General features: G+C 40.8%; 1 protein-coding gene across 1 annotated transcript; it reads left to right on the top strand.

Annotated features, from left to right (window-relative positions):
* Positions 1–4,301: 4,301 nt before the first annotated feature.
* On the top strand, positions 4,302–20,943 carry C2H1orf158 (chromosome 2 C1orf158 homolog). The gene is made up of 4 exons (XM_036742957.1): positions 4,302–4,647; positions 6,427–6,540; positions 19,342–19,519; positions 20,476–20,943. Exons 1-4 carry the CDS (start codon positions 4,543–4,545, stop codon positions 20,643–20,645), a joined length of 567 nt encoding a protein of 188 aa, XP_036598852.1. The 5' UTR covers positions 4,302–4,542; the 3' UTR covers positions 20,646–20,943.
* Positions 20,944–72,089: the final 51,146 nt, after the last annotated feature.

Genomic DNA, 72,089 nt, shown 5'->3' on the forward strand with positions numbered 1-72,089 from the left:
AACCTACCCCTGCTCTCAATAGAGCAGTGAACATTTCTTTTCTTGTCACTCCATTTTGGCGCCAAGTTTGCTGGCTATTCACCCTTCTCTCTCGAGATCTATCCATTCCCCAGTCTCCTAAGTCATGTACCTGTAAAATCTTATTTATCACCTCTGTAAGATGGCTCCCTACTTCCCCAAGTAACAGATTCAAAATTAGTTGTTTATAAGCAGGGGGAGCTGTCCTAATTATTAAATTCCTATGAGGGATTCCTATGGGATCATTGTAATATTTGTCTGCAGTTCCTGTCATAATAGCAGTCTTCATTACCTCCTCCTTTAGTCTCATGATACAATCTTTAAGTGAATACCAGGGTCTGTGCTCAGTGGGCCACATAGAATCATTAGTATATCTCTTATTGCATCCCGCAGCAGCTAATGCCAACAGAGTAGTCCTGCTAGCATCATCTCCTTGCTGATGATGTTCCCTAAAAGCTTGCTGAACTAGAGGATCGTGGCTGATACCTATGAATCTCATACAGTCCCTCTTATCTACTAATATTCCACCGGCCCCTGGATCACTGAGCCTTACTATCCAAGATATTAATGGTTCTCCTACTCTTTGGCTGAATCTACTCAAAATATCTGTGACTTCTTGTGGTGAGAAATCTTCCTGAAATTCCCTCGTAACTAAATTGCCACCTCTGGTTTCTGTCCTCCTCCTCTCTACGGGACGAACGCTTGTCTGAGTATTTAACCATCTCCCATTCTCTGTGCGAGGGATGTCCTGAACCCTAGTAGCATTTTCTCTCTCAGCCCCTAACATTGTCTCATTTTCCCCCCACTCGCTTCCCCTGCCACCATGGCAAGGACAAAGCAGGCAGTCAGGCTTGGTCTGGGCTGAGTTGGGATGCACTCTTGGCTTATTTGGCCTCCTGTTGCTCCTAGCCACATTAATAGAAAAGTTCTCATCTGAGTCAGTGGGTTCTTGAGCAGCAATTTGTTCTCCTGCTATCTGAGATTCCCCTTCTTGCTGTGGGGTAGGAGTGCCCCCATCTCTTTCACTTAATCTCAATCTTTCATATACTAGCCGGTAGGCTGATAATACTATCCAGCTTTGCCTAGATAGTGATGCCCCTGACTGAATCCCAACCTCTTGTAAACACCTTTCCAAATCCTTAGGATCTCCTCTCTGTAGCCTTGGTTGCCAGTTTTCACAGGGTCCGGGTTTTTTAGCCAATTCCTTTGCTAAGGAGGAATAAAATGGATCCTCCCACCCTGGGATATTCATCTCTTCCTCTGAAGTTCTTCTGCTTCTGAATAGAGATCTTATATCTAGCGATCCCATCCACCTCGTCGCCAAATATATTAGGAAGGCAGAATTTATGATTTCAAAGAGAATCTCATATGTGCCTAAAAGGTCCGGAACCACAGGATATAAGGAATTCTCTAGGCAGAAGGCAGGAGAACTAAAGCATGTATTTACACTCCATAATAACAAGCCCACAAACCAGCGTCCCCATTTTGATATTTTCATCAAAAGCTTCCAGGCCCAATAAGTCCGCCTTATAAGAGTAACCAGGAGGCCACAGAGAAGCGAGATGGTATAAGGCAAAATCGTATACATGCTTCCCCTCTACGGTAAGAAAGATTACCCACTAGCCTCTAGTCAGCTCTGCTACCGGCAGCTCAGCTTCGGCTGTAGGTGTCTCTGGCTCCAACCGGAAAAGGAAAGGAGGATCATCAAGCTGTCCTCTCCCCTCTTATAGAGTTTTTGACATCATCAAGCGCCGCCTGAACGACCAGGGCCGATTGATTCTTGACTTGGCCCCTCCCCCAGCGTAGACCACGTTAACACACCTCCCCTCAGCCAGCACCATGACTCATCACACAGGAAGCTCTGGTTCTGCCCCGGAAGAGCAAGCCCCAGTGTCCAGGGAAGCTCAACGAGGCAAGCTGAGTCATTCAAAGAAAACAAAGTCCATTCTGGCTACAAGTTCCCAGGTCAAGGAGAAAATATTGCAAGAAGCCAGAAAGAAACTATTTGAGTACTGTGGAAACACAATCAGGATAACACAAGATCTGGCAGCTTCTACATTAAGGGATCGAAGGGCTTTGAATATGATATTCTGGAGGTCAAATGAGCTAGGATTAAAACCAAGAATCAACTACCCAGCAAAACTGAGTATCATGCTCTAAGGCAAAATATGGATTTTCAATAAAATGGAGGACTTTCAAGTTTTCTCAATGAAAAGACCAGAGCTGAATAGAAAATATGAGTTTCAAACACAAGAATCAAGAGAAGCATGAAAAGGTAAACAAGAAAGAGAAATCATAAGGGACTTACTAAAGTTGAACTGTTTTGTTTACATTCCTACGTGGAAAGATGGTGTGTATAATTCATGAGACCTCAGTATTAGGGTAGCTAAAGGGAATATACATATATATGTATATATACATATATTATATATATAGACAGAGGGCACAGGGTAAGTTGAATATGAAGGGATGATATCTAAAAAAATTAAATCAAATTAAGGGATGAGAGAGGAATATATTGAGAAAGGCAGAAAGGGAGAGATAGAATGGGGTAAATTATCTCACATAAAAGTGGCAAGAAATAGCAGTTCTGTAGGAAGGGAAGAGGGGGCAGGTGAGGGAGAATGAGTGAATCTTGCTCTCATTGGATTTGGCCTGAGGAGGGAATAACATACACACTCAATTGGGTATCTTACCCCACAGGAAAGAAGGAGGAAGGAGATAAAAAAGGAGGAATGATAGAAGGGAGGGCAGATGGGGGTGGAGGTAATCAAAAGCTAACACTTTTGAAAAGGGACAGGGTCAAGGGAGAAAATTGAATAAAGTATAGGATAGGAAGGAGCAAAATATAGTTAGTCTTTCACAACATGAATATTGTGGAAGGGTTTTGCATAATGATACACATGACGCCTAGGTTGAATTGCTTGCCTTCTTAGGGAGGGTGGGTGGGGAGGGAAGAGGGAAGAGAATTTGGAACTCAAAGTTTTAAAAGCCGATGTTCAACAGAGAAGAAAAGAGAAGGTTTAAGAGAGAATGGTAGTGTAGGGGATAGAACAGTCACAACCAAAACAAACTTCAACTTTGAAGGATGGATCAAAAATAGAGTATTAAAAGGAGAAGAAGAAAGTGTAAGAACTAGTTACTGGTATATGAGCCAAAGGAATAGAGAATGGAAAGAGGAATAGGATCACACCACTTAATTATAGATTACTAGTACTGGTCATACTAATGTTGTCTCCCCACCTTATTCTTTTTTGAAAAGGGTTAAATGGAGGCAAAGAGAGTAAAAAAGTATAAGAGGATATGATAGAGGGAAATACATAATTAACAATTATAACTAAGAATGTGAATGGTATGAACACACCCATAAAACAGAATGTAACAACAGCCTAGAAAGCAGAGCCTAGCAATATAATGCACACTTGAAACATAATACTTGTACTGTAATCTGCTATTGCCACTGGGGATGGCAAATTCATTTTTCCCCTTTACTGGAAGTGTAAGGGAAAGAAGAACAATGTGCTAAGGGAGAATGGCCCAAAAGAGAAGGGCAGAATCATTTCCTCAACTCTTCTCTTGACTTCCTAAAAAGAGTCTACCCCTCTGATACTCAGTCACCAATCACCTTTAAGATATCCCTCAATCACCAAGACCTAAGCAGAAGTTGCTGTGTCAACCCACCAAGGGGCAGGTCCCTCAAGAAAGAGCCAGAGAGTTAAAGTCAGATCTATAGATGTGCTGGTCCTGCAAATAGAGAGTTCCCCTGATAAACCCTATTAAGATTCACATGTCCTTGAAAGATCTTTCCATACATCATATAACATACAACAATCCTGTAAGGTTGATGCTACTGATATTATTGCCTCCATTTTTCAGAGGAGGAAACTGAGACCCAGAAAAGCAATGATTTACTCATGGCCACGACACTATTAACGTTGGAGTTGGACTTTGAACTCAGGTCCCTCTGACTCCAACCCCAGCACTTTATCCACTCAACCACATGGTAGGACTTTTATTTGCATACCTTTAGGGCAAGAGCAGAACCTAGGATTTCAGAACTAAGACAAACTGGCAAAGAACAGTTTTAATACAACCCATTATAATAACCTCAGATCTTCACTAGCTATACATTTCAACAAGGAACATTTTACTGTTATGAGCATTATAATAGAGAAATTAGGCCTCTTGTATTCTGGAGGAAGATTGAAACAAGCTTCTCTTTTGCTCCAGTGGAATCAGCAGTTCTCTTGTTAAACTTAGGTATATTCAGAGTCTGTCACCACGGAGTCAGTAAACAAAGGAACATTCAACACCACTTTTGATTCTCCCAGTAAAGGGGGAAGTGGTATCACAGGGAATTTTTAATCCATGGTCCCTTCTTAGGAAAAAAAGTAGAAAAAAATGAAACCATAGTAAACCCCTTAGGTACCATCACGGACACTAAAAGAAAGTGGTACAGTTTAATGCTGTTGCTAACTTTGTCCCAGGTCTCAGGGTCTGGGAAACTTGGTGCAAATCGTTACTATGCTTCCAGTGTCCCCACAGTCATGGTCTACTCCCAGTTGGCGAATTGAGCCAAAGTTTTCAACTAGAGTGCTCGTTGGAAACTGGGGAGAAGAGAGAAGAAAGGTAAGGAGCTAAGTGAAGGTGGAGACAAAGATAGGCAGGGTGGGCTTAAGGCGGGGAGAAAAGGAGTGAAAGGTAGAAAGGGCACTATATGTAGTCTGTAAAAGGTATATATTCATGTGTGTGTGTGTATTTTAAACCTTTCACAGACCAAGAGATTCAGGGCATGATGTCTGCCCCTAAAGATAAAAATATGAAATTACAGACCATATGCTACTCTTGAGGTCGAGCTGTAATTGGGAGCACTGGCACCCGGAGTAGTTTCCACTGAACTGAGTGGAAATCCTAAGGGCAAGAGGATCTAAGGTAGGCTAAAGACAAAGTTAATGAAGTTGAGAAGACTGAGGAAGTTGGTGCTCAGGGACAGTGACAGGAGTGGGGAGAAGGCTGAAACAGGTACTGAACTTGTAAGTGCGTGCTGTGTGTTAGTCAGTGAGAGGCAGCATGGCATAGAGGATGGAGAGTTAGCCTCAAAACCAGGAAGACTTGGCCTCAAGTCCTTCTTCTGATTTATACTAACTATGTGATCTTACACAGGTCAGCCTCAGGGCTAAAACCAGTGAAATCACAGATCCAGTACCTATCCTTATGTGTAGGGCACTTAACTGCCAGGAACAAGAGTTTTCAATTTCACTTGATAGAGAATGGAGAGCCCCAAAAAGTTCTGGAGTAGAGGAATAACATGCTCATAGGATCAGAACTCTAGATGTGCAAAAGATCTCAGACACCACCTGGTTCAACCATTTTACAGATGAGGAAACTGAGGCCAGAGAGGTAAATGGATTTGCCCAAGGCCACAAAAGTAAAAAGCACCAGAGTTCATGTATTCTGGCTCTAAAGCCAGTGTGCTTTCTACTGTACTGCTCACTGTGGTGAGTAAGAAATACTACACAAATAGTGGTGAGAAGGATATATGAGAGAAGAGATAGACTGGACCAAGGAAGACTGATTAGAAAATTATTACAATAGTTTGATAAGTAGAAAAAAAGAACTAAACAAGAATAACTGTGACGGAGATTAAAAGGAGAGGACAAATGTGAGGCATATAGAGGGCAAAATGACAAGACTTAACTGATGAGTGAAGTGAGGGAAGGGAAGGGAGTCAAAAATGACTTCAATGTCATGCAGATAACCCCTGGATGACTCAGAAGAAGGTGGTGTTGCTTTCAACAGATATAGATACGTTATGGGGAGGCAAATGTTCTATGAAAAAAGGATGAGAAATAAAAGTACAAAAGGTGAAAGATGTGGTCTGAAGTGATGCCAAGGTCCTGGTAACCTAGATTACCTTTTGCTACAGAAGCATCTGCAGATTACTTAGAGGAGCTGAGTGTGCATGGATTTATAAGAACCAGGAATAAAGTGAAACATTTAACTGGAAAATGAATACGAACCTTCAAGAGGAACCCACGAATGACCAGCAACCCTAAACAATGATCAAGAATGCCCCTACGAGGCCTAAGGTCTGTGCAGGAGAGGAGTAAACAGGGTAAAAAGAAAAGAAGTTTTTGCTTTTTTTTTTAAGGAAAAGGAGAGAGGAGAAGAAAGAGAAAAAAACCAAATGGCAAACCCTGGTCAAATGATACCAACATCTGTTTTGTATTATGTGTCCTTAGACCTCCTGATTTACACCAATTTATAACACTAATAGAGAAGCAGGATAAAACCTGGATTCTGGACATGCCAAAAAATACCTCGTGTCATGGCCGCTTTTCGTGTTTGTTAGAAGGAAGTGTCAGAAGGAGATCACAGATTCATAACAAATATTCTGTTCTCTTTCAGTTCATCAAAACTTCAAAACCACATTTCCAGAGCACCTTCCAAAAGGATTTTGTCCGGTTCCCAGATCACAAACCAGATCATATAACAAACTGGTATTATATGAGAAGAAGTGAGGTAAGAATAGCAACTTAACCATTTCCCAGGCAGTCAAGGGACATAAGATACAGGAATAGATCCCTTATATAGACCAGCAAAACATGTCTATTTCTTCTTCCACACATAACTTTATAAATATCTGAATACAAGTTATCCTGATCCCCTACATCTAGTTTTCTCTGGTCTAAATATTATCCATTTCCCTCAAGCAAAACTCATACAGCATGAACTAAAGGCCATCTTGGCTACCCTCCTCTGGATGCTCTCCAGCTTATTCAGGTCTCTCCTTTTAGGTATATTTCATGCAAAGAAGTAAAATGTAAATTATACATACAATAAGCTCTTTATAAACCTTCAAGGACTATATAAGTTTGTTTTTGTTGTTGTTCAGTCATGTCTGACCCTCTGTGACCCCACTTGGGATTATTTTGGCAGAGATATTAAAGTGGTTTGCCATTTCCCTCTCTTGCTCATTTTACAGATGAGGAAAATGAGGCAAACAGGGTTAAGTGACTTGCCCAGGGTAACAAAACTAGTAAGTGGCTGAGGCTAGATTTGAACTCAGGAAGGTGAGTCCTCCTGACTTCAGGCCCAGTGCTCTATCCACTGTGCCACTTTGCTGCCCCAGTATCATTTCAAAAAGGATATTGATAAGCTAATATCCTATAAGATTTCATACTTGACATATCATTGGAAAAAGACTAAAATGTTAACACTATAGTTGGATAGGTGGTAGGAGCTTTTTATTAGAATCAAATAATTTCAGAACGATAAGGGATCTAAAATATAATTAGTCATAAAATAATTTAGAGTTGGATGGAATTCAAATGTTCATCTACTCTAATTCCCTACTGCACAGAAGGTCCCTTCTACTTTTATGTGACAGGTGATATCATAAAAAGAACACTGCATTTTAAGTCAGAAATCTTGATTTTGAATCCTGGCTCTGCCACTTACTAACTTATAAGTGACCTTGGTCAAGTCACCTAAGACTCTGTTTCCTGGAGTGTAAAATGGGGAATGGATGGATCCAATTCAACATCTGTTGGGCACCAAGGATGTTCAAGGCTCTCTCCAAGAAGCAGGAGATAAAAGATAAAATAGGTGTTTATAATCAATCAGAGGAGATATGACATACATACAGATAACTATAATACAAATAAGAATGAGTGATGAGAAGATGAATATATGAAGTGCTATGAAAAACTTATGAGTGGGAGACTGTTTCCAAAACCTTAGGATCTCGGACATAGACAGGTTCTTAAAAGAAAAGATGTATTTAGATGTTGAAAGGGCTCTTATGGAGAAGAGGGATTAGATTATTCACGTAGTGCCAGCAATAGATGGGTAAAATCCCAAAACACAGATGTTGGCTTAACATAAGAGAGAACTTTCTCAGAATTAAAGTTGTTTAAGAATGGAAAGGAGTCTTTGGGGAGATAATGAGTTCCCTAATGTTTCACTGTTAGAGTACGGGCCTACTCTACAAGAAGCTTCCTTGACAAATGTTGTTTTGCAATAATATCACTAATATGTTGTAGTAATTCACAATTTTACAGCACTTCAAGGATTATAAAACACTGGCCACCACCCCACCTCCCTAAACCCTAGGGAATATGAGGTGATAATTCACCATTTTATAAATGAGGAAGCTGAAACACAGGAAGTGAAGAGACTGGCTCACAGTCACACTGCTCTTAAGTAGTGGACTCGGGGCTGAAACACACACCTGCTCAGTCCAAGTACTTCCCCTTTCAATAAAGTGCACATTAACAGGAGGAAACTGCTCTGACGTCACTCAGCCTGACAAAGGATTCAGATGGCTGGTCAATGATTATAGAAACTCATGGTTGTAAACAAGTGGCAATAATAACCCCTCAGGGGTTATTGCTAAGACTTCAAAGTTTGCCTACTATCAAAACACCATTTACTGCAGACATAAACATCATTACTAGCTTAGGTAAGATTCCTGATCTCTCAATTTCAATTTCTTCTTCTGGGAAATGGGTTTAATAGTGTTACGTACTTCACAGGGTTTTGAGAAAGTGCTCTGTAAGATTTAAAGTGGATAAACCCAAGTTCTTCAATGTGGTGTAGTGAAAAGGGCATTGGATTTGGAATGTCAGGACCTAGGATTGCCCAGCTCTGCTGCTCCAATCACAGGATCACAGCTGGAAGGCACTTCAGGAGGCATTTAGTCCAACACCCTCACTGAGGCCCAGGGAGGTTGTGTTTTAGCCCAGTGTCACACAGACAGTAAACACTATAAGCAGGCTTTGAACCTGGGGCCTCTGACTTCAGAGCCGGTGCTCTTTCTTCTCTATCACATGTCTAGGACCTTGGTAAAAGAGGGTTCCTTGAAGCCTTGAGGCCACATGTGGCCCTCTAGGTCCTCAAGTGGGCCCTGTGATTGACTCCAAACCTCACAGAACAAATCCCCTTAATAAAAGGATTGGTTCTGTGAAATTTGGATTCAGTCAAAGGGCTGCACTTGAGGACCTAGAGGGCCACATGTGGCCTGAGTCTGCAGGTTCTCCACCCCAGCTTATACCTGCACAGAGTCCTCACCAGAAAAAAATTTCAGAAAACTAAAAATTATCATTTAAGCATACAATGAGAATGTTATGTGAAAGCAACTTATCAATTATGTCAAGTGCTATAAAAATACAATTCATTATTGTAAAAGTAGAAGTTAGCATTTAAGTTCATGAGATTGTGTGCTTCCTGAAAGCACAGCCTGGCTGTGTCCTATCTAACTGTATTTCATCCAGGGTCCAGTTCACTGTTCAGCATCCAATAAGTGTTTGTTCTTAAAGGAGCCGTTTTCTATGAGTCACTAACTAGCAATAAGCATTTATTAAGCACCTCTCTGGGTAGGTCCTCTGCTAGGTATTGAGGATACAAATAGAAAAATGAAACCATCTCTGCCCTATTCTACAGCTGTAAGAAGTTCACATTCTAGAGGGAAAACATGTGCATGTATGAGTAAGCAGAAAACAGATCAAAGTAATGGAGAAGAGAGAGACTAGCATCTAGGGGCAAATGAGAGGCCCCATGTAAAAGATGTTGCTGGAGCTGAGCTCTGCAGGAGATGAAGAATTCCCAAGGCACAGGGGTGAGGAGAGAGGGAGTGCCTTTCATTCTTGGGGTAAATTCCACACCGGTGCAAAAGCAAAGTTCAGAGATGAGGTGATGGACATAAGGAACTCTGCCCAGCAAAAAGAAAAGGGAGACTGAGAAGGCTGGTGGGTCAGACCAACAACACTTTATGACCATAAGTCACAAGCAAGAGCTCTGATTTTCTCATTTTATGTAGGCCAGAGCTCAGGGAAGGTTAGTGATTTCCCCCAAGGTCACATCGAGGTTCAGTGGCAGCACAGGGCTCACATCTGTTGACTCTTCCTTCAGTACTCCAATACATTTCTCCTCTTTTCTAAAAACCCAATTGGGTTAGGACAAAGGGATGTCTGCCTCAGTGCCTCTTACCAAAACTAAATTCTCACCCATGTGCTGGGTGACTTCAAAATTAATTTGCCTAAAAATACAGAGACAGATGAGGTAAGCTCTCCAGAATTTTCCTTGCCCTAGACTCTTACAAAGACATAATCTCACAGTTTTGGTGGGTAGGTCAAAGAAGAGGAAGTAACTGTCAAAGAAAAACAAACTTCAAGAAGATGACAGAGAAATAGGGATAGGAAGAAGAAATAGATGATGCCTTTGATATTATAAAAGTAGTCCCAAATCATATTATTTAGAGCCAACAGGGACCACAGAGGGGATTGTGTCCAACTCCCTCAGTTTAGAGATGAGAGTAAGACAAGTGAAGTGACTTACTCATGGTCATACCAGTGGTCATACCCATGTGCTGGGTGACTTCAAAATTAACTTGCCTAAAAATACAGAGACAGATGAGGTAAACCCTCCAGAATTTTCCTTGCCCTAGGATCTTATGAAGACATAATCTCACAGTTTTGGTGGGTAAATCAATGAAGAGGAAGTAACTGCCAAAGAAAAACAAACTTCAAGAGGATGACAGAGAAATAGGGATAGGAAGAAGAAATAGATGATGCTTTTGATATTATAAAAGTAGTCTCAAATCATATTATTTAGAGCCAACAGGGACCATAGAGGGGATTGTGTCCAACTCCCTCAGTTTAGAGATGAGGAAACCAAGACCCTAAGGCAAGTGAAGTGACTTACTCATGGTCATACCAGTGGTAAAAGGCAGCATAGGATTTAAAGGTGGGTCCTGACTCCCAAACCAGAATTTCACTCCACATTGGCTGAACTGTCATCAGAAATAGTACCTCCTATCTGACCATGGGACCATGGACATTCCATCCCCTCCACCACTTGTCTCCAACCCAATATCCAGGCTCCTCTGACAAAAGCAGTGGCACTTTCCACTCTGTGATGAGCATTCTCACACCTGCTCATCTGCTGGGCAGGTTCAAGTTCCATCTCCTGCCTAATGTCCAAGCTCCAAAAGGAAGAGAAGTGAAACAGGGCTTCCCACCTGGCCATATGCCTTCCATCTCTTCCATGCTATGCTTGTCTCCTGATCTAATGCCTCTGGGAAGGGGAGAGATACCTTCTACTCAGTGATGAGCATACTCACACCTGATTATACCTTTTCTTCTTTTAGCAATTGCTGAAACTTGCCCCCACCCCTGATGACACACTCTCTGGCTACTCTTTCCACTGAACAATGGCAGAAGGGGGTCATCTGGCATCATCATCATCATCTATAGCTAGCATTTATATGGTACCTACTATGTGTCAGGCACTGGGCTAAGAATGTTTGATAAATATCTCATTTGATCCTTACAACAACTCTGGGAGGTAGGTGCTGTTGTTATCCTCATTTTATAGTTGAGGAAACTGAGGCAGACAGAAGTGAAGTGACTTGCTCAAAGTCACATAGCTAGTATCAGAGGCTGGATTTGAACTCAGGTCTTCCTGAGTCCTAGTAATGGTGTACAGAAAGTATTAGGCACTTCCCTTACATCTCATGCTTTTCACATTTCACTCCTTGCATCCTCTCCCAACTTGACTCTACCTTAAAAAGCCTACACACGCCTTCATACATTTCACTCTATGTCTGGATAACCCATGTCCAAACAACACTGCAAAGGGCACACTTCCCTATTCCTTTTCAAATGTGTCTTCTTTCCTCCTTTTAATCTGTCAAAACAACCCACAGGGTCCCCCATATGAATGAATCACAAACCCAAGTCACCATTTTTTTAATTTACTTTACTCCTTTGTAAACATACATCATTTCATACTTGATATTTTAGAGTGAAAATATTTCTGAAATTGAAGAGCTCTCAAAGAGAGAGCTATTAACACAACACAGATCATCAGAGCCAGTGAACCACAGTTTGAGAAACACTGCAACACACAGTTCAAAACTAATTGACTAACTGTGGTTCCAATTACATATTCAAAACATGTGGAAGGAAAGAAAATCTTATCAATTAAAAGCAGCAAAGCACCTATTCTCTTGAAATCCACTTGAATGCAATTAAAATATATTTAAATATTCTCTTGTAATTAATTCATATAAGCCTTCTTTTTTAAGTGTCTCCTGTGTGCAAATACAGCATGCTAAGAGAGATCTAAAACTTGAGATAAGCCATTGTCCTTGACATCATGGAGTTACTTCGGATTTTTTTCTGTATAAATCTGTTTGTGTTTTCTTCCAGTCTCTCTCACCCCCACTTAATCTTAGTGCCTTCTCTTTGTTACTCATTCTCTACTCATCCCTTATATGGCTTGTTTGTACCTATTTGTTTCTTGTTGTCTCCCTAGTTAGATTGTGAGCTCCTTGAGGCCAGGGGCTGTCTTTTGCCTCTTTTTTGTATCCCCAGTTCTTAGCACAGTGCCTGGCTTTTAGTAACCATTTAATAAATGCTTATTGATTCAGTCACTCTGTGCTGAGCACTGGCTTAAAATAAGAGAGAGGACTGCTATAAGACATGAATGGGGGGGGGCGGTGGAGACGAGATGACAGCTTGAAAACAGGGACTCACTTAAGCTCTCCCACAAATACCTCCAAACACTTGTGGAAAATGGCTCTGAACAAATTCTAGAGCTACAGAACCCACGAAATAGCTGAGGAAAACAAGTCTCCAGCCCAATATGGCCTGGATGGTTGCTGGGAAGGGTTTATCGCACTGTGCTGGGAGCAGAGCACAGCCCAACGTGTGCCAGGACAGACCAGGCATAGAGTGGGCCGGGCAGAGCAGGCCTCAGGGCCCTGAATCATTGAGCTGTGACAGTTACCAGACTTCTCAACCCACAAACACCAAAGACAACTGAGCAGGTCAGTAGGAAAACTGCTGGATCTGAGTGAGAGAAGTATATTGTCTGGTCCCAGCCCTGGGGTAGCAGGTGGCAGCAGCAGGAAGCTCGAGCAGCTGCTTCCAGAACTCCAGTGGCAGCTACTTCTGGAGCCCCTGGCCCACAGGGTGGGAGGAATAAAGTGGCTGATTAGAGTGGGAGTGCAGGAATCACTTTGCTGGCACAGAGGCAGGGTTCTCTTGCTTTGTCCCACTTGGATCTGGGTCCTGGTCCTGGTTGGTGGTTCTTGGGGGAGGAGGAGCGCTGGTGTGGCAGAGCTTGTGGTGACTGTAGAGTGGGAGTGCCCTGGTAGTTATATGGCAGAAAGGAGTGCTTGCACTCACAAACCAGGTCACAGGCCAGGAGAGGAGCATCACACCACCTCAGAATAGAAGTAGCTCTAAAAACAGCAGCATAAAGCCCCTGAAGATTGGGCACTTCACACTCTGAAAGCAGTCACACCCTGACAAAAAACTCAAAAGTCAAGTAATTGGCTGGGAAAATGAGCAACCAGCATAAAAGGACTCAGACTATAGAATTTTTGGAGGGTGACAAAGAGGAACAAAACATACAGCCAGAAGAAGTCAACAAAGTCAAAGAGCCTACATCAAAAGCCTCCAAGAAAAATATGAATTGATCTCGGGCCATGGAAGAGCTCAAAAAGGATTTGGAAAAGCAAGTTAGAGAAGTAGAGGAAAAATTGGGAAGATAATTATGAGTGATGCAAGAAAATCATGAAAAACAAGTCAATGACTTGCTAAAGGAGACCCAAAAAATACCGAAGAAAATAAAACCTTAAAAATAGACTGACCCAAAAGAGCTCCAAAAAACCAATGAGGAGAAGAATGCCTTGAAAGGCAGAATTAGCCAAATGGAAAAGGAGGTCCAAAAGACCACTGAAGAAAATACTACCTTAAAAATTAGATTGGAGCAAGTGGAAGCTAATAATTTATGAAAAATCAAGAAATTATAAAACAGAACCAAAAGAGTTAAAAAATGGAAGACAGTGTGAAATATCTCATTGGAAAAACAACTGACCTGGAAAATAGATCCAGGAGAGATCATTTAAAAATGACTGGACTATCTGAAAGCAATGATCAAAAAAAGAACCTAGACATCATCTTTCAAGAAATTATCAAGGAAAACTGCCTTGATATTCTAGAACCAGAGGGTAAAATAGAAATTGAAAGAATCCACTGATCACCTCTTGAAAAAGATGCCAAAAAGAAAACTCCTAGGAATATTGTCACCAAATTCCCGAGTTCCCAGGTCAAGGAGAAAATACTGCAAGCAGCTAGAAAGAAACAATTTGAGTGTTATGGAAACACAATTAAGATAACACAAGATCTAGCAGCTTCTACATTAAGGGATCGAAGGGCTTGGAATATGATATTCTGGAGGTCAAAGAAGCTAAGATTAAAACCAAGAATCACCTAGCCAGCAAAACTGAGTATAATACTCCCGGGCAAAATATAAACTTTCAATAAAATAGAAAACTTTCAATTACTCTTGATGAAAAGACCAGAGCTGAATAGAAAAAAATTTGACTTTTAAATACAAGAATCAAGAGAAGTATGAAAAGATAAACAGGAAAGAGAAATCATAAGGGACATATTAAATTTGAACCATTTTGCTTACATTTGTACATGGAAAGATATATTTATAACTCATGAGACATTTTTCTTTATATGTAGACAGAGGGCACAGGGTGAGTTGAATATGAAAGGATGATATCTAAAAAAATAAAATAAAATTAAGGCGTGAAATAGGAATATATTGGGAGAAGGAGAAAGGGGGAGATAGAATGGGATAAATTATCTCACATGAAAGTGGCAAGAAAAAGCAGTTCTGTTGGAAGAGAAAAGGGGGCAAGTGAAAGGGAATGAGTGAATTTTGCTCTCATCAGATTTGACTTAAGGAAGGAATAACATACACACTAAATTGGTTATCTTACCCTACAGGAAAGGAGGGGGAAAGGGGATAAGGGGGGAGATGATAGAAGGGAGGGCAGATGGGGGAGGGGGTACTCAAAAGCAAACACTTTTGAAAAGGGACAGGATCAAGGGAGAAAATTGAATAAAGGAGGATAGGATAGGATGGAGGGAAATATGGTTAGTCTTTCACAACATGATAGTTATGTAAGTGTTTTACATAATGATACATGTGGCCTATATTGAATTGCTTGCTTTCTCAAGGAGGGTGAGCGGGGAGGGAAAAGGGGAGAGAATCTGGATCTCAAAGTCTAAAAACAAATGTTCAAAAAAAGTTGTTTTTACATGCAACTGGGAAATAAGATATACAGGCAATGGGGTAGAGAAATCTATCTTGCCCTACAAGAAAGTAAGGGGAGAGGGGATAAGGGGGTGGTAGTGGGGTGACAGAAGGTAGGGCAGACTGGGGAAAGGGGCAATCATAATATATGCCATCTTGTGGTGGGGGAGGTTAGAAATGGGGAGAAAATTTGTAACTCAAAATCTTGTGGAAATCAATGTTGAAAACTAAAAATATTAAATAATAAAAAAGAAATTCTAAAAAAGAAATGAATGAGATAAGGATAATCAATATCTTAAGGAAACCTAATATTCATTTTGCTTCTATTATCATCCAAGAAGGATGACTTTTGAATCAGATAGAACAAAAAGTTGATACTTAATCTAGGTAAGGTACTAGCAGAGAACACTGAAGTGCCCTAGATGAATTCAACTCATGTGGCCCAGATAATTCCTGATCAGGTACTGAACACAGTATTATATGTGCCTGCTGGGTCACTAAAAGTCATGGAGGAAAGAAAGATTGTGGAGAACAAATGAAAGAGGTAAGATTAGAGAAAGGCAAATGTTCTGATCTTCAAAAAAAGAGTAAGAGGAGGTCTTGGGCTTGGAGACCCAGGAGCATGAATGTGACTCCTGAAAAATTCCAGACTGTATTAATAAAGAGATGCTTAGTTAACATTTAGGAAAAGAAGCAGCGATGACAAAGAGTCAATCTGGTTCTAGCAAGAACACTCATGCTAGTCTAACTGGAAGAGCAAAGGGCCTCACTTTGCTCCCACATAAAGATTAGTAGAGGGAAATGTTGGAGAAGAAAAAACTCAGAGAAGACTTTTGAGTTGTCTTCAATTATCCAATGGGTTTTCATACAGAAAAGACTTTAAGCTTGTTCTGTTTGGCCCCAGAGGGCAGTTGGTTGGTTGGTTGGTCATTGTCCTTCTGCAGAGGACCAAAATGTCATCACTATGCTAAAGTCAAGTTTCAATGTGTATGACTGCGGCTGATCAGACCAATATGAGTTTGGAATGCTCTACCACAGATTGGGCACAAATAGTCTGTGTGAACGTTTGGGGTGGATATTCTAAATTAGCACATCCTGCATTTTCTTTGAACTGTTCCAATTTGCTTTGCTCATAGAGCACCGTACAAAGATCTGATGTGGGCACGCCATGCTGAATGGTCTTGTGCCAGTGTCTCCCATGTCACGCAATCGATTCCAAAGTTCTTCAAAGAGACCTTGAGAGTGTCCTTGTATCACTTCTTCTGACCACCATGTGAACACTTTCCCTGTGTGAGTTCTCCACAAGATAGTCTTTTTGGCAAGTGGATGTTTTGCATCGGAACAACATGGAACAAAAGAGTTGCTCCCTCTCAAGCAGAGTTTGAATGCTTGGCAGTTTAGTTTGAGTAAGGACCTCAGTGTCTAGTACCTCATCCTGCCAGGTGATCTTCAGAATCCTCTTAAGACAATTCAAATGGAACCAATTCAGTTTCCTGGCATGGTGTTGGTAGACTGTCCAGGTAAGAGGAAAGACAGGAAGTTGCAAGGAGGTGAATCTAGGCTAGACTTCAAAAAAATGTGCAATTACAGCCATCCAAAAGTGGAAGGGGCTGCCTTAGGAGGTGGTAGGCTGCTCCTTGCTACAGGCCTTTAGGAGACAGGATGAGCATTTGCCATCAATGTGTTGTAGTCAGGATAATTTGTCAGGCTGTTGGTCATATCTGTTAAGGTCTGAATTAACATGATTCTGTGATTCTTGTCTGAACACCGGCACCAGCTCCCTAATTAGCTCTTCTTGCTTCTGTCTTTCTTCTCTCTCCAATCCTTCCTCCATAAGATTGCCAAACTGATATGCCTAAGGCACACTTTTCCCAGTATTTTTTTACATTGATCCCTTTCATAAAAAGCCTATAAGCTTTCACGTACACGACATTCCAGTCTCCAGCTTCAATGTCTTTGTTCCAATGGTCACTCCTTTCTACAATATACTCCCTCTTTGCCTCTACCTCATAAAATCCTTATTTTCCTTCCAAGCAGAGGTCAGGTGTTTACATGAGATTTTTCCTGATCTCTCTAATTATTAGGACTTTCTCCCTCCTGAAATTTTTTTTTGTATATAATTTGTACATTTGGTATATTTCTTCTTTCACCCACTCCTTCTAGCAGTTGAGCTTCTGGAAGGCAAGGATTATTTTGTTTTTATCTTTGTATCTCTAGCACCCAGTTGAGTGTCTAACACGTAGTAGGAACTTAATATATGTTTGTTTGATTGAAGGGAACCACGCTGAATCTGTGTGTCTCTCTGACCTTAGTCATAACCTAAATCTACCTAAACCTAAATCTGTCATTCTTATGAATCTCTGCTTTTCCTCAGAGAGCCTCCAAGGTCTCTACCTTGCTTATTTATCCCAAATATTGCCCTGAGCACTACCTTAAACACTACTGATGGAAAAGAACACAAAATTATTATACAGGAATGATTCTTCCCTTTTTCTTGGCAGAACACCAGCAGCATCACCTGCACCATCCTACTCTACCCCAGACCAAGGGGATGGTGAGAATCTTTTTTGGACTTACCATTGAGGAAATCTTTTGCTGTCCATATTTCCTTCCTTTCCCACGGGCCTTTCTCAGCCTGCTCCTGCAAGGTACCATTGTGCCTAATCAGCATTTGTCCTTTAATTGATGGGAAATCCAACAACTCATTTTTCCTGGCCTTAAAAATGAAGTCAGATAGCACCCAGGGAGGTAGACCTTGGAAACCCCTGGCTAACTGTTCATCCCCATCACCATCCTCTCTCTTTAGCATTGTAGTGTGACTTATTTATGGAATCACTGTTTGAAATATTGGGCTTAGCTGGCATGTCCAGACCATAGCAAACACAAACCTTACTGTCTTAGCCAGACATCAGGGTGGGCATGAAAATCAAGATTATCCTCCTGATAAATCAGTCCATTTTCTGGATAAGAAGGATTTCTTAGGAAACTCACTCATTTAAGAAAATCTTCCTCTCCAGGGAAGGAGGAAAATATGGCTTTATTTTCCCAGTAAATAATTGCTACCAAAGAAAACATTTTCCCAGGTTCCAGCTGGGAAAGCCTGTAAAACCTTTGTGGCAGAAGACAATTTACGGAGATTTCTCTGCCTCCTCCCATAGTAACAAGTTGAAAAACATGGTATAAACATCAGACTTGGTATTCACTTTTTCACTCTTCTGGAGGAAGTATGAGTTTGTGATGTACTTGTATAAATCAGAATATAGCAAAAAAGATGCAATTTCAGCTTACAAAGACATGAATTAAGTTAAACCTCTGTCCATCTAACCTAGCTGTCCTGATTGTTATTATAATCATGAATAAATTAAATCTAAACTGAGAATTAAATTGGCATTCATTAGATGAGAGTCCATTCACATGAAAAACAAATTCTGGAGAGTCATTTGCAACCATATATTTGAAGATGAGTCCAGAGAAGAGACATATCTTTTTGACAGACTCACAAACTCTTGGAACTAAAAGCGAGCTAAGAGGTTACTGAGCACGGTTCATAAGATTATTAAGAATGATCTATTCTTGGCTTCGCCTCCTCCTTGTTGTAATTATTTTCAAATTATCCATAATTTATATATGTATCTGTATAGATATATATACTTATATACATATATGCATTTTTTACTGTGACTCAACTTCCAAAAATGCTTCTAATCCTTGGATTTTAAAAAATGGCAAATATTTGTAATGCTAAATAAAGCTTCATAACTGTTTCTAGGATTAGATTTAATTTTTAAGGTAGAGTAACTATAAAAGCATAAGAATCAAGAAAAAGTATATTTATGCAACTAAATAAATAAAATTATGAAATCTGATCCTCTAAAATGACAGTAATGTTAGAAATACACTGTCTAATCTACAGATAAGAAAATCAAAATTTCCCCCAAAGAACAAAATGCTAATTTGATGGTATTAGCAAGTGACTGGGCTAAACTTTAGATAACGAAACCAATTAACCAATTAGATTAATATGTAGTTTTCCTTGCTTTGGGGTCTAATTAGTTGGAGAAGCTGCATCAATTGGTTGTTCCTTGAAGGCAACACCCCTATACTGCTAACTCCACACCCTCTCCCCTTTCCCTTCCAGAATCACTTGTCTGTAATTCCCCAAGTTAGCCTCCCCAAAATGCCTGGATATGTCTGTCCTTCCAGGGCCTGCCATATAAGAACCTGATGACCCACCATGAGGAACCAAAACATCGGAATTTGATCAGCACATATGACGACCATTTCAACCGGCATGGCTACAACCCTGCCTTGCCACCAATCCGTACTTGGAACGGGCAGAAACTGGTGTGGCTGCCAGAGAAGTCGGACTTTCCCCTTCTTGGTACTTCTCAATCCATTCCACCTCCTCCCCATATAGATCACCACAGGTTCCAAAATACCCTAAAACCTTGCCATAATGCTCCCTACCATGTTACAAGGTCAGCCTCAGACTCCAGGGGAGTTATTCAAATTGACAAAGTCATAATACAGTTTCACTTATAATAAAATAAGATTCAAGGACTCTGGGACAGTATTATGAGGCACTGGTACACTGTGCTTCTCCTCTCAGGGATGCCTTTGCCTCTTTGCCCCATATCACAAGCATTGTGCTGGCTACACTGAGCAGTGCTGAGTGACTGTCTCTAGAAGCACAGTATTTGTGACATAGCTGGCAACCCTAGGCTCTATTTGTCACACTCCACTCACCTCCACCCCATCAATCCATCACACAATGCCTTCTTCTAGAAGTGTACCTGGTCCCAGGAAAGTGACTTTACCCCTACAGGAAGCTAGAGACCAAGGGCAGCTTTCTCCAGCTTCACCACAGTGAGAATCAGTTTAGTGAACAATTTGAACATCACTTCTCATTCAGTTAATGTGTATCAGCTCTCGGAATAATTTACACAGAAATGCCAGGACCTTCTCTTATAACACTAGTTCCTCCTCCCTAATAGGATAGTAACAACTTAGCCAAGAACAACAGAATGGATACAGCTCTGGCAAATGTGCAGGAGTGCATCATGCCTTGCACACAGTAGGCCCTAGGTCCTTGGGCTCATGTGTCTGAAGTCTTCTATGGGAGTCCAGCCTGGCCCTATCTTCCCCTCCTTTCCTTCCAGTACCTCCCAGAGCTAATTCCTTCCTTTTAAATAATCTCAAACCCCTGTCACAAGTTTGTCTCAGTTCAACCTGAGAAAACTACAAGGAAGAATCCACCTCCCTATCCCTTTGCTCCCTCCTGGGTTTGGGCCCAATTCTCCATTCATGATTTCACATCCTGACTGATTTCTATTGCAGCTCCCCCCACCAACTATGGCCTCTTTGAGAATCTCAGGAAGAAATGGCAAGAGCCTACTAATACTCACCCTATGAACAGTGTTTACACCTTGTCTTATGTGAGACACCCAGTGTCTGCTGCGTCCCAGCATGAACGTGCAAACCCAGTCCCTCTTCCCAGTGTCCAGTAAGCCGTCTTGCCCATCCTTTGACAGCTGCTAACTTCCCTGGACAACATGAAACTAGACCAAGGCATCATAACATGTTTAAGTCCCAAGGACAGCAAACTAGGGAAGCACAACAACAGCGGCCTCCTTCCCCCACTGGCCTGCTTGAGCAGCTATGACATATCAGGAGGATGTGCTGCAGAAAGATCAATGGGACACCCACGACATTTGGCCTGTTTCTTCAGAAGACTGAGGCACCTTCTTCAAATTGCAGGCTGTTCATCCCTTATTTTCCACAATTAAATGTGTATGGAGCTATTAGAGTTGATGGTGTTAACAAAAGATACAGAGCTTGCTCTTGTTGGGCTTCTAGCATGATGGGAACAATTGGTCAAGCACATTCTACAGAAAAATACAGCTCCAATCCTCTTTTGTTAAACTCCCCAAATGGTCAAATATCACATTCCTGAAACAGAAGGAGCACAAGCCCTGCAGCTCTGCAGCTGGAGGACGGGGTTCAAATCTCATGTCCCGACTTTCTGCCTGTATGACCTTGGACAAGTTCCTTCACCTCCCTGGGTCTGTTTCCTCATCTGAAACAATGAGGGGGTTGGACTAGATAGCCTCTGAGGTCCTCTGCTGACCTAAATCTATGATGCTAAGTCCTCTAAACCCTACAGGGGTAAACGGGAAGACACACACACACACACACACACACACACACACACACACCCCACGCATTTTTCATCCTCCAAGCTCTACGTGGCTTTGTGGTAGGGTTCTGTTTAGGAAGGTGATGGTCTGGAAATTTAGGAGTTTTTTTCCCCTAGAAGAATGGCCTGTTCAAAAAAGCCAGCCAATGCACACAACCAGCAAGGACTGAGGTTTGCTGAGTGACAGATTCTCAGGTGGGACACCTGACTCAGGCCCAGATGTTCTGTATGCATGTATGTCCTGATGTGTTGGCGCGTAGGTGTTTGCTTGTGTGTGAAAGTTTATCTGCTCCTTCCTCAATTAGATAATAAGATCCCAGCATCTGGGTTCCCTAGCACTCTGTCCTATGTGTAACCTATACCTCCATTCAGCCTCACCCATGCCCCAATGTCTACTATTCTCCTTATTCACACCCTACTACCCAGGCACAATCTCATTCTTATCTATACTCTCATCTTCATCCCACTCTGTATTCCCTCTTTACCCATCCCCCTACGGAGCCCTTTCTGTATTGCTTTGAAAACTTCTTTATCCTAAACTTACTTCTGTCTTCTTCCTTTCACCATCACCAAAATGAAACTTAATTCTCTCCTTAATGATAACAGAATCAAATGCCCTGTTCACTAGAGACCTCAATTTCTCCCACTCCTGATCTGATGGCTAAAAGAGAAAGAGAAGACTGGCCTTTTTTTAAAGCTCAGTTCAGCCTTCCTCTTCCTGTCACCCAAAACACATACAATCATATACTTAAATTGTAAAGACATGAATGTTGCATGAAAGGGATCATGAAAAGATTTTGTTGTATTGGATTATTAGCTGATAAGAAATCATTATGACCAGATTAGGCTGAAAAATGAGGTGTTACTATGACCCAAATTGGGGGACAGGGAAACAATTGTGTTACACGGAAGAATATTTTTATAATAAGATTTCACTTGTCTGGGTATAAATAGCCCACTCTCATTTTTCTGCATATTATCCATTTTGTTAATTCTCAATAGCAATATAGTAATCTCTGTGGACACTAAGAATGCCAACACAACAATAATAATTTAAATTAAGCCTTATTATAAAGTTGAATCTGCTATTGCAACAAATGAATAATATATAAAAGGATCTGTGATCTCACTGATTAACAAATAACGTTGATCACAATACTGCCCATCCTGGGCATCTTTTTCTATGACCTCATATAAATTCACCCCAGTGGTCCACCCAAATATGCTGAGGCCATTCAGCACAACAACCTATGAAACAAAAATGCACAGCTATAAACATATCTACGCATTCCAAACTTATATGATATATATATACACATATATATGGATTATCTGCTTTGAATTATCCTTTCCACAATATGAACAATCAAAACTTAAGTATGTGAATATCTTAGAACTCATACATTCAAATAAATTAGTATTTGCAGGTAAGCAGAAAGAGAAGATATGTTGGGTCTCATTTCCTCCATGTATAGGAACATCCATGACACCACAATGACAATCCTGAAAACTTACCTTTCTTCCCCTCCTTTTCTTTTTGTCTGAGTTGCCATATCACACCTTGACAGTGAATGCCACTGTCCTCCAGATTAAAGCTTCTTTACTTCTGGGGCTTTGGGGATGTATAGTAAATTAATTATGTTATTTATTATGTTAATTATTATTATTATTATTAATTATGTAATGTTATATTTGCTCAATCCTGTAGGTGTGAAAGTTTTTTTTAAAATGCAGTTGACTTAAAATGACATCCTCTTACAGTTCAAACTGGGCACAAAGGTCTTCATTCCACAGTCTAGGGAAAGGTCCAATCTTATAAAATGTAAATGAAAACAAACAAATCTTTCCTCTTCACACAAAAGGGAGAACAAATGAAAGAGGTGGATGTGTAGTTACGAATTATGGGAAAGGGGAAAGTTCATTGACACTGGAGTTCGGCAGAATTACATTTTGAGTGGCAAGATTTTCCAGAAGTTCTCAATACCACTGTTGCCCAAGAGCATAACCGCACATGTTGTCCCAGTCCTGGGGAAATGCCCAGAATTACTGATGTTCTTGAATCTTCCCCAATGATGGCCAACTTATTAAAACAACCTAGTCCTTAATGTGTAGCGTGGGCTGGTTGATGTCTCTACATCCCAGACACAAGGTATTCAGAGATAGAGTCTCATAGCCTGATTAAGGTTTCATTGTGCAATCCCAGAAGATAAAGACTGAGGTCATCCTAAGACATAGAGGCTTGTTATCCTGAGGGGAGGTATGAAGTAGGGCAGAGAGCATGGATGACCTGGCTTCAAAACGTGCCTCCAACTCTTATTTGCCGAGTTACCCTGAGAAAGTCACTGAAGCTCATAGATTACATCACTTCATCTATAAAATGAGAATGAGTTTATACCTGAGCCATGAGAATCAAATGAAATAATGTCAGCTACTATTCTCTTGACTGAGCTCAGGGCCTGATGTTTTCCTCAAGCACTCCAGTAGAAACCTATCTACTGACTCTTTTCCCCTCTGCTTTCCAGACCTATAGAGCAAAGCAGGACTTTGATGTAACAAGATTGATTTTTCAGATATTCTGCTCTTCCTCACGATAATGATTGTGTGACCTTAGACAAATTATTTAACCTCTGAGAGCTCTGAGCAACTCTTAAGACCACAAATTGCAGAGAAGGTGCACCTGCACTGACAGAGGAAGTTTCTTTATAAATTATACCAATGAAATTAGTCTAGTCAGTATTCCTTCTTCCAAACTTTTCAGTATAAGAGTTGTCTTAAACAAAGTGACAAGGGATATAAAAGCTGTTTTTAAGTACTTGCCAGGCTCTCCCATGGAATAGAGATCAGCCCCTGCATTGGTAACTAAGGTGGGACTTTCTTACTGTTTCAGAATGATAAATTAATTGTCTTTGATGGAGACTTATTAGGCGCAAAGCCTCCAGGCCCAAACCCCTATCTATTAGGTGCTAAGCCTATGTGGGTGTCAAGCCCTCAGGGTCCTAAGGGGAGTTGCTAAGACCAGAGCCAATAATAGGAGCCTAAGTTCTAGTGCTCAGATGACTGTGGATGATGGCTAAAGAGTGTATAAAAAGAGAGAGAACAGAGATACTTGCTGAGGCTCTCACTCCTGGAGCGGCGGGACTCTGGGCAGCCACTCAGAGAGCCTCCTGGCTCACCCAGATGTTGATGGTTTCTTGGTAACTATGAATTGTTTTGGGTCTGTTCATAATGTATGTTTGTAATTTGTTTGCATTTGCTCTGAAGTTCAGGGTGCTGGCTTTTCCCCCTGAATTAAGTGAATGATATTTGTATGTTGGATTGAAATGAGATTGTTAACCCCTTAATGCTACTTTCCTTAGTAAAGCAGATCAAAAGAACCTGTGCTGGCAGTGTTCTTGTTGTTGGGCTTGTGTTGGTTTTTCACTCCCCACAGCAGCTGCTAGCCGAATTGTTGCAACAGCCCAACCTGCCTGAACTTGCAAAGGGCAGAATCAGAAGCAATGGGCAGAAGTTGAAAAGAGGCAACTTTAGGCTTAAAAATCTGGAGAAAAAAGTAGCATTGTATGATGTAGTGGAAAGTATACCTGACTTGGATTTGGGAAGGCCTGGGTTCAAATCCCACCTCAGACATTTACTAGCCCTGAGATGCCAGGAAAGTTCCCTTAAAATTTCTGTGCCTCATTTTTCTTATTTTTAAAATGAGGTGGAAGACTCAAAGTTTCTAAGACCCCATCCAGCTTAGTCTACTGATCCTATAATGTGGAATGGATCACCATAAAAAAATAGCTCTTCATCCCTAGAGGTCTTCGAGGGGAGGCTGGAAGCCTGAACCTGAGCTCTTCGTCCCTGGAGGCCTTGGGGGGAAGGCTGGATGCCTCAGTGTGAGCTCTTCATCCCTAGAGGTCTTCGAGGGAAGGCTGGAAGCCTGATTGCCAGGCACGGTAGAAAACTGAGTCCTCTTCTGGGGGGCCGGGAACTACGCTCCCTCAAGCACTGAGGGGCGGGGCTCCCGGGGTCCTGCTCACCCTCCCCCCATACCTCACTGAGGGCGCCGGGTCTGAGGCCCAGGGTTCCCTTGCCCTCACTGGTCCCTCTGCTGGTAGCAGCCTCTTCAGGCCTCGCCCCTTTAGCGTTCACCTCTTGCCCCAGGGCCAGGGCGGCAGAGCTCCCGAGTGCCATCTCTGACAGCCTCCGTCCTTGCCCCAAAACTGCCATGGTGAGGGGAGGTGAAGCAGCAGAAGTCATGTTGCCGTCCTCTCCTCAGAGAACTCCGACAGGATTGCGCCTGCGCACTCGTGGCCCAGCAGCCTCGTTTCCAAACCTTACTCTCCCATCTGCCCCCTGGGGGCGGCTCGCTCCTGGGTTTCTCTAGTCAGAGTCTCTGAAACCCATCACTTAGAGGAGGAAGGGCATTTTAGGAGATCATTCTGACTCCACACTATATCCAATCGTCCATCCTCTGACACTTGGGTGACTTATCTGTGAGGATGCTGGGTCTGAAGTCAGAAAGACAGTTCACATCTAGCCTTAGATGCTTAAAAGCTGTGTGACCCAGCCAAGTCCCTTAACCTCTGTCTGCCTCAGGACCCTGCCTATGGCCTTGGGCTCCTGACTGGTGAGAGTTCTCCATATCTAGCCTGACTCAGGCCCTTCCCCTACTTCCACCCCTTCTTTTCTTTCTTTTTTTCCTACATAGTACTTCTTTCTAAAAAATTATTTTTAGGCTCCAACATTCATTTCCACGAGCTTTTGAATTCCAAATTTTCTCCCCCTCTTGCCTATCCCCCCTCCCAAAGGCAGCATGCAATCTGATAGGCTCTACATATGCATTCACATTAAACATATTTTCACATTAGTCATGTTGCAAAGAAGAATTATAACCGATGGAATGAACCATGAGAAAGAAGAAACAAAACTAAACAAAAAAGAGATAGAGCAAATAGTATGCTTTGATCTGCATTCAGACTCCATAATTCTTTCTCTGGATGTGGATAGCATTTTCTATTTCGAGTCCTAGAACCTTGCATTGCTGAGAAAATCCAGGTCTATCAAAAATTAGTTACTGCACAACGTGGCTATAACCGTGTACAATGTTCTCCTGGTTCTGCTCCCCTCACTCAGCATCAGTTCATATAAGTCTTTCCAGGTTTTTCTGAAGTCTACCTGCTCATCATTTCTTTTTTTAAATTTTTTATTAATTTATTTATTTTCAGTTTTCAACATTCACTTCCATAAATTTCAAACTTCCTCCCCCTCCCTCCTGCCTCCATCCCTAATCCATGTCATCTGATACGGGCTCTTGTAACCACAATGTTACTAGCAGCTGCTGCTGAGGTGTAAGACCCAATAAGACCTGCATCAAGAGCTGCCAGCATAGGTTCCTTGATCTGCTTTTCTAAGGAAAGCCACTTTAACGGGTCAACAATCTCAATTTAATCAAACATACATATATCATTCACTTAGTTCAGGGGGAAAAGCCAGTACCCTGAACTCCAGAGCTAATACAAATTACAAGCATACATTATATAAACAGAGCAAATAAACACTAATCAGAAGACAAGCTTCTAGCTGTCTGTCCAAGCAATATATAGTTACCAGAGAAGCACCAACATCTGGGTTTTCAAGCGGGGTGGGGGGTTTGGGGGGCATCTAACAACGGCTGCCCAGAATCCATCTAGTTGAATCACACAACACTCTTCCAGTGAGTGAGAGCCCCAAACAAAATGCTAACCTCTGACATTATATGCCCTTCTTAGGGCCCAAAGCCTTCATACCTAATCAGCGAAAGGCTATGGGCCTGAGGCCTTGCACCTAGTAAGACTTAACCAAAGGCACTTGATTACTTTAGCATTCTAAAAGAGAAAACAGTAAAAAAAAAAATCCCACCTTAATTACCAATGCAGCTCTAGACATACATTCATATTAAACGCATTTTCACATTAGTCATGTTGCATAGAATTATAATGAATGGGAGAAACCATGAGAAAGAAAACAAAACAAAAGGGAAAATAGTCTGCTTCACTCTGTATTCCGATTCTATAGTTTTTTACTCTGAATGTGGATGGCATTTTCCATCATGAGTCCTTCAGAAAAGTTTTAGGTCCTTGCACACTGTGGTTATTACTCTGTACAATGTTCTCCTGGTTCTGCTCCCCTTACTCAGCATCATAAGTCTTTCCAGATTATTATGAAGTGTGTCTGCTCCTCATTTCTTATAGCACAATAGTATTCCATTACATTCATATACAACAACTTGTTAAGCCATTTCCCAATTGATGGGCATCCCCTTGTTTTCCAGTTCTTGGCCACCACAAAAAGAGCTGCTATAAATAATTTTGTGCATGTGAGTCCTTTTCCCATTTTTATGATCTCTTTGTGATACAGCCCTAGAAGTGGTACTGCTGGGTCAAAGGGTATGCACATTTTTATAGCCCTTTAGGCACAGTTCCAAATTGCTCTCTAGAATGGTTGGATCAATTCACAACTCTACCCACAATGAATTAGTGTTCCAACTTTCCCACATCTTCTTCAACATTTGTCATTTTTCTATTTTGTCATGTTAGCCAGTCTGATAGTGTGATGTAGTACATCAGAGCTGCTTTGATTTGCATTTCTCTAATCAATAGTGATTAAGAGCATTTTTTCATATGGCCATAGATATTTTTAATTTCATCCTCTGAAAACTACCTATTCATATCCTTTGACCATGATAATTATCAGTTGGGGAATGAATTGTATTCTTATAAATTTGATTCAGTTCTCTATATATTTTAGAAATGAAGCCTTTATCAGAGACACTGGTTGTAAAAATTCTTTCTCAGTTTTCTGCTTCTCTCCTACTATTGGTTGCATTGGCTTTGTTTGTACAAAAACTTTTCAATTTAATGTAATCAAAATTATCCATTTTGCATTTCATAATGTTCTCTATCTCTTGTTTTGCCATAAATTCTTCCATTTTCCATAAATCTGAGAGGTAAACTATTCCTTGCTCTCCCAGTTTGCTTATAGTCTCACCCTTTATATCTAAATCGTGTACCATTTTGACTTATATTTTGGTATACTGTGTAAGATATTGGTCTGTGCCCAGTTTCTGCCATACTATTTTCCAGTTTTCCCAGCGATTTTTGTCAAATAGTGAGTTCTTATCCCAGAAGCTGAAGTCTTTGGGTTTATCAAACAATAGATTACTATAGTCATTGACTACTGTGTCTTATGTACCTAACCTATACCACTGATCCATATCTAACATAGTCCACTGATCCACACCCCTTCTTTTTATCTCTAGCTCTGGATACATTAACCAAATGAACACTACCATTCCTGGAAAGGATTTATCAATTAATTGTCCTATGGCTCTACTCACTGTCTCTATGTCTTTCTAGACTAAACCAAGGCACCACTCCATCCCTATAAGTTTTGTCTTCTCCATTAGAATACATAGCTAGCTTTATAGCCAGCAAAGTGCTTTACACATATGCAAACTCTAGGGTTCATCTTGTTTTTTGTATTTGCATTTGTATTTACAACCTTGGCACTTAGCACAGTTTCTGGCATATAAGTGTTTGTTCATTCATTCATCATAGGTTTAGAGCTAGTATCAATTAATCAATAAACAAATATGAAGTGCCTACTATGTACCAAGCACTGTTGGGCTTTGGGGATACAAAGAATCAAACAATCCCTATTCATTATGAGCTTACATTCTATTGGGAAGAGGGACCTCAGAGGGAATAAAGACCAGCCCACTCATTTAACTTGTGAGGACATGGAGGTCTACAGAGTGAAGTGACTTGCCAAAGTCACAGGAAGTAAATGGCAGAGCCAGGATGTGAATTCTTTGACTACAGATTGAACACTCATTCCACTGTGCCTCATACTGAGGTTGGCTTTATTACCTAAGTGATTTGCCTATATCCTTCTTCAGGAGCCCACTCCATTGTCCACCCCTACTTCTCTGGAAGCCACTGTTACCATTTTCAGTGGACTTTGCTACCCATTCTGATCACAAATGGAACTTCTTAGAGGACCTCTGGATTTCCCTAACTCACCACATTGCCTAGGCACCCCCATTCAGGAATACTATTCACCTAAGCCCGGAAAAGAATAAACACAAAAGAAATTGACATGTATGGCCAGCTGCCTTTTCTGCATCCAGCAGCTCAATCCGGTCCTTCTCAATAGAAGCCTCCAAGTAAAGAGACAGTGAGTGAGTTGTATCTTCTGTAGGTACACTCACTTCTAGATCAACAACTCCTTATCAATTTTTCTTCCCCTAAAAGCAATTAAAGGGCCTTGGTCATCAATACAGTACCAGCCTTTTGGTGACTACAAACTGCTTCCAATGTTCCACAATTTGGATTGGAACTGTCAGGGAATATCTGGGCATACTGTATATAATCTATTTTTGTTGTTCAGTCATTTCAATCATATCCAACTCTTCATGTCCCCATTTGGGGTTTTCTTGACAAAGATACCGGAGTGTTTATTTCTTTCTCTGCCTCATTTTACAGATGGGGAAATTGAGGCAAATACAGATAAGTGACTTGCTCAGAGTCACACAGCTAGTAAGTATCTGAGGTCAGATTTGAATTCATGAAGATGAGTCTTCCTGACTCCAACTGGTGCTCCATCCATTGTGCCACCTAGCTGCCCATGTAACCCATCAGGAAGAGCAAATCTGAACATGCTCCCTCTTTTGCGTACAGATGAGAAACACTAAAGCACAGAGACTGCCAGGGAATTTTCAAAGGTCACTAACAGGGAATAGAGGGAAAATAACAAGCATTTACTAAGTGCCCACTATGTGCCAGACACAGTGCTAAACACTTCACAAATATGATCTCATTTGATCACTAATACATGTTAGAACCCAGCTAGTCCATGGCTGAGCCAAGACTATTCTATCCCTTTTCATTAAATGCAATCATTTTTTTGCTTAACAAAAGGACTCATCACTCGGGTACTTTCATTATATAACAAGCTTCTCTGGTGTCCTTCGTATGAGGTTTGATTCACTAAAATGTAATTTTAGGAATGCTCCTATTGCTTATAGTAAAATAGGTCTTGTTCCACTGAGGGCAATTTGGATTGACTTTGGAGCAATCTACACTTGTAGCCAAGGCTAACAGGCTAGATCCAAAAGATTGTTTTGGCTTCTTCTTTCACCAACACCTTACTCCTCAATCAATTTATCTTCCTTAAGGAATGCAGGTCAGTAGACTGTTTATTGACTATAACTCAATTAGAGCTTGGAGAGATCATAGATTTAGACATAGAAGGGCCCATGATACAGATTTGGAGATTAAGGCCCAGAAGGATAAAGTCACTTGCCCAAAGTCATTATAGTGTCACACTTGGTGTTCAAACTCTAGTCCTCTTTTTAAAAAATAATTTTTATTCATATCTTTTGTTTTCATATCACTTAAATTCCTCCTTTGCCCCTCCCTTTTCCCCTTCCAGAAAGCAACCCCTATAACAAAGACTATTTTTAAAATAAATTTTGTGGACATCTTTGGTTTTGATATCACTCAGATTTCTCCCTGTTCCTCTCCCCTTCTCCCTCCCAAAGAGTCCCATATAACGTTTTTGAAGAAAAGAAAAAGAAGAGGAAAAAATTAGCATAGCTGGTCGATACAGCAAATCGGTCTGAAAGTAATGAACTTGTGGAGTTGGAACTTCAGCAAAAGACCAGGCTTGTGGAGAGGGTGGTATTTCCTCATCTCTTCTCTTCGGGGCCGGTCTTGTTCTCTGTAATTTTGGAACATTGACTTTGGATTGTTTTGTGAGGCTGTTTCCATCTACATTGTAGTCGTTTTTGTGTGTATTGCTTTCTTGGCTCTGCTTAATTCATTCCGCAGCAAAGAATTTTTTTAAGAAAAAAAGAAAAAGAGGAAAAAGTAATCACAAAACCAATCTAACCACAGAGGGGGAAACCTGAAAACAGTCACACTGTTTCACACACTGACCCTTCACCTCTGCTCAGGAGAGGGAGAAGGGCGGCTTCCCTTATCTCTTTGTTGTTTGTAATTTTCCAGTGTTGCCTTTTGATTGTTGTGTGGTTGTAGTTGTCTCCACTGATAATGTTATAGGCACACTCGTTCAAGTTGCTTTCCATTGCACCAGAGGTATCACACCCTAGGTTTCATTGAAAGAGTGGAGCACCAGGTAACTGGGTCAGAGTTCAATCCAATTTGACAAATATTTACTAAGCACCTGCTGCATTCTAGGGCCTTGGTTGGCCACTAGGGATATAAAGCTTGGTTTTTCAATCAAATTAAAAATTCTTTTTGTTACATTTTAAGTTCTAAACTGTCTTTCATTTCTTCTCCACCTTGCACTAGAGAAGGGTACCATTTGACCCAGATTCATGAATATATATAAAACCATTCTATGGATGCTTCTCCATATCAGTTCTTTTTCTGGAGGTGGATAGCATCTTCCTTCCTAAGTCCTTTATAGGTGATTTGAGTATTTGTGGTACTCAGAATAACTTACTTATTCACAATTACTCTTTGAGTAATACTGCTGTTGCTGCATACAATGTTCTTTTGGTTCTGCTCACTTTACTTTTCATGGTTCCATGCAAGGAAATATAAAGATTAAAAAAATGAAAGGAACTTGAGTCAACTGGTGGGACACAGTATTTATACATGTAAGCAAATTAAATAATACATGACTACATCGATAAGCATTTTCATGCAAAATCATGAAAAGTACAAATACCTTGGGTGAACAAGGCAGGCCTGATATCAGAAGTAGCCTCTGGGCTGGAATCAGAAGCTTAGGATGGAAATCAGAGCTTCTCCAGGGCAGAAGTGAGGAGAGTATGGTAGTCCAGTAGGACAGTGCAACAGAAAGAATTCTGGGCTTGGAGTCAGAAGAACTGGGTTTGAATTCAGGCTTTCTCTCCCAGAAAGCCATGCCATGTAACAACGTTTATAGAGAAATGGAAATGAAGAGGAAAAAAAATCAACATAACTAGTTGGAAAAAGCCTGAAAATGTGTGAAATGTGTAAAATGATATCCTTTGTTTTTACATATCTTAAATTTCCTCCTCAGTCCCTCCATTTTCCCCTCCCAGAGGGTTACTTGTAGAACAAAGAATATTTTTTTAAAAAATTTTATTGACATCTTTTTTTGTATCACCCAAACGTCTCCCTTTATCTCTCTCCTGATCCCTCCCAGACAGCCATCCCATAGAATAACATTTTTAAATAAAATAAAAAGAAGAGGAAAAAAATCAGCCTGAGTTATTACTTATTATCAGAAAAGTCTGAGAAGGTGTGCAGGGCATTGTAGACTTCACAACTTTCAATCTGTAAAATGAGAAGGTTAGATTATGTGATGTCTAAAGTCCGTTCCATCTCTTATAGCACAGATAAGTTTTAGAATCATAGGTTATTAGAACTAGAAGAGAGTTTAGAGATTGTGTAGTCTAGATTTCTCATCCTAGAGAAATCCTAGGAAGGAAGGAAGGAAATAAGTATTTCTGAAGTACCTACTATGATTTGATTCTCTCATTTATGCCCTTGGAGGAAGATGATTTTTATTATGCCTACTTTACAGACAAGGATACTGAGGCAGGCAGAAGTGACGTTACTTGCCCGAGGCCACCCAGCTAGGTGGTATCTGAGGTAGTTGATCTCAGATCTCCCTGACTCCAGGTTCAGTGCTTTCTGTACTGTAGTGCCCCCTAGTGCCTGTAATGTATGAGACAACAAAAACAATAGTGATCTCAAGCATAAGGGACTGAATTCAAGTTTATGTTCTCTTACTGGCTGTGTGACCTTGGGCAAGTCACTTGACCCTTACTGCCTCCAAAAAAAAGTTTCGGTTCTATTGCTCTCTAGCTGTGTGCTTGTGACTTAGTCAGTCAACTATTTTTTATTAAGGTCCCATTATGTGCCAGAAACTGTAAAGAAAGGCAAAAGAGAGTCCTAGTGTTCAAGGAGCTCACAGTTACTAGGATTTCAAACTGGAAGGGGCTTTGGGTCTTATCTACTTCCCAGGCTCATAGAGTTAGAACTGGAAAGGGCCCCAGAGGTCATTTATTTAGTCCAGTCCTCTCACATTTACAAATGAGGAAATCAAAGCCTAGAAAAGCAGTGATTGGTCCAAGGTCATTCAAGCAATAAGTGACAGAATTGGGATTCAGACCCAGGTTCTCTGGCCCAATCCAGCACACTGTCTACTGTACAATGTTGCCTGGGTAGTAACAAAGCCAGGATTCCCACTCATGTCTCATTACTCCAAATCCAGGGTCCTTTCTGTTCCTTTGCCTTCCTGACCCTGTTTTCCTCTATAGGAAAATTGGGGCAATGACCTCTGAGCTACCTACCTCACAAAGTTGTTGGGTGACATCTTAAAAGCATTAAGGATGTGACCTCATTATTGCAAGCTGAACCCTGAAGAGGAAAAGTAAATTGTCAGAGGTGTTTCAGATCTGTTGATAAAGTATGTGGGACCTGGGTTAGATCCTACTCAAATACAACGTCAATAGAGAATACTAACACCTCCTAGTTCCAGTTTGGCCAGTGCCTTGTAAGTGTGTGGGAGTCATTCTGAATATCTGTAGAGCAGGTGAAAGGCAAAAGGGTTGATGATGCAACCCTCCACATGGAAGAGGCTGGGGAGCCAGCTTCTAGAAAGACATGATAACATGGAACAGAAATGTCCTGTTCCTAGTGGTATGCTGGTAAATGTTTAACAACCAGCTTTTTGTATGTGGGGGGTGGGGTGGGGTGAGAGGAGATCTATGCACAATACACTTTAAATTTAATTTGCATTATTAATATCTTCTCTGTTATTTTCTTAAGTTTAGGCAATCAGCAAAACAGTAAATCAAACTCTGATTTGTACTTTGCCTTTTTCTGAAGTATAATGCTCACTGAAAACTTAACATTTGGCTCTCTCTTGAGCTGGTCTGAATTGGCTCCAGGTACCCTAATTTGGGAGCATACACAGATTCCATGGCTGTTTGTTTCCAGGCTGCTAGGCATGAGCTGAGGAGTGGGACAATTGATTGGTTTTGTGGTCAGAACTTGGGTTCATTCAAAAGGCACTAGTTAGCCACAGCTTAACCCTCACTTGCATTGGTTCACTCTCTTTACTGCCTAGCTGCTGGTCGGGTTAGAAAGACCATGATATATGGGACAAGGCTGTAGGTCTTTCCTCTCTGAGGTCAACATGTGGTCTCCTTTGCTTCATGTGCTTGGTGTTTCCTGTTTTAGGTGAAGGAGATTGGAAATGGCCAAATGAGCCTTGAAAGGTCATGAGAATGCTCCACCCATCCTGGGATTTATCAGAATCCAGATAACAAGAAATGAAGAGAGACTTGCTTGATCTAATTAACCAATAGCAAACAAGCAGGCTAAGCTATCCATGTTATTTTTGGGAGTGAACTTGCTGGAGCTAATGCTATGTAGAAACCATATTAAGTTGAGCCCATTCTCTCCAGGGAGTGAAGAAGGTTAGGGGGAAATATGCCTGGAACCCAGGTGTTGGGGAATGTTCACAACTTTGTTCTGGCTGTATCTTTGGAGTAAACAAACCTTTGTAAAAGCTAGTCAATGTTAATTGGTTGAATGGAACTGAGATGTTAATCGCTGGCAGTTGGGGGGCAGGGAGCACACCAGAATTGGAGTGTGAGCTGATACTAGAAAAAGACTGGTGACCCCCCAGGGGTAACCCTAGAACCCTAAAGGGGAAATGTAGCCATATTTGCTCAGGAACAATAAGTCCAGAGTATTATACTGGACTAGAGGATCATGGGACCAAAGTTTTGAGGCTAAAAGGAACATTAACTCCACCATCTCATTTTGCAGATGAGAAATAAGACCCAGGGAATCTTTTATTTCCTTCAAAGCTCAACCTTTGTGCCACCTTTTCTGCATTTCCCTAGTAGCCTAAGTCCTCAAATCATTATATACAGGACATCCCCAAAATATTAGTGCAGTTTTAAGCTTTAATAGCTTATATAGCTATCAATTCAGCTTTAATAGTTTAAAAATGGCACTAAGACTTTTGGGACAAACTGTATACCATCTCTTCAAGTGTTGTACCCGGGTTTTTTTTTCCTTTGTTCCCTCTTTTTGGCAAGGCAATTGGGGTTAAGTGACTTGCCCAGGGTCACAGAACTAGTAAGTGTTGTCTGCGGTGGGGTTTTAACTCAGGTCTTCTTGACTCTAGGGCCAGTGCTGTATCCACTATGCCACCTAGCTGCCCCTCCCCCTTTTTTGAGGGGGAAAGCCAGGGCAATTGGTGTTAAGTGACTTGCCCAAGGTCACACAATTAATAAGTGTGTCAAGTGTCTGAGGTCGGATTAAAAACTGCACTAAGACTTTTGGGACAAACTGTATGCTATCTGTTCAAGTGTTGTACCTGTACATCTGCAAATTTATCCAAGCCCATTGTAAGAGATGATTGTGATTTTTTGTGATTGAACTTTTGTTTCCACAGAAATCATGTGATACACAATTTGTGAAACTTAAGGAGTCATACTTGCTAAAAAGTCTCCTACTTATTAGTTACTTCAAGAAATAAAAATTGTGGTGGGAAATATAGCCCAGAGGTTGCGAGCAGACACTCTCTTTGTTCTCTGAGAAGGCCTTTTTCCTGTGTAAAAAACTGCCAGGCCAGGTGAAGCTCACTAAGGTTGAGGCCCATTAACCCAGATGCCATCTTAGATAATGGGATGTTTCTTATGAGTATCCTGGGTTGAATCTTCAACTCACACTTTTGTCAACCTTTATTAATTGAGAAAATTCCTTTTTCATGCTGTGGAGATCATAAAATCTGGGTGATGCAGACATCCTGGGATAAGATTAAAAGTATTTATGGCTTGACATTCCTTTACTAAAGTACAAAGAGAATGAGAATGAAATGGGGGAGGGAATTAAAATGTGGAAATTAGACATGTAAGCAAGGGTGGAGACCCACATGGGGGGTTGGTTTTAGGTGTTTTCAGATAGGCTGTAGACCCTGAAATGCCTGGCCAATGGAGAGCTAGGGAGGGAAATAAGACAAAAGACTTTGTAATTGTCTGAAAGGGTATTTCTCCTTCTAGGTCACCTGGTCTCTTGGGGTCTCTGGCAAGAGAGTGATAAATAAAATCTTTCTTTAATTCACTGATGGCTATGTGGAGTTTTTGATAAGATGATTATTTCTGATACCATCACCACCAATGGGGTGGGTATATTAGGAAGGCAGAATTTATGATTTCAAAGAGAATCTCATATGTGCCTAAAAGGTCCGGAACCACAGGATATAAGGAATTCTCTAGGCAGAAGGCAGGAGAACTAAAGCATGTATTTACACTCCACAGTAACAATCCCACAAACCAGCGTCCCCATTTTGATATTTTCATCAAAAGCTTCCAGGCCCAATAAGTCCGCCTCACAAGAGTAACTAGGAGGCCACAGAGAAGCGAGATGGTATAAGGCAAAATCGTATACATGCTTCCCCTCTACGGTAAGAAGATTACCCACTAGCCTCTAGTCAGCTCTGCTACCGGCAGCTCAGCTTCGGCTGTAGGTGTCTCTGGCTCCAACCGGAAAAGGAAAGGAGGATCTTCAAGCTGTCCTCTCCCCTCTTATAGAGTTTTTGACATCATCAAGCGCCACCTGAACGACCAGGGCCGATTGGTTCTTGACTTGGCCCCTCCCCCAGCGTAGACCACGTTAACACACCTCCCCTCAGCCAGCGCCACGACTCATCACACAGGAAGCTCTGGTCCTGCCCTGGAAGAGCAAGCCCCAGCATCCAGGGAAGCTCAACGAGGCAAGCTGAGTCACTCAAAGAAAACAAAGTCCACTCTGGCTACAATGGGCCACCCCAATGTAAGCACCTCAAGGGCATATACTACTGAATTTTTATTTCTTTATCTCCAGTGCCTAGCATATAATAGGTACTTATAAATGCTTCTTGGATTTGAGTGGATAGGCTTTTATCCAAGGTCATAAAGGTAGTAAATAATAGAATTGGGATTCAGCTCTTTGAGACCCCAACTCCTCATCTCTTTTCACCATATCTAGAAAAACGAGGCATCTGACACACTCTTGCCCAGGGATAGTGGATTTTTTTGTAAAGCAGGATTGATACCAACCTAGCAGAGATATAAAAGCAGTCTAGAATGAAACAAAAACCAGGAAGCAAATAAATTTGTAGGAATGTATCCCTAGTGCCTCATTTGTGCTTAGTAACTTTTTGCTGAATTGAATGAAGATCCATCCAAACAACTGGCCATGCTTAGTCTTTCCAGGTAAGGAAAGTTGTTTTCAAGTTTTTTTCAAGTATTTTAAGAACTGTCATATGAAGAATGGATTTGGCTTGATCTGCTTGGGCCCAAAGGGAAAGTATGAGGACTAGTGGGGATCAAGAGATAAATTTTAGTCCCTTGTAAGAAAAAAAAAAACTTCCTAAAAATAAGAGCTATGCGAAAGTGTAAAATGTGGGTAGGCAGTGACTAGAAGTCTTTAGGTAAAGTTTGGTTGACTACTTTCCAAGTATATTGTAGGAGAGGCTTCTTGTTCCTCTTAGGTACCTTCCTACTCAACGTTCTGTGATTTTGTAGAATGATTTCTTAACCCAGATTGGAAAAGAATGCTGTACAGTGGATTGAAGAAGTCTGACATCTAGTGGTACACTTGAAATTAACGTAGTGCCCCATCAGGTTCCGATACACAATCATAGGATCATAGGGATTCCATCTGGAAGGGACCTTAGAGAGCTAGTTGTTTCACAGATAACACACAGGAGCACTGGAGATTTGAGACTCCAGCTTCTAACAGGTTCACTCTTTTTTTTTTTTTTTGGAGGGGGGAAGGCAGGGCAATTAGGGTTAAGTGACTTGGCAATGTCACACAGCTAGTAAGTGTGTCACGTGTCTGAAGCTGGATTTGAACTCAGGTCCTCCTGACTCCAGGGCCAGTGCTCTACTCATTGCACCACCTAGCTGCCCAAACAGGCTCACTCTTGATCTGGTCAGACAGGCAGACAGCTTCGGAGGGGTTAATGATCAGCTTTATTCTAGTCTAGTCTTCTCACTTGCTGAGAAGTTCAACCCCTACAGCATTCTCTAAGCACCCTTCTTGCAGGGGCCAGCAAGAAGGGGGGGGCGACTACCCCTACATCTTGATGGGATTAATCAAAACAGGCACAGCTTGTGCACTCCCCCAAATCCCCTCAAGTCTCAAAAGGGCCTGGCTGAGGCAGGTCCATGCATTCCTCTATGCATTACCCATGGTTTCCCCTCTCACTGCCCAGTGCCCACTTACTTTATAGGGTAACAAACAAAGAAGGCATCTTACCAACATTAAGCTCACAGGTTAACTTTAGCAATGTCGTCATTCTGCACAAGCATAGTAAAAATCGCATTATGTTACCCTTTTATCTCACTGCACAGCCTCGGTAGGACTACCTATCACTATGATTCTGGGAATTTCTATCTGGGATCCTTGGGGTTATTATCTAACGCCTGGAAACTAGACATTGCCACGGCCATGGATCCTGGGCAACTGAACTCAAAAAGGATAACAAAATCTTCCTTACTGACCCTAGTCTAGCCTCTTTCATTCTGGAGAGGAGGAAGCTGAGCACAGATGATCCAAAACAGAACAAACATGATGCTGTGGAATAAGTCCTATATTTGGAGTCAGAAGGTAGAATCATAGGTCTGCTACTTACTACCTGTTTCAGTCAACAAACATTTTATTTATAAAGTATATACTATGTTCCAGGTATCAGACAACATGACTTTTAAGACTCTTCCAGCTCCACATCCTATCATTTTATTATGTAATGCATTTTAGAGTTCATGTGGGAATTTTAATTAAATCTCACAAACATATTCAACTCTCAGTTTTCTCTCCCAAGAGAATGATTGTTGCTGTTGTTGTTTTTTTAAAGGAAAGCTCCAGACATGCTTCACTTTATTCTCCTCTTGACCAGACATTCCATAACACTCCAGGCAACCTCTCCAGCCTCCTACAGCTTCACATTAGTTACTTTGTTCCCTTACTCCTACCACCTACACCAACACCCTCAGATACCCTCATCTACACACTGTTGCCTGATGCCCTCAGAGGACTCCACCCTGAAACCAAACCCTTAGGGATGACGATAAACTTCAACTCATGATTCAATGATTCACTTACTTCTACCTTATCATACCCTGGACACCCCAGGAATTAAACCCCATTCTTCACCACTCCTGTCCATTATACACCCCCTCAAATGAATCCCTTCCCTCCAGTGCCCCACTCTAAACCTTTCAACTTGGATCTTTTTTCCTTTTTTATTCTTATTATCTTGTACCCACTAAGACCTGACTGCCCAGTAAAGAAGCAGTTTCCCAGGCTACCCATTCTAGCACTGACTACACTTTCCTTTGTATTCCCCAATGCACTTACTGGTCTCAGTGGGGGAATTGCAATACTCCTTACTCCGCATTGCCATGTCTGGGCCTTCCTACCATCTTTACTCACCAACATCTCCCTTGAGGTTTATTCAATCTATATTTATCACTCAATTAAGTTTCTGGTGCCCAATGTCCACTACACCTCCATAACACACTTCTTCATTCCTCAATGAGTTCAATGCCTGGTTCACAGTCTTTCTCTGCTCCCCAACTCCTTCCCTCATGGTAGGGGAATTCAGGATACATATAGATACTCCCTTAAACATCCAAACCTCACAGTTCCTCAATTTACTCACTCCTCCATCCCATGTCAGCTACACACAGACATGGTTCTAACCTTGACCTTGCCATCACCCACAAGTGACAGTATACATAATTAGTGGAATTGAGAAACTATGGTGGTGATTCTTTACCAAAAAAAGCAAAGGAGACATCAACTGATTAAGAATAAGGATATATTGAAGTAAAGGAAAATCTAGAAGAAGAGAAGTAAAAAAGCAATGAGATTAAAAGAATGTATTGAATCTACACAAGCAAAACATATTGATCTTGAAAACAGGATGTGTAGAGAGAATTTAAGGATCACATGCCTTCCAGAAGAAGACAGCAAGTCAAAATACCTAAACACCATAAGAAAAAAATACAAGAAAACTCACCAGAGCTTCCCCTTTACATTTCAATGTATGTCTTTTAGTCCTTACAACCTTAAGATCCTATTGAGACATTACTTATATGTATAGAGAGCTTTGAAAACTTTAAAGTGAAAATGCAAGTATTTTAGGCTAAGGTTAATTGCTTGGTTTGGCAATCTGGCTGCAAACCAGGCTAAACTGAAAGTTGAGTTTTCTGATTAAAAGAAGCCTCCTCCTACTTTATTGTTGACTCTTCATGACCACATTTGGGGTTTTCTTGGCAAAGATACTGGAATAGTTTGCCATTTCCTTCTCCAACTCATTTGACAGACAAAGAAACTAAGGCAAAGAGAGTTAAGTGATTTGCCCAGGGTCACACAGCTAGTAAGTATGTGAGACCATTTTTGAACTCAGAAGGGTGAGTCTTCCTGGCTTCAGCACTCTGTCCATTGTGCCATCTAGCTGCTGTAGTTCAAACACAAGTCATTGCTTCCAAACACTTTTCTTTCAATATGCTAGAGGCCTTCAATGTCCCATTATATTACCTTCTGGACTCTAGCTCCCTTGACTCTTCTATCTTGGTATGATACTACATTAACAAGGGCAGAGACATAGAATAATGAAATGCCAATGCAAAGAATGACAGATCTGGAGATGGATCCAGAATCAGAGGATATGGGTTCATATCCCAGACTCAGGCTCTTTTTTCTTGTAAAACACTTAATTTTTTTATTGTTCCTGTTAATTTTCAACATGTCCACCATCATTACTAATACAAAGGGTAATATGATTCTGTAGTTCATGAAAAACATTTTCAAGCTGATTTTCAGTAATGCCAGCAATCACATCACATGTTTTCATCCACTTGGATATGGAATTCCTGTGTGGTGCTTCTTTTTTTTTTTTTTAAATTTATTTAATTTTTTTGTTTTCAGCATTGATTTTCACAACAGTTTGAATTACAAATTTTCTCCCCATTTCTACCCTCCCCCCACTCCAAGATGGCATATATACTGGTTGCCCCATTCCCCAGTCAGCCCTCCCTTCTGTCACCCCACTCCTCCCCCCATCCCCTTTTCCCTTACTTTCTTGTAGGGTAAAATAGATCTCTATGCCCCATTGCCTGTATATTTTATTTCCTAGTTGCATGCAAAAAAATTTTTTTTGAACACCTGTTTTTAAAACTTTGAGTTTCAAATTCTCTCCCCTCTTCCTTCCCAACCCACCATCCCTAAGAAGGCAAGCAATTCAACATGGGCCACATGCGTATCATTATGTAAAACCCTTCCACAATACTCACGTCGTGAAAGACTAGCTATATTTTGCTCCTTCCTATCCTATCCCCCTTTATTCAATTTTCTCCCTTGACCATGTCCCTTTTCAAAAGTGTTTGTTTTTGATTACCTCCTCCCCCATCTGCCCTCCCTTTTATTGTCCCCCATTTTTTATCTCCTTCCTCCTTCTTTCCTGTGGGGTAAGACACCCAATTGAGTGTGTATGTTATTCCCTCCTCAGATCAAATCCAATGAGAGCAAGATTCACGCATTCTCCCTCACCTGCCCCCTCTTCCCTTCCTACAGAACTGCTTTTTCTTGCCACTTTTATGTGAGATAATTTACCCCATTCTATCTCTCCCTTTCTGCCTGTCTCAATATATTCCTCTCTCATCCCTTAATTTGATTTAATTTTTTTAGATATCATCCCTTCATAATCAACTCACCCTGTGCCCTCTCTCTCTATATATATGTATATTTCCTTCAGCTACCCTAATACTGAGGTCTCATGTATTATATACATCATCTTTCCATGTAGGAAAGTAAACAAAACAGTTCAACTTTAGTAAGTCCCTTATGATTTCTCTTTCTTGGTTACCTTTTCATGCTTCTCTTGATTCTTGTGCTTGAAAGTCAGATTTTCTATTCAGCTCTGGTCTTTTCACTGAGAAAGCTTGAAACTCCTCTATTTTATTGAAAGTCCATATTTTGCCTTGGAGCATTATACTCAGTTTTGCTGGGTAGGTGATTCTTGGTTTTAATCCTAGCTCCACTGACCTCTGGAATATCATATTCCAAGCCCTTTGATCCCTTAATGTAGAAGCTGCTAGATCTTGTGTTATCCTGATTCTGTTTCCACAATATTCAAATTGTTTCTTTCTGGCTGCTCGCAATATTTTCTCCCTGACTTGGAAACTCTGGAATTTGGTGACGATATTCCTAGGAGTTTTCTTTTTGGGATCTTTGTCAGGAGGCTATTGCTGGATTCTTTCAATTTCTATTTTACCCTCTGGTTCTAGAATATCAGGGGAATTCTCCTTGATAATTTCTTGAAAGATGATATCTAGGTTCTTTTTTTGATCATGGCTTTCAGGTAGTCCAATAATTTTTAAATTATCTCTCCTGGATCTATTTCCCATGTCAGTGGTTTTTCCAATGAGATATTTGACATTGTCTTCCATTTTTTCATTCCTTTGGTTCTGTTTTATAATATCTTCGTTTCTCATAAAGTCACTAGCCTCCACTTACACCAATCTAATTTTTAAAGTAGTATTTTCTTCAGTGGTCTTTTGGACCTCCTTTTCCATTTGGCTAATTCTGTGTTTCAAGGCATTCTTCTCCTCATTGGCTTTTTGGAGCTCTTTTGCCATTTGGGTTAATCTATTTTTAAGGTGTTATTTTCTTCAGTACTTTTTGGGGGTCTCCTTTAGCCAGTCACTCACTTGTTTTTCATGATTTTGTCGCATTGCTCTCATTTCTCTTCCCAATTTTTCCTCTACTTCTCTAACTTGCTTTTCCAAAACCTTTTTGAGCTTTTCCATGGCCTGAGACCTGTTCATGTTCTTCTTGGATGCTTTTGATATACGCTCTTTGACTTTGTTGACTTCTTCTGGCTGTATGTTTTGGTCTTCTTTGTCACCAAAGAAAGATTCCAAAGTCTGAGTCTGAAACTGAGTCAGTTTTCGCTGCCTGGCCATGTTCCCAGTCAACATACTTGACCCTTGAGTTTTTTGTTGGGGTATGACTGCTTGTAGAGTACTTTGTCCCAAGCTTTAGGGGCTGCTCTGTTGTTTTCAAAGGTACACAGCAAGCTCTGCCACACCCATGCTACTCCTCCCCCAAGAACCTTGACTCAGATTTAAGCTGACTTTGCACTCCTGCTCTGAACCTCCACTTAATTCCTCTCACCAGGTGAGCCTGGGGCCAGAAGCAACTGCAGCCGTAGTTCTGTAGCTGTACCACCTCTGCTGCCTTGGGGAGGTGGCAAACCTCGGACTCCTTTCACTCTGGTCCAGCAACTTTTCCCACTAACCTTCTCTGTTGTCTTTGGTGTTTGTGGGTTGAGAAGTCTGGTAACTGCCACAGCTCACTGATTCAGGGCACTAGGGCCTGTTCTGCCTGGCTCCTGGTCTGGTTGGTCCATGCGGCCCATGCTGGACTCTGCTCTGCTCTGCTTCCAGGTCTGTGGGATGGACCTTACCCCGCAACCATCCAGGCTATCCTGGGCTGAAGTCCTGCTTCCCTCTGCTATTTTGTGGGTTCTGCAGTTTTAGAATTTGTCCAGAGCCATTTTCATAGGTGTTTGGAGGTTCCTGGGTGGGAGCTCATGCAAGTCCCTGCTTTCCAGCCACCATATTGGCTCCATCCCGGCCTGGCCCCCCCCCCACCTGACTTAGGTTCTTAAGAAGGTCACTTAACCTCTGCATACCTGAGTTTCCTCATTTGAATAATGAGGGAGTTTTATTTGATGCCCTCCAAAATCCCTTTCAGTTCTAAATCTGAGATCCTATGACTTCATCTACATGAAGCCAAGCACGAGATGTAGAGCCAGAACCCCCAGGTTCAAATCTCAAGCTCCGACAAGTTTTCTCCTGTGTTACTTTGGGCAAGTCATTTAAACATCAGTTTCCTCATCTGTAAAATGAGGGAATTGGGCTAGATGGCCTCTGAGTTCCCTTTCAGAACTAGATCTATGATCCCACATTCATGTTATCCTATGATCGGGGATGTTTATCCTGGAGAAGACTAACAGGAGACTTAACTCTTGTCTTCTCTTCAAACATACAAAGGATCAGCATATGAATCACTGAGTTAGAGGGAAGGTCATGGGGTCCAACCTCCTCATTTTACCAGTGAGGCTACTGAGGCCCAGAGAAGTTCCATGACTTACTCAGGATCATACAACTTGTAATTGTCTGAGGTGGGATTTGGAATCAGGTCTTCCTAACTAGCAGTCTAACATTCTATCCACTATACCACACTGCCACCTTAACCTGCAAGAGATTAGACTTGTGCTAGTTGCTCCCAGAGGCTGCTAGGTGGTGTAGTGGATAGAGCACTGCGCTTGGAGTCAGGAAGGCCTGAGTTCAAATCTGGCCTCAGACATGTACTAGCTGAGTGACCCTGGGCAAGTTACTTCACCCTGTTTGCCCCAATTTCTTCATCTGTAAAATGAGCTAGAGAAGGAAATTATTCCAGTATCTTTGCCAAGAAAACCTCAAACAGGGTCACAAAGAGTAAGAAATGATTGAGACAACTGAACAACAACAACTTGGTCCTAGAGGGCACAACCTGAGAACTGAGTGGAAGTCATGGAAAAGGTGATTTTGACTTGATGCAAGGAAAAACTTCCTATCAATTTTTGAACTATCCCAAAGGGGAAATGGGCTTTGTTAGGAAGTTATGGGCTCCCTCTTCAAGCATTTACCCATTTATCAAGGATCACAATCATGGTATTTCAGAGGTGGGTCCTAATGGCTGTTTTGTAATGGACATTTAGTCCAATCTTTACCCTGAATATAAATTGCTACTACCAATAAGTTGTCATTGGCCTTTCCTTGGAGACTACCATGGAGGGGATCTCATTTATTATGTATTTTATATATTTATATATATTTATATATTTATTATATCTCATCTATTTAGGGAAACCTATTCCACATTAGCAAGGCTCTGGACATTAGGAAATTTCCCCTGATGTTAAGCTATTTGTTCATTCATTCATTCATTTAGCAATTCCTTCCCCACCTGTTTGCTCCTGTTTCTGCCTTCCAGGGCAAACTAGATCAAGTTTAACCCTTCTTTCACATGACAGCCTTTTCAACATTTGAAAACAGTTATCTTGTTCCCCCTGTGTCTTATCTTCTGCATATAAAACATCCCAATTTCCTTATTTAGATCTTCAGATTTAAGACCCTTCATCTGCTATGGATGTCCTCCAGCCCTTCCTAAAGTGTGGCATCCCAAACTGAACACAATGTTTCAGAGGTGGTCTGACTAGAGCAGAGTAGCAAACATCTTCTTATTCCTGGCAGCTAGGGTTCTCTTCACTGGAGCTTAAGAGGACATCAGCTTTTTTAGGTACTCTATTACACTGCTGACTCTTACTAAACTTACAATCCCTTAAAATCCCCAAATAGTTTCAAGACCAACTGGTGCCTAACCATGCCTTCTTTGGTTAGGTTGTGACTATCTTGTACTTGTGAAGTTGATTTCTTGAGCCCAAATGGAAGACTTTACATTTAACCCTATTGAATTTCATCATATAAAATCCAACCAAATTTTTTAGCCTTTTGGAATCATACCTGTCATCCAGTGTGTTAGAACAAATCTTCTTCTGCCTTTGTGTAATCTGAAAATTTGACAAGCATGCCATCTATGCTTTTATCCAAGTCACAGATAAAACATTCAAATAGTACTGGGCCAAGTATATATCCCTGGGGCCATCCACTGAAGACTGCTTGCAAGTTGACATTGAATCATTAATGACTACTTTCTTAGTTTGGCCATTGAGCTAGTCCTGAATCCATTTAATTCTACTACCCTCTAGCCCACATTTCTCCATAATTTCCATAAGAACAGCTGGAGATATTTAATCAATGCTTTCTCCAAATCTAGGTTTGTGGGGTGAGACCACCGGCCAGTAAGTAATTAAAAAAGTGAGAGGTCTCTGAACCCATAGACAATTGGTGGGGAGAGGCGGGGCCCAGAGGGCAGAGCTTAGCTTTATGCTCTAATGTAAACAACCCCCACCCCACCACCACTGGCCTTTTACTCTCATTGGTGGAGTCCAGGTTCACAATTTCACAAGAAATATAACCCAGGTACAAGGGACAAGGAAATGCTAATTGAGCCAATAACAATTCTTAAGAACACTTTTATCCTAATTTGGCGAGGACACAGTTCAGGTGATTTTAGTAACTCGAAATTTAGGCCTACCTGTCAATCAGAAGCCCTGAGCCATGCCAAAAGGTCCCCACCCCCATTCATCCCACTTAACTCACAGAAAGACCCAGATCCAGAATCCAAGAGAGGGCTTCACCATCCCACTCATAGGTAACCTGCATTTACAACATTCTCCTAATCTATGAGTGTAGTAACCTTGGAAATAAAGGAAATAAGGTTATCATCCACTATTCTTGATGAAACCATGCTGGCTTGTGGGGCTCACCATATCTCGGTGTTTACAAATCTCTCTAAAAATCTAATCTAGAAATTTCTAGAAAATTTAAACGTAATCTAAAATCTGAAAAATCTCTCTAGAATCGTTCTAGGAAATCAAGTCAAGGCCCATATCCTCCCATTTTATACCTTGTGGACCCCATTCTCTTCCCTTTTTTGATCATCATCATTATCATCATAGATAGCATTTGCATAGCACTTTACTGTTTACAAAGTACTTTACCTATGGTGTTACATTTGATCCTCTCAATAACCTTGGGAGATATATACTATTATTATCTCTATTCTTTAAATGAAGAAACAGGCTGAGAAAAGTTGTCCAAGGTCACTCATCTAAGTTAGTGTCTGAGGCAGGATTTTAACCCAAGTCTTCCAGATTCCATGTCTGGCACTCCATTCACTCTGCAAATGAGAACATTTGCCTTTCTCTGGTCCTATGGGACCTCTCCCTATCTCCATTATCTTTCACACACCATTGAGAGTGGCTTGGCCAGCACAGATGCAAGTTCTTTCTGGACCAGAGGATATAGTTTGCCTGGGCCAGGCAACTTGAATTCATCAAAGGCATCTAGGTGCTTCCTCATCAATGCCTTACTAACTTTGAGATTAATTCCCTATCTACCATTTTTACTATATCCTTTACATAATTTATTTTTGGGTGTGTGTTTTGATCTTTCTTGTCACCATGGTAACTTTTTATGGTCAGAATATTTTTTCTGTTGTTTGCTCATTTTCCAACCTATTTCTTGACTTTTGACTCTATGCTAAAGGGAGGCTCCACTTCCCAAGCAGAAGGGGCACTGTCCCAAGCTTCAGGTTTTTTGTGCAGCTGTTTTCAGAAGTAATTCTGAGGACCTGTAAATTTTTTGACTCTTCTAAGGAGGTATGATCTAGGGAGAGGTGTGTTCACTACTCTCCTATGCTGTGCATTGGTTTGTGGGCAACCACAAGCACTCTTTTCCATCCTGGAAATGTGACTATGTTCCCTGCTCCCCTGCAGCCACAAGCTCTGCTTTGATAGTGTACTTCCTCACACTGAGATTAAGAGCCAGGACTGCAACCCAGATCCAAATACAGGCAATTTAACAGAGGTCTGCCCCTAGTGCCAGCAAAGGGACCCCTGTAAATCTTCTTCTGACCTGTTGTCCAATCCCCTTACCATCTCTGGGCTGAGAGATCTGGAAATTATGACCAGTGCCACTGATTCAGTCACCCCAGGTCTGCTCCTGGTTTGCTGGGACCTGGTCTATGCTGGCACAGCTTGTGCTAAAATGCATGCTTCTCTCACCCTGGTGTAACAGAACTTTCCTGCCAACCTTCTAAATTGTCTTGGGCTGGAAAATTGTTTCATCCTGTCTTTTTGTGGGTTCTGCTGCTCTAGAATTTGTTTAGAATCATCATCTAAAGGTATTTGGATGGACTTGGGGGAGAGTTCAGGTGAGTCCCTGCCTTTACTCCTCCATCTTGACTCCACCTCTCCCTTTATATATTTGTCAGACAGGCAACATTGACTTTGCCAATTGTAAGGTGGGAGGTAACACAGGAGGACTTCTAGCAGGTTCACTCTTGATCCAGGCAGATAGGAAGACAGGAACAGAGACATAATAATGGGTTAAATAATTAGCATACTTTATTCTAGTCTTCTCAATGGGGTGCTGATATTGGGAGCACCAACTTCTACAGGAGTGAGAATATAGTAGGAGCTACAACTCCTACAGGTCCCCTAAGTCTCGATGGGGGCCAGTTGAAACTAACACTCATAAACAAATCACCCCTAAGCCTTTATGGGGGCTGATCAAGGCACATACAACATTCCAGCTTGTGCATTCTCCCCTAAGCCTCAATGGGGGCCAGTTGAGGCAAGCACACATGCACATTCCCTTGTGCATTCCTATTCCCCATTTACTGACCAGTGCCTACTTGATTTACAGGATAACAGACAAAGAAGGCAATTTGTCAGCAATAGCCTCACAAGTTTACATTAACTCATCGTTTCATATCATTGCACAGTCACAGTGGGCAAATACAAGCTGAACTCAAATGTTTATATTATTTAAGATTATAATATGATATGCAAGCATGGTGGAGATGTTTACACACCATAAGCCTAGGAGCCAGAGATTGTTATGGCCATGGATCCTGGGAACTAGTATCTATGATCCTGGGAACCATTATCTATGATCCTGGGAACCATTATCTAAAAAAGAATAACAAAAATCCACTTTACACACACTAAAATCGAACTTACAATATTTTACAGAGGATTCTTCTTCATTTTCAATCTGGACTAGACAGCCTCTTCCCTTCCCAGCTCTGAGAAGTTGTGATTCTGTGAAATTCACTAAAGGGACAAGATTTCATAAAGACATTTAAAGAGCAGTGAGCAGTGTGTCAAAGCTAATTGTTTCTTTACTCAGGTACTCTTGGAAATGTAAATATTCATGGCATTGGGACAGGTTGTCTGAAAGTGAACGTGGCTGTCAAAACAGTGGTATTTTTCTTCCACTTAACATGGTCTGATTCCATGTCCTCACCATCATGGCACAACCCAGAAGCACAGGAATAAGAAATATTCTATTAACTTCAGTGTAGTGCTGGGCCAGGTGCCAGCTTTAGATTTGACAGTAGTATCTGTTAGGGCTGATCAGTGACCTACTTTGAAGTCCTCACACAGAGACAGAGGGCTCAGCCTCCTTGAAAATTGAAATCCTTCTCCAACCCCCAGAGGGAGTAAGTTAGCCAAGCCCTCTCTGGTGATTTTAATGAGTGGCTTCAGTCTACTGTACTTATCTGAAAAGTTTTTAACCTTGCACAAATCCACACCTCCAAAAAAAAAAAAAAGAAAAAGGAGAGAAAAGGAGAAGTGTGAATGATTTACTATTTATTTTTCCTTTGTTCTTCCTTTAATAAGCAACCCAAACCTGAATTATCCTTTAATCTTCCAAGCAGCACCAGCATGGCCTGATGTGGCTCAACTCTAGTTAGGTGTGGTGGTGTCTTCACCTTCAGACTAGAGATCAGGATAGAAAAGACCAGGACAACTCTGATGCTAAGAAAGTATAGAGGGAGGGGGAAAGAAGCTGAAGAAAGCATAGGAGGTTTTTTTCAGGCAAGTTAGTTGAAGGGGAAGTGGGTTTGATGGGGTGAGAGGACCTGGACCCTGACTTTGCCACACAACCCACTCCCTGGCATTTCTCCTGAGGCATCAGGCCCATCCCAATCTACCTAGATACTCAATAATCTTTTTAACTGCCCTTTCACTGTGGCTCTCTGACCTCTTAACTCCTTTCATTATCTGTACCTGGTCCACTCCAGGCTATTTATCATTCCTTAATCCCATCCTGATCTTCTCACTGTCTTTTCTTGTAGATAAGTACCAATTTTACCTCATTAAATTGCACAGATTCACTTAGACTCTAACTGGCTTTTATTAGCATTACAATAAACTGCCCCTTGACTGAAAGAAGGTTTGACTGGCTGAATTCTTTCAAGGCAGACCTCCTGTACCCTTGCATTTGGGGTTCCCAGCACCCCAAACCGCAACAGGTTCAGAGAGGTCTAGTAGCTTACCAGAAGTCACACAGCAAGAGGGAACATAGCATTTAAAGATTCTCTAATTCAACCTCTTCATTTTACAGATGAGGAAACTGAGGCCATGAGAGGGAGTGACTTAGCCAAGATCACACAGGGTGTAGATGTTAGCTCAGGTAGAAGATATTTCAGATGTTTGATTTTATGCCCTATTTTTGAAGTCAGGCTCTTTGGAGGCCATTCCACCTAATTTGAATCCTACCTGAGAAGAATAAGTTTATACCCTGGAGTACTCAAGGAATAGTTAGGAATATTCTGAAGTTCCCGCAGAGCCAGAAGTAACTAGGAATATTTGAGCTTAGAACAAATTCTTTAAGGGGGTATGGGACAGTTCTGCCCATTGCTAATAAAGTTTGCAGGGGAGAGGGAGCCCTCCATCTTCTATAGAGAAAGGACCTCAATCTTTTTAGAGGTTAGAAGGGAAAGTAGCTCTATCAGGAGGGTAAATACTTAAGATGCTGCTGGTGGCAGCTCCAGGGTCATTAATGCTAAATGCTAAATGTAGATGAGAGAAGATAGTTATTGTGAAGAGGAAGTAGTTACCCACCACCCAGGCCTACCTTGTTATCACCCAGGGGTAGAGTCTCATCAGCTCTGTGTTCCCCCTCTGAATAAATCTGAAGTGTCTATTGCCTGGTACCAAATTCAATTTCCAAAAAATGCTGCCCCTTACATTTACTGGTATGAAAGCTAGTGTGAAAGCTGTTCTGGTCAGTTTGATAAATATGTTAATTTTAGAGTGTGGGTTAAAACTCACTTTTGATTCAATCCATTCAGTTTCTCAAACAGTAGCAAGTGAATTTGCTCCCTAAATAGGAATAGCTTGAGGCTGTTTCTGTTCAGTCAATAAATATGCATTCAGGTTGGCTTGTCCAAATTCATTCCAGGTCTATTTAAGGTGACTTTACTGTTTGTGATGTGGAGGGATGTCAGCAAGAGATAAATCAAAGAGCTGTCACCTGCTCAAGCTGCACATTTGAAAGGACATTAAGTGGCCTCTAGATGAGGCTTTCAGTGGTGTTTCCTCTCAGACTGAAGTTACTAGTGCTTCATGTAGGATAGTTTGGGCTTAGAGGGGGTAGAGATGGATGGGAGAAGAGAGAGAAAAATGCAGAGAGAGAGACAGAGACAGAGAGGGACATGGAGAGAGAGACAGACAGAGAGAGGGGAGAGAGGGAGGGGGAGGGAGAGAATTCCCTCTTTTCTCAACTCCACCTCTTAGAAGCCCTAATTTCCTTCAAGAAGCCCTAAAGTGCTACCTTCTATGTGAAGTCTTTTCTAATCCCCAGGGCTGCTGGAGCCTCCTCCTAAGATCCCCTTGTATCTGCTCTGCATCTTCTCTGTATACACCATGTTGTGTCCCCTCACTAGAGAGTAAACTCCTTGAGGCCCTTTTGTCTTTATATCCCTAGTATCCAGCATAGTGGCTAACATATAGTAGGCACTTAATAAATGTTTATTGACAGATTAAATGGCCAAACCATCACCATCCTTGAATGACTAAATGGGTGCTATTTTGATAGGGCTTTAAGTTCATAAAGAACTTTTATAATCTGGGTGTCCCAAAAGTCAGCTGTACTGTAAAGTTAAAACCACACAGCCTAAAACTGCACTTAAGACTTTTGCGACACTTAATATTTATAAATTATCTTATTTGAGGCTGACTGATATTGTTATCCTCATCTTACAGATGAGAAATCTAAGGCCCAAAGAAGTGACTCACCTGTGGTCACACAGCTAGTAAGAATCAGCTGTGGGAAATCAGGTCTTCCTGATTCCAAGTCCAGCACTTTATTGACTATTCCATAAGTTAAGTGACTTTCCCAGGGTCACATAGCCAGGAAGTATCTGAGTCTAGATTTGAACTTAGGTCTTCTTGACTTTAGGCCCAGTGCTCTATCTACTGAGCCACTGGCTGCCTTTTTATAGAAGAAAGAATAGGAAAGGGAATTAACAGCTTGCACGAAAAGTAGGAAACCTTGCCCAAGCAACAAACCATCTGAAAATTGGAACTGACCAAATAGAAGTCAATGATACCAGTAGACAACAGGAAGTTTTTTTAAAAAGTCAAAAGCTGAAAAAAAAAAAGTAGAATATAAGGTCTCTCTTACGCAAGAGTAACTGACCTGGAAATTAATTAGAATTAATTGAATACTACATAACTTGTTTGAAAATTAGGTAAAGAAGGGGCCTAATGAAATAGTTCATACATAGATTTACCAACCAACCTAGTTACACAAAAGGCATCACAGATAGTGAACAGAAAGTAAATCCATTCATCCAAACAAATAGTATACAGAAATCAGAAAAGTTACATGCATTAGAATATACTAGAAAATATGCAAGACTGAATGAGCTCTTTAGATGGCAAAGAGAAGAGACCAGCTCAACCAAGGGAGGGACCTCAATTTCAACCAATGAAATGCAAACTAAAGAAAATGGAACTGTGCAACACTCCTCGAAAAAAAATTCTCTTTACCTTCAAAGCTCCAACTCTGCTCCTCACACAGGACCGCAACCTTGTCTCAGCATTCTTTTAGCCAATTTGGAATCATATTTAAGCAGTAGCATACAATATACCCTAGGTCTGGCTTAAAAGCCCAGTTACAGAGCCATCCATGTTTTTAATCATTTTTTATTCCACTCCATGTCTTTTGTACCAGTAGAAATACATTGCTGCCTATGGTAAGAAGGCTAAAAAAGTCAAAAGCACTCAGCACAATGCCTGGCACATGGAAGGTACTATATTCCTTTCCTCAAGGGTTATGTACAATGTTGAATCTTTTGAGATTATGGTTTTCTAAGATTCATAGCTCTGAAATATTACAAAAGCAGGCTTTAGTAACAAGAGGATAGTTTGGGATTACTGAAAATATTTTACAATTTTCCAAATCTAATCCATCTTCCTATTCAGTTTTGGGCTAACTTTCCACCCATTGAGCTCATCCACTGTATCATACTATATTCTTAGGGTACTAGGTAGTTTTCAAGAGACCCAGCCCACTATTACTCCCTACTCCTTATCTCTAGAGAAATTAAAAATATGTAGGATGCTTCCAAATCTCCCAAAGACTCATCTGATTACCCTCTGGGGCCTGTAGTAATGCTTAGAAATGAATGTACAAAGCCTGGGGGTGGCAAACTCTCTTGCACTAAGAAAGCAGGCATGTGTGGATATTGTCCCATTGGCAATTACTAAACTTTTATTTTAAAATTTAGATTGTACTTCCAGTAAACATGGCAAATCAAAATCTCTGGTCAAATCTAGCTTCCTCTAAAATTACCTCAAGAATAGTAAGAAACAATACCAAATGCTGTAAAAGATGAATAACTAAAATAGAAGAAACTAAAGAAATTCCTGTGAGATAATCCTCAGGAGTGGTGGAGTGGGGATGGGGAGGGACAGAAAACCACAAAGAGTCACACCATTGATCCCACATCTGGGACCTACTCTGGGCTGGTACCAGAAGGGAAAGGCCTGTAAGCTACTCTTGCCTGGTTTGGCATAATTAATGATAACTCACATTTTTAACAGCACTTAAGAATTCTGAAGCACTTTACATACATCATCTCATTTGGTCCTCACAACAACCCTGGGAGAGAGATGGGATTATTATACTCATTTTACAGATGAAGAAACTGAGACTAAGAGACTAAATATCTGAGGCAAGATTTGAAATTAGGACTTTCTGGCTCCAAGCCCAAATCCACTTACCTACATTCATATCATTTGAAACTGTATTGAAGGAAGAAAGTCTTTGAGGCCACTTTTGCCCTGCTTGGTGTCCACTCAAAATCGGCTGAGGGCAAAGCCAAAGCCACTATTGTTTCTGTTAGAGACTGACCAAAAGAAAGGGGTATAGAGGCTACTATCACCTAGTTTGTCAGGTTGATGCAAAGAGGAAAGGGCATAGAAACTACTGATAATCAGTCTTGCTGGTTGCCCTCCCCTAGGATGAGGACTGAGAGAACTGTAAGGTTACTAGCAGTACTTTGTTCACACCTGAGAGATGGTTTGTAAGTGAAGGGGAGGTTTGGGTCCAGGCTAAATAAGGCAAGCTAAGGTGAAAAGCTTGCCAATTAGGGCACAGAGTCATTCCATAGACAGAATCTAGGATTTTGGTGAGGAGGAGACAGAGCTTATGGCTTAAGTAGAAAAGGCATAGCATGGAAATGGCCAGAAATATTATACAAACATGGAGGTGGGAAGACAAAGGAGTGAGGGATCCCATGAATAATCTTACTTCTCTCTCTATTATATTCTCTCTCTCTCTCTCTCTGTGGAGACCAGTGGGAGGTCCTGAGCCCAAGTGTGCTGGAGCAGGCATTCACCAACACCGGGACCCCTTCATGTGCCTCAGCATAGTCACAGGAATAGGCAGACACTAGCACCGGGACATAATGAAGGATAGCTAGGTGAACAGGCAGATTCCAGTGCCTGGACCCATCAAATGCTTCAGTGTAGCCCCAGGCAAGCAGACAGACATCAATGCAAGGACCTCCCACAGACCTTAACACATACCAGGCACCAGCACTGGGATCCTAACTCACCACCAGGTAAGCTGTCAGACCCCTATGGCTTCCAATACTGCCAGCCACCCTCTACCCCACAGCACCAGACACGAGGGTTCCCTGTGGGCCTCAGGGCAACACCAGTGCAGCACCAGGTAAATAGCTAAGGTGTATAGCCACTGGCAAAAGAAGCATGGGACAGTGCCCCTTCAACCCAAGAAGTAGAGCTCAAATTTAAAAGTAAGGAAAAAGGCTGGAAAGGAACAAGAAATAACAAAAAAAGATCCTGACTAAAAAGTTACGATGAAAGGGAAGATGAAGACACAGACTCAGAAGAGGACAACAATGTCAAAACATCTATGGGAAAAGTTCCAAAGAAAAATGGGAATTGGTCTCAACCCAAGAAAGAAAACATGGAAGAGCTCAGAAAGGAGCTTAATAATCAAATAAAAGAGGTAGAAGAAAAATTGGGAAAAGAAATGAGAGAATCATGAAAAAAGAGTCAATAGCTTAGAAGAAGAAAATAACTCCTTAAAAAGTTGAATTGGCCAAATGAAAAAGGAGGTACAAACGCTGAGGAAAATAACTCCTTAAAAATTAGAATTAGTCAAGTAGAGGATAATGACTCTATGAGACATCAAGAATCATTCAAACAAACTCAAAAGAATGAAAAAACAGAACATTTAAAATACTTCATTGGAAAAACAAGTGATCTGGAAAATAGATCCAGGTGAGATAATGTAAGAATCATTGGATTACCTGAAAGCCACAATCAAAAGAAAGACCAGGAGAGTATCTTTCAAGAAATTATCAAGGAAAACTGCCCTCATATTCTGGAACTAGTGGGCAAAACAGACATTGAGAGAATCCACCAATCACATCTGGGAAAAGATCCCCAAAAGAAAACTCCAAGGAACATTATAGCCAAATTTTCAGAACAAATTTCAGGAAAAAATTTTGCAAGCACCCAGAAAGAAACAATTCAAGTATTAGGGAGCCACAATGAGGATTACAGAGAACTTAGCAGCTGCAACATTAAAGGACTGGAGGTCATGGAACATGATATTCCAGCAGGTAAAGGAGCTGGGACTAAAACCAATAATCACCTACCTGGTGAAACTGAGCATAAAACTTCAGGGGGGGAAAGTGGTCATTTGATGAAATAGAAAGATTTCAATGAGAAGACCAGAACTGAAAAATTTGATCTGCAATATCAATATTCGAGAAAAGCATAAAAAAGGAAAAAGAAAACATAATGGATTCAATAAGGCCAAACTGTTTATATCCCTACATGAGAAGATGATACTTGTAATTCTTAAGAACTGTTTCACCAATAGTACAGCTATAAGGAACATACATAGACAGAGGGTACGGGTATAAGGTGAATTTGAGGGAATGACATAAAAATTATTTAAGGGATGAGGAAAAGGAGTACACTGGGTGCAGAAGGAAGGGAGAAGAAGAAGGAAGTAAATTATTTCACATGAAGAGGCGCAAAAAATCTATTACAATGGAGGGGAAGATGGGAGGGTGGGTGACGAGCATCACTTGAATGTTACTCTCACCAGACTTGGCTAAAGAGAGAATAATATACACAATCAGTTGAATTTGGACATCTATCTTACCTGAGAGGGAAATAGGAGGGCAGGAGAATAAGTAAGGGAGGAGGAGAACTGTCAGAAGGGAAGGCAGAATGGGGAAAGCTGGAGACAGAAGCAAAACACTAGTGAGATGGGAAAGGGTGAAAGGAGAGGACAAACAGGAGGAAAAAATAGGATGTAGGGAAATAAAGTTAGTAATCACAACTGTGAATGTGAATGGGATAAACTCTCCCATAAAATGGAAGTGGATAGCTTGAGTGTATCAAAAACCAGAATCCTACAATATGTTGTTTACAAGAAGCACACTTGAAGCAGAGAGACACACACAGACAGTGAAGGTAAGGGACTGGATCAGAATCTACTATCTTCAGTTGAAGCAAAAAAACCCCAAAACAAAACCAGGATTAGCAATCCTGATCTCAGACGAAGCAAAAAGCAAAAATAGATCTAATTAAAAGAGATAAGGAAGGAAACTACATCTTGCTTCTATTTAAAACCATCAGCAAGTATAATCTGTAATGGACATAAGCTAGAAGTTTACCAATAAGATCAGGAGTGAAACCAGGAGTACCATAATCACCACTACTATTCAATATAGTACTGGAAATTTTAGCTATAGCAATAAGAGAAGAAAAGAAATTGAAGGAATTACGATAGGCAATGAGGAAATAAAACTGTCACTCTTTGCAGATGATATGATGGTATACCTAAGGAATCCTAGAGAATAAACTAAAAAACTAATTGAAATAATTAACAACTTTAGAAAAGTTACATGATATAAAATAAACCCACATAAATATAATATGAACAAAGGCCAGCAGCAAGAGATAGAAAGAGAAATTCCATTTAAAGTAAATGTAGACAACATAAAATATTTGGGAGTCTACCTGCCAACACAAATTCAGGTACTGCATAAACACAATTACAAAACATTTTTCACACAAATAAATTTGGATTGAAACAACTGGAAAAATATCAATTGCTCATTGGTAGGTTAAGTGATCTACTGTTTGGTAAATGCAAAGCTTTTGGGATAAGAACTCACTATTTGACAAAAACTTCTGGGAAAACTGGAAAATAGTATGGCAGAGAATAGGTATAGATCAACATCTCACATTCTATACCAAGATAAGGTCAAAATGAGTACATGATTTAGACATAAAGGGTGACAACATAAGCAAATTAGGAGAGCAAGGAAGAGTTTACCTGTCAAATCTATGGAAAAGGGGAGAATTTATGACCAAACAAAAGATAGAGAATATGAAATGTAAAATGGATAATTTTGATTACATTAAATTAAAAAGGTTTTGCACAAACAAAGCCAATTCAATTAAGATTAGAAGAAATGCAGAAAGTGGGGAAACTTTTTACAACCAGTGTTTCTGATAAAGGCCTCATTTCTAAAATATATAGAGAACTGAGTCAAATTTATAAGAATACAAGTCATTCCCCAATTGATAAATGGTCAAAGGATATGAACAAGCAGTTTTCAGAGGAAGAAATTAAAGCTCCCTATAGGCATAGAAAAAAACTGCTCTAAATCATTCATTTAGAGAAATGCTTATTAAATAAATAACTTATAAATAACTCTGAAGTACCACCTCACATCTGTCAGATTTGGCTAATACGACAGAAAAGGAAAATGATAAATGTTGGAAGGCATGTGGGAAAATTGGAACATTGATGCATTGTTGGTAGAGTTGTGAACTGAGTGAAATCATCTTTCCATTATTAAAGTATTTGTCTGATAATTTTAAAAGTCAGAAGAACTCAACTATAGGATTTAGGTAAGGATAGAAATAGTCAATGGTCAATAGTCAAACTTAAATCCTCTGAAGTTTCAAGATTGAAAAACCATTTAAATGACTGTACTAAATTATATTAAGTCAGAATTATCTAGGAACCTCTAGATTTAAAACCAGAGAAGCAGAACCCCTTTTAGAGCTGTCCTGAGAATAAAGCCTAAAGATATCAGGGACTAGATAACTACATGAGACACCTGGGACTTAAAATGTGCTGATTAAATGAATATTGAGAATGGGTTGCTAGGACACAAGTAGACTTGATGTTAGTTAACATTGTTGATAATTATTACTTTGCTTTGTATGGTTTATGTTTAAGTTTTCTTGGTTACCTTGGTGATATATAAATATCCCTTCTCAAAAACAGTCCATTTTGAACCCTCTAAGTAGTCTGATCTGTCATCTGACATTAATATGACCTGACAATGTAATTGTGCAATTATGGGACTTGTGAGAAAGCCTTATTGCATTGTTTGAAAATAGCCCTGCACGTCTGGGAAACTGGAGCATCTCTCTTTGCTCTTTAGAAATCTTTAAGCAAACATGCTGACCAGAAGCTCATATCTAAAGACTGATGCAAGGAGTTTTCACAACTGTACATCTCAAGCCAAGGGCGCCTACCAGGTCATTCTGATTACTCCCACAGCTGCCAAGTTTGACATAGGTGTAGATCCCTGGATAATCTGCTTCTAAGTGGATGATGGAACCCTCTGGGGACCTCAAGGTTCATCTAATATGGACCCAGAAGCAGTCGACATCCAGATGAGACAGCCATCCCAATATTCCAGATGAGAGCTGACTATATTGTCCTAGTTTTTTTCCTCTTCACTTTTGTTATGTGCCCAACCACCAAGGCCCCGATTCAAGCATGTGTGGGCTTTTTCTCCCTCTACATTCTTGGCCTCCCTCTCTTTTCTGCTTGCAAGCAAACAATGGCTAGACAAGACCTATTCAACTCAACATCTTGTCCTGGCCCAAATGGCCTCTTGTGGCATCTTGACTTATACTGGCTTCTCCTTTATTGGCTAGAAAGGGAGGTGATCTTTCAGACCCCCTCCCTTTGGCAAAAAGGAGAAATGTCAAGATGCCATTAGGAGACACCCTATTTTCCAGAGCTAAGGCCCAGCAAGCAAGCTGTGTTCTGAGCTTGGCAGGACAACAATCCTTGGTGCTCACCTTCTGGATCTGATGGTCCCTGAGCTCAGGCAAAGCACCAACAGGCTGGGACATGAAGCCCTGCTATCAATGGACATTTTGTCACTAGACAACCTTACCTCACTGTTGCTGCTGTGCCTCACTCCTGTTGCTATACTACACTGTTTGACTCTTTGTCTAGTGACAAGTATATAAATCAAGGTTCAACCACACTAAAGCAGGTGCCCCTACTAAGGGCAGAGCCCCAGGATATGTGTCTAATCTTCCCCCTTGCTTGCAAGCCATTTCCCTCACTTTGAAATTAAATTTCTATTTGATTCATGACTCTTCTGTCTCTAGCCTGCTCTGTTTGGCTCTGGCCATCCACAGGTTAGAGGATGGTTAATCCAGTTGATATTAAGTACGTTATTCAAAAATAAAGGGTGACACCATAAGCAAATTAGAAAAGCAAGGAAGAGTCCACCTGCCAGATCTATAGAGAAGAGAAGAATTCATGACCAAACAAGAGATAGAGAGCATTATGGAATATAAAATAGATAATTTTGATTATACTAAATTTAGAAAACTTTTGCACAAACAAAATCAATACAATCAACATTAGAAGGAAAGCAGAAACCTGGGAAACAATCTTTATACCAAGTATCTCTGATGAAGGCCTCATTTGTTTTTTGGGTTTTTTTTAGTTTTTTTCATATTTAGTATTTAATATTTTTAGTTTTCAACATTGATTTCCACAAAATTTTGAGTTACAAATTTTCTCCCCATTTCTACCCTCCCCCCCCCCACTCCAGCATGGCATATATTCTGATTGCCGCATTCCCCAGTCAGCCCTCCCTTCTGTCACCCCACTCCCCCCATCCCCTTTCCCCTTACTTTCTTGTGGGGCAAGATGGATTTCTATACCCATTGCCTGCATATCTTATTTCCCAGTTGCATGCAAAACCAACTTTTTTTTGAACATCTGCTTTTAGAAATTTGAGTTCCAAATTCTCTCCCCTCTTCCCTCCCCACCCACCCTCCCTAAGAAGGCAAGCAGTTCAACATAGGCCACACATGTATCTTTATGCAAAACACTTCCACAATAATCATGTTGTGAAAGACTAACTATATTTCCATTCATCCTATCCTGTCCCCCTTTATTCAATTTTCTCCCTTGACCCTGTCCCTTTTCAAAAGTGTTTGCTTTTGATTACCTCCTCCCCCATCTGCCCTCCCTTCTATCATCCCCCCTCTCTTATCCCCTTCCCCCCTACTTTCCTGTGGGGTAAGACACCCAATTGAGTGTGTATGTTATTCCCTCCTCAAGTCAAACCTGATGAGAGCAAGATTTACTCATTTCCCCTCATCTGCCCCCTTTTCCCTTCCAACAGAACTGCTTTTTCTTGCCACTTTTATGTGAGATAATTTACCCCATTCTATCTCTCCCTTTCTCCCTCTCTCAATATATTCCTTTCTCACCCCTTAATTTTATTCTTAAGATAGCATCCCTTCATATTCAACTCACCGTGTGCACCCTCTCTGTGTGTCTATATATATATGTGTGTGTGTGTGTGTGCATACATATATATATGTATGTACATATATATGTATACATACATACATATATGTATGTATGTATATACCCTTCAACTACCCTAATACTGAGAAAGGTCTCATGAATTACAAACATCATTTTTCCATGTAGGAATGTAAACATAACAGTTCAGCTTTAGTAAGTCCCTTATGATTTCTCTTTCTTGGTTACCTTTTCATGCTTCTCTTGATTCTTGTGCTTGAAAGTCAGATTTTCTATTCAGCTCTGGTCTTTTCATCAAGAGTGCTTGAAAGTCCTCTATTTTATTGAAAATCCATATTTTGCCTTGGAGCATTATACTCAATTTTGCTGGGTAGGTGATTCTTGGTTTTAATCCTAGCTCCATTGACCTCTGGAATATCATATTCCAAGCCCTTTGATCCCTTAATGTAGAAGTTGATAGATCTTGTGTTATGCTGATTGTGTTTCCACAATGTTCAAATTGTTCTTTCTGGTTGCTTGCAATATTTTCTCCTTGACCTGGGAACTCTGGAATTTGGTGACGATATTCCTAGGAGTTTTCTTTTTGGGATCTTTTTCAAGAGGTGATTGGTGGATTCTTTCAATTTCTATTTTACCCTCTGGTTCTGGAATATCAGGGCAGTTCTCCTTGATAATTTCTTAAAAGATGATATCTAGGCTCTTTTTTTGATCATGGCTTTCAGGTAGTCCAGTCATTTTTAAATTATCTCTCCTGGATTTATTCTCCAGGTCAGTGGTTTTTCCAATGGGATATTTCACATTGTCTTCCATTTTTTCATTCCTTTGGTTCTGTTTTATAATTTCTTGATTTTTCATAAAGTCACTAGCTTCCACTTGTTCCAATCTAATTTTTAAGGTGGTATTTTCTTCAGTGGTCTTTTGGACTTTCTTTTCCATTTGGCTAATTCTGCCTTTCAAGGCATTCCTCTCCTCATTGGCTTTTTGGAGCTCTTTTGTCATTTGGGTTAGCCTATTTTTTAAGGTGTTATGTTCTTCAGTATTTTGGGGGGTCTCCGTTAGCAAGTCGTTGACTTGTTTTTCATGGTTTTCTTGCATCACTCTCATTTCTCTTCCCAATTTTTCCTCTACTTCTCTTACTTGCTTTTCCAAATCTTTTTTGAGCTCTTCCATGGCCTGAGACCAATTTATATTTTTCTTGGAGGCTTTCGATCTAGGCTGTTTGACTTTGTTGACTTCTTCTGGCTGTATGTTTTGATCTTCTTTGTCACCAAAAAAGACTGAATAGTATGAGTCTGAGTTGGAGTCCTTTTGGGCTGCCTGGTCATGTTCCCAGCCAACTTCTTGACCCTTGAGCTTTTTGTCAGGGTATGACGGCTTGTAGAGTAGAGAGTACTTTGTCCCAAGCTTTAGGGGCTGTGCTGCTGTTTTCAGAGCTACTTCTACTCCACAGTCACTGCAAGCTCTGCCACACCAGCACTCTTCCTCCTCCAAGAACTGCCAACTAGGACCAGGACCCAGATCCAAGCAGGGCAAAGCAAGAGAACCCTGCCTCTGTACCAGCAAAGCACTCTCTGCACTCTGATCCACAGCTTGATTCCTCCTACCATGTGGGCCAGGGACTCTGGAAGCAGCTGATGCTGGAGCTCTGGAAGCAGCCGCAGGAGCTTCCTGCCACTGCCATGTCACCTCCATCACCCCTGGAGCTGGGGCCAGACTGCGTACTTCTCTTCCCCTGATCCAGCAATTTTCCCACTAACCTGCTTCCTTATCTTTGGTGTTTGTGGGTTGAGAAGTCTGGTAACTGCCACAGCTCAGTGACTGATGGCCCTCAGACCTGCTCTGCCTGACTCCTGGTTTGGTTGGTCCTGGCATGACCCATGCTGGGCTGCGCTTTGCTCCCAGCAAGGTGTAATAGACCCTTCCCAGCGACCATCCAGGCTGTCCTGGGCTGGAGACCTGCTTCCCTTTGCTATTTCGTGGGTTCCGCAGCTCAAGAATTTGTTCAGTCATTTTTTATAGGTGTTTGGAGAGATTTGGGAGAGAGCTTCAGCGAATCCCTGCTTTCCAGCTGCCACCTTGGCTCCACCCTGCCCCCCCTCATTTCTCAAATATAGAGGGAACTGAGTCAAATTTATAAGAATACAAGCCATTCCCCAATTGATAAATGGTCAAAGGATATGAACAGTTTTCAGATGAAGAAATCAAAACTATCTATAGCCATATGAAGAAGTGCTCCAAATCAATACTGATTAGAGAAATGTGAATTCAAACAACTCTGAGGTACCACTTCACATCTATTAGATTGGCTAATATGACATAAAGGAAAATGTTAAATGTTGGAGAGGATGTGGGAAAATTGAGACCCTAATGCACCGTTGGTGTAGATGTGAACTGATCTGACCATTCTGGAGAACAATTTGGAACTATTCCCAAAGGGCTATAAAACTGTGAATGCCTTTTGATCCAGCAATACCACTACTAGGTCTGTAATCCAAAGAGATCAAAAAAGGGGGAAAGACCTCCATGTACAAAAATATTTATAACAGCTCTTTTCATGGTGGCAAAATATTAGAAATTGAAGGGATGCCCATCAATTGGAAAATGGCTGAACAAATTGGGGGATTTGAATTAATGGAATACTATTGTGCAATAAGAAATTATGAGCAGGTAGATTTCAGAAAAACCTGGAGAGATTTCCAGAAACCGATGTAAAGTGAAGCACACAAAACCAGGAAAACATTGTATACAGTAACAGCAACATTCTGTGATGATCAGCTATGAATGATCAAGCTCTCCTCAGCAACACAATAGTCTAAGACAATTAGAAAGGACTCATTATGGAAAATGCTATCCATATCCCTGAAGAGTTTAGAGAGATACTGGAAGATTTAAGTGCCCTGATAAAGAGTACAATAAATGGAGCCAGGAAAATAATACACACAATAACTAAAACAATGCAAATTCAAAAAACAACAAAATAAAATTGAATGTTGTGTAATTGACCAACTGTATAAGTGGCCAACCTTGGCACTGGAGAAGACATGAGAAAGTGCATTTCCTTCTTTTCCACTAGATAAATGGAGAACTTTGCATGTGCCTATGGAAACATTCTAACTATTATTTGGATTTGCTGAATTATTTTTTTAAAGTCTTTGTTTTAGGGAAAGCCTCACTAAGCAGTGAGGTATGTTAAAAGTAAGTTTGATTTAAAAACAAAAGTGGCAACTCAACCTAGATTTATTTAGCACAACTACAGTGACATGAGTAAGTGGAAATACAAAACTCTGTTCATTTCAAATGGTTAGTCCAAATACCATACTGCTAATTAGGCCATTTTGGGGGGATATGCTAAGTAAAGTGGATTATTTGGATGCGTTAGGACTGTTGTGTTCAGATAAAATACATCAATAAAATTAAACAAAAAAGGTGGAAAATTTCTTTCCTCTTAAAAATCCTGGCACGTAGGCAGTGCAAATATTATTATTCTTATTTTGCAAAGTAGAAAACTGAGGCTCAAATAGGTCAGTGCCACAAACATGTTCAGTGCCACAAAACTCCAGCATGCACAAAGAAGTCTTAAATTAGAGTTTGGACTCCAAGTTCTTTGATACTTTCACTACGTCTTTCAGGCTAAACCACATTTAGGAACCTGTGTAGCTCTTTATATAACTCTAAGTTGCTCCAAGTCCCAAAAGCCTGATCTTTTGAACACTGTTTTTCACGTAGTAAGTCTGTGTAATCTTGAACCATATGATCTCAGAAGAATAGAAATTGAAGTTGCCTAAGATTTTCTTCTGACTTTCCACACTTTTCCCCCAGGCCTCAGCTGCCTTCTCACACTGAAAATTCCCTCCACATCCTGGTACATCCATTGGTCCCTGTGACCTTTTCATCCTGGAACTATTCTTTTGTCAAATCAGTCCTTTTCTCTCACTGGCAAGCTTCTCTCAGGGCACACAGAAAGTACTAAATAAATGCCTGGTGCTTCATCTTACCCAGAAGATAACTGAAAGGCATATGTGGATACAAATTTAAGTAGGAAGAACCAGAAAAACAATACACACAGTGACTACAACAATGTAAATGGAACGAACAATAACAAAATAAATCAAAACTGAATGCTTCAAAATTAAAATAACTTTGGTCCCAAAGAAGAGACAGATATGTGAAGGCACCTCCCCATACTTCTTTGCAGAGGCGAGGGACTATGGGTATGAAACATTGCGCATAAAGTTGGACTTTTTCAATAGGTTAGCTGTTTTTCTCTCTTTTTAAATAAACATTATGAGACTCCTCTTTTCTATTATGCCTCACTTCCAGAACAATGCCAATTATTGTAGATGTTAGAGATGACATTGCTCCACAGTAGGGCCCCTCCCCCATCACATCCCTGATTATGCAGCCCACCACTGATTTATACCCTCTCTCATTGAATTTTTTTTTTCATTTGTCTGGAAATTGTGTACATACTCTCCCACTCCTTTAGGTGTCAGTTGCCCCCAGGTGTTTGAACTTTTCCCTTCCCACAAGCAGACTTTTCAAGCACCAAATCACTCACACCTCATCCAGTATAAGGTCCTCATCTCCCTTCATCTTTCTTCACCCTTAGGAGCAGTCATCAGTGGAAGCCCTCCTAACTCCAAAGTAAGGTCTCTTTCCTTTCCCCTCCCTTTTTAATATTTTCTCCCCTCCTCACCCACTCCTCTGTAGGTCCTTCTCTTTCCGAGATCACCAAGGTGACCTTCCCCTCACTGCTAGCCCTTAATTTAACTCAGCACACCACTCGCTCTTCTCTAGCCTCCTGTTCCCCTCCCTCCCTTTTATGTATTCTCCCCCATTGTAATGTAGCCCCACAAAAGAAGCATTGATTCATCTGTAGGCAGGGTGTCATGAGGCTCTGTCTATGATACCTCTTGTCTATCTCTCCACTGTTACCTCCACCAGGTTTCTACCTTCATCTCTGTTTCCTTGTGTTTATTTAGAACAAGGTTTATCCATGGTCTCTCTGTTGTCTCTCAGTTGCCATTACCATCCTTGTCTACTGCATTTTTTTCTTTCCTGCATTTCTGTTGCTTGCAGCATTTGAAAGGCAAACAATCTCTTCAGTAGGGGTCATGGCCAGTTGTCTTGAATTAACTTCTTGCTACTGGACTCCCATGACTCTGGAGGAGAAAGTGAGGCTGATGACCTTGCTCAGCTCTGCCTCACTTAAATCCAAATCACTTGCAAGTCAAGATATCACCCTCCTGAAGTCACTGGACCTCTTCAAGAATGAAGGATGAACAACAATCTGTGAGTACTAGTAACTGCCCTGCTGCAGATCTAACCAGCCAGTTTGAGTTGGGCAATGCTGCTATTTCTTCTTCCTCTCCTCCTCCTTTTGCTCCTTCTCCTTCTTCTTTCTCCTCCTCCTCTTCTCCCTCTTTCCATATGGAAGTCATACCCTTACATGTAAGTGCTCTGTCCAAAGGAAAATGATTTTTGATTGCTTATATTTTGAAGATACCTTAGGGTTTCGGGGTTAAAATTTTTGGTCCCTATTTATTTATTTTATAATTTTTTGTCAGAAAGCTGGGACAATTAATTCTTTTGTTTTATGTAGTTTTCATTTATGATTTCTTGAAATATAGCTCTGAAAAAACAGGCTCTGAAAAAGCCCATTGTGATCCAAATGGAGCTACTTGACTATACCTTTAAACCCAAATCACTCCAGCTTTCACTCATTGGCCAATAATAAGTCCTAGCCCAATCCTCACTTGCTCATTGTTTGGGTCTCCATAGCTCAGAATGAGTGTAAATAGCAATTGTTTCTGTTCTGGCCAGAAACTCTAAGGGTCTTCCTCTCCCAGACTGATTGTTTTGGGAAGGCAAACTAGGCCATATTTAACCTCAATTCTTACCTATCGTTTACCTACTGAATGGGGGTTGCCTCAGACAAACTGAGACCTGAGAAAGACCTTACTTTAGAACAGCCAAGGTCTGCCACTGCATCCTGGGCCATGACCAGTCATTTTGACTTATGTCTTGACACTGGCCTTCATTGATTCTGGAGGACAGAGTGAAGCCAATGACCTTGCATAGCTCTGCCTCACTTAAATCCAATTCACTTGCAGGTTAAGACATCACCCTCCCGATGACATTGGTCAACAAAAACAACAATCTCTTTAATTCTGGTTTTCTTCCTAAGAATGTTTCAAACTCTTTATTATTATGAATATCCATCTTTTGTCCTGTCTAGTTAAGCTCAGAATCGCAGGATAGATACCTTGAGCTCCATTATTGTTCAAAAAACATTCCATTTCCTCCTATTTTTTCTAGTGGGTGAAGAATATAGTGTTATAGTCCTTTCTCCATAATTTCTCCTCTCAATGATGAATGTAGGAGATTTTTCTGACCACTATATGAACACTTACCTTGTGTGAGTTCTCTGTAAAATAGCCTTTTTGGCAAGCGTACATTTGGCATTCAAACAACATGGCCAGCCCATTGGAGTTGCACTCTCTGAAGCAGGGTTTGAATGTTTGGCAATTCAGCTGGAGAAAGAACCTCAGTGTCTGGTACCTTATTCTGCCAGGTGATCTTCAGAATCTTCTTAAGATAATTCAAATGGAAACAATTCAGTTTCCTGGCATGGTGCTGCTATACTGTCCAGGTTTCACAGTATATATACAGCACAGACAGAGTATATATATATATATGTATATATATATATATATATATAAATAACAATGAGGTCAGTACAATGGCTCTGTAGACCTTCAGTTTGATAGTCAAATAATTCCTCTTTCCCACACTTTCATTTGGAGCCTCCCAAACACAGAGCTAGTTCTGGCAATGTGCGTGTCAACTTCATCATCAATGCATACATCCCTGGAAAGTAAACTGCCAAGGTAAGTGAACTGATCCACAGTATTCAAAACTTCTCCATTTGCTGTGACTAATGGTATAGTGCTGGCTGATGGAGCACCTGTGTTTTCTTAGTGTTAATTTTTAGGCCAAAATTCACACAAGCAGCAGAGAATCAGTCCATACTTTGTTGCATCTCAGCTTCAGAGGCTGTATTGAGTGCACAATCATCCACAAGCAAAAAATCACGAACCAACACTTCCTCCACTTTAGTCTTGGCTTGTAGCCTTTTCAAGTTGAAGAATGTACCATGAGTGCAGCAGTTGGGATGGAGTGAAGGTGCAGATTATGGGAGCTGAGGAGACTTATGGACTGGGGAACAAGGATATCTGAAAGAACATCGATACGTAAACTAAAGTCTACAAGTGTAAAGATAGGGGCTGGGGTGAAGAGTAAGACTATGAATCAGGTGCAGAACTCCTTAAAAATGGAGGTAGAATGACCTTTGGACTGGTAGAAAACAGCCACCACCAGGATCTGAATAGGGACATAGATTTTAATGGAATGAAACTCAAAGGAAGATAAGTTCCTGAGTGACAGTGGGAAGAAGGAAAAGACTATGGAAGATTGGAAATTAACAGTTCAATGTCAACTTGGAAGAAGGCATCCAGTAGGAAACACTACGGATCTGTCCTTGGCCCTGCGCAACTAGATGTTATTTTTCAACCAATAAACTTTTATTGAGCACTTACCTTGTGCCAGATAGTAGAGATACAAGGACAAAAGTCAAATACCCCTGATCTCAAGGAACTTATATTCTAAAGGGGAAAATAAGAGGAACATATATAACCGTATAAGTCTATATATCTGGATATATATATACATATACATATATATATACACACACACACACATATGTATATATACATATTTGTGTGAATATGTAGGTATGGATATAAAATATACATGGAAATACACACATAGGATCCCTATATATCTATATCTTTAGATATATAGATACACATATCTATCATAATAACTGTCTTCAAGAATTTAAAGGACTATCATGTGGAATACCGATTATATTTGTTTCATTTGGTCCCAGAGGGAAGAACCAGGAACAATGTGTGAAAATTTTAAATAGTCCAACTTAATAATAATAGCCAACAAATAGTAGCAGGTATTGTGCTAAGTCCTTTACAATTGCTATCTCATTGGATACTCACAAAAACTCTGCGAGGTCAGTAGTATTATTATTCCTATTTTACAGATGAGGCAACTGAGGCAAAGAGAAGTTAACTGAGTTTCCCAGGCTCATAGTTAGTGTCTGAAGTCAGACTTGAATTCAAGTCTTCCTGACTTTAGGCCCACTGACTCTGCTCCTGACTCTATCCACTGCACCACTTAGGTACCCCCAGTTTAGACCTGATGTCAGGAAAACTTGCTAATGATTAGAGCTGTTCATAAGTGAAATGGTCAGTTCCAGGAGTTAATAGATTATCTTCTCTGGAGGTCTTCAAGAAAAGGCTAGAGGCTTTTGGGGCATGTTGTACTAGGATTCCTTTTCAAGTATGTGATGGACTAGATGGCTACTGAGATTCCTTCCAACTAAAAAAATCCAGTGATTCTTTGAAACCAGAGGAGTTTTGGAAGAGGCATAGGACATAATAAAACATTGTTAAACAGGGAAAACCTAGGGAATTCTGACTCTTGAACTTTCCAGTTCAATGCTAAACAATATTATAATCAACAGTTTATCTACAGAACCCAAAGGTTTTGCAACTCAGCCTTGGCCATGCCACAAAATCCTAGTTGGCATAGGTGGTAAAAGTACTGTTGTTCAGTTGTTCAGTCATGTCCAACTCTTTGTGACCCCATGAATCATAGCACTCCAGGCCCTTTGATCTTCCACTATTTCCTGAAGTCTGTCCAATTCATGTTCATTGTTTCCATGACATTACCTATCTATTTCATCCTCTGTTGTCCTCTTTCATATATATATATATATATATATATATATATATATATATATATATATATACATTAACATATATTATATATATATGCATATTCCCTTCAGCTACCCTAATACTGAGGTCTCATGAATCATACACATCATCTTTCCATGTAGGAATGTAAACAAAACAGTTCAACTTTAGTAAGTCCCTTGCAATTTCCGTTTCTTGTTCTTTTTCTTGATTACCTTTTCATGCGTCTCTTGATTCTTGTGTTTGAAAGTCAAATTTTCTATTCAGCTCTGGTCTTTTCACTGTGAAAGTTTGAAAGTCCTCTATTTTATTGAAAGTCCATGATACTCAGTTTTGCTGGGTAGGTGATTCTTGGTTTTAATCCTAGCTCCACTGACCTCCAGAATATCGTATGCCAAGCCCTTAGATCTCTTAATGTAGAAGTTGCCAGATCTTTTGTTATTCTGATTGTGTTTCCACAGTACTCAAATTGTTTCTTTCTGGCTGCTTGCAGTATTTTCTCCTTGATCTGGGAGCTCTGGAATTTGGCAACAATATTCCTAGGAGATTTCTTTTTGGGATCTATTTGAGGAGGCCATCAGTGGATTCTTTCAATTTCTATTTTGCCCTGTGGCTCTAGAATATCAGGGCAGTTCTCCTTGATAATTTCTTGAAAGATGGTATCTAGGCTCTTTTGTTGATCATGGCTTTCAGATAGTCCAATAATTTTTAAATTATCTCTCCTGGATCTATTTTCCAGGTCAGTGGTTTTTCCAATGAGATATTTTACATTGTCTTCCATTTTTTCATTCCTTTGGCTCTGTTTTATAATATATTGATTTCTCATAAAGTCACTAGCTTCCACTTGCTCCAATCTAATTTTTAAGGTAGTATTTTCTTCAGTGGTCTTTTGGACCTCCTTTTCCATTTGGCTAATTCTGCCTTTCAAGGCATTCTTCTCCTCATTGGCTTTTTGGAGCTCTTTTGCCACTTGAGTTAGTCTAGTGTTGTTTTCTTCAGTATATTTTTTAGCATTTTTGGGGTGTCCTTTAGCAAGTCACTGACTTGTTTTTTTTGTTTTTCTTGCATCCTTCTCATTTCTCTTCCCAATTTTTCCTCTACTTCTCTAACTTGCTTTTCCAAATCCTTTTGGAGCTCTTTCATGGCCTGAGATCAGTTCACGTTTTTCTTGGAGGCTTTTGTTGTAGGCTCTTTGACTTTGTTAACTTCTTCTGGCTGTATGTTTTGGTCTTCTTTGTCACCAAAGTAAGATTCCAAAGTCTGAGACTGAATCTGGGTGCGTTTTCGCTGCCTGGCCATATTCCCAACCAACTAACTTGACCCTTTTGTTTTTCAGCGGGGTATGACTGCTTGTAGACTAAAGAGGTCTATGTTCCACACTTGGGGGGATGCGCCAGCTCTGCCACACCAGCACTCCTCCTTCCCCAAGAACCCCCAACCCGGACTGGACTTAGATCTTCAGCAGGCTCTGCACTCCTGCTCTGATTCGCCACTTAATGCCTCCCACCAGGTGGGCCTGGGGCCGGAAGCAACTGCAGCTATACTTCTGTAGCTGCCCCACCTCTTCTGCCCCAGGGGCGGTAGCCGAACCGCAAACTCCTTCCACTCCCACAGCTTTTCCCACTAACCTTCTCTGTTGTCTTTGGCGTTTGTGGGTTGAGAAGTCTGGTAACTGCTGCAGCTCACTGATTCACAGCGCTAGGCCATGCTCCGCCTGGCTCCTGGTCTGGTTGGTCTGCGCCGGCCACCCTAGGCTCTGCTCTGCTCTGCTCTCAGCTCCGTGCGGTATAGACCTCACCCAGAGACCATCCAGGCTGTCCTGGGCTGGAGACCTGCTTCCCTCTGCTATTTTGTTGGTTCTTCAGTTCTAGAATTGGTTCAGAGCCATTTTTATAGGTTTTTGGAGGGACTTGGTGGGGAGCTCATGCTAGTCCCTGCTTTTTAGCCAGCATCTTGTCTCCCCCCTGTTGTCCTCTTTTCCTTTTGCCTTCAATCTTTCTCATCAAGATCTTTTCCAGTGAGTTCTCTCTTTTCATTATGTGGCCAAAGTATTTGTTTTAGCTTCAGTATTTGTCCTTCCAATGAGTAGTCTGAATTTAGTTAAGTACTGACTGATTTGCTTTCCTTGCTGTCCAAGGGACTCTCAAAGGTCTTCTCTAGCACCACAATTCAAAAGCATTAATTCTGTGGCGCTCAGCTTTCCTTATAGTCCAACTCTCATAGCCATGCATTGTTACTGGAAAAA

The sequence above is a fragment of the Trichosurus vulpecula genome, chromosome 2, assembly GCF_011100635.1.
Source record: "Trichosurus vulpecula isolate mTriVul1 chromosome 2, mTriVul1.pri, whole genome shotgun sequence".
Classification (NCBI taxonomy): Eukaryota; Metazoa; Chordata; class Mammalia; order Diprotodontia; family Phalangeridae; genus Trichosurus; species Trichosurus vulpecula.

Excerpts from the sequence above, each read along its gene's own strand:
- C2H1orf158 (XM_036742957.1), top strand. The coding sequence starts at position 4,543 with ATGCTTCCAGTGTCCCCACAGTCATGGTCTACTCCCAGTTGGCGAATT. Across the intron at positions 6,541-19,341 it reads ATTATATGAGAAGAAGTGAG|GGCCTGCCATATAAGAACCT; the intron begins GTAAGAATAGCA and ends CTGTCCTTCCAG. Across the intron at positions 19,520-20,475 it reads GTCGGACTTTCCCCTTCTTG|CTCCCCCCACCAACTATGGC; the intron begins GTACTTCTCAAT and ends TTTCTATTGCAG.